Consider the following 72089-nt stretch of genomic DNA (forward strand, 5'->3'; position numbering starts at 1 on the left):
ATTTGACACCGAGCCACATAGGGGAATTTAGTGCAGGTGACCAAAAGCTTGGTTAAAGAGGTAGGTTTTAAGGAGCGTCTTAAAGGAGGAAAGAGAGGTAGAGAGGAGAGGTTTAGGGAGGGAGTTCCAGAGCTTGGGGCCCAGGCAACTGAAGGCACGGCCACCGATGGTGGAGCGATTATAATCAGGGATTCTCAGGAGGGCAGAATTATAGGAGTGCAGACATCTCGAGGGGTTGTGGGGCTGGAGGAGATTACAGGGATAGGGAGGGGCGAGGCCATGGAGGGATTTGTAAACAAGGATGGGAATTTTGAAATTGAGGCGTTGCTTAACCAGGAGACAATGTCGGTCAGCAAGCACAGGGGGTGATGGGTGATCGGGACTTGGTGCGAGTTAGGACACGGGCAGCCGAGTTTTGGATCACCTCCAGTTTACGTAGGGTAGAATGTGGGTGGCCAGCCAGGAGTGCGTTGGAATAGTCAAGTCTAGAGGTAACAAAGACAGGGATGAGGGCTTCAGCAGCAGATGAGCTGAGGCAAGGGCGGAGACGGGCGATGCTAGGGAGATGGTAATGGACAGTCTTAGTTATGCTGTGGATATGTGGTTGGAAGCTCATTTCAGGGTCAATTATGACACCAAGGTTGCGAACAGTCTGGTTCAGCCTCAGACAGATGTTAGGGAGAGGGATGGAGTCAGTGGCTCGGGAACGCAGTTTGTGGCGGGGACTGAAGACAATGGCTTCGGTCTTGCCAATATTTAATCAGAGAAAATTTCTGCTTCTCCTGAACCAGATGTCGAACAAGCAATCTGTCAGTTTAGAGACCGTGGAGGGGTCGAGAGACGTGGTGGTGAGGGAGAGCTGGGTGTCGTCAGCGCACATGTGGAAACTGACGCCGTGTCAACCCATGACCTTTTGACTCCGGGGCAAGAGCGCTACCCACTGAGCCACGGCTGACACCAAGAGGGTGGCTCGAAGCACAGAGCAAGGGAGCGGCTCCCACATCACCTCCCGTCCCGTGCTGTCATTTGCCTCTGTGCAAAGAGAAGGCCTATTGGCAAACAAGCCACCTCCCACTGCCCCCCGCCAGCCCAAACCCCTGGAGTGAAACAGCACAGCCCATTCCCGGCACTCAGTATGAATAGTCTGGGTTTGCCAAACTAAGTGGTCAGGATGATAACAAGCAACAACAACAACAACTTGTATTGATATAGCGCCTTTAACGCAGTGAAACGTCCCAAGGCGCTTCACAGCGAGACAAAAAATTTGACACATAAGGAGAAATTAGGCCAGGTGACCAAAAGCTCGATTTAAGGAGCGTCTTGAAAGAGGAAAGGGAGGCGGAGAAGTTTAGGCAGGGAGTTCCAGAGCCTGGGGCCCAGGCAACAGAAGGCACGGCCACCGATGGTGGAGCGATTATAATCAGGGATGCTCAGGAGGGCAGAATTAGAGGAGTGCAGATATCTCGGGGGGTTGTGGGGCTGGAGGAGATTACAGAGATGGGGGGGCGGGCGAGGGCCATGGAGGGATTTGAAAACAAGGATGAGAATTTGCTTGACCGGGAGCCAGTGTACGTCAGCGAGCACAGGGGGTGATGGGTGAGCGGGACTTGGTGCGAGTTAGGACATGGGCTGCCGAGTTTTGGATCACCTCTGGTTTACGTAGGGTAGAACGTGGGAGGCAGCCAGACTCCTCAGAGAGTCTCCACACCCACTGTATCCAGAGCTATCTCACTGATTCACACAGCACGGAGCGAGCAGTACAGGGTTTAGTGGGGAAGCAACCAGGGCAATTACCCAGGACACAGGCCATGAGGGGCACCACTGGGCTAACTAGTAGAACTGGAAGCCAACCAAAGTACGGATGGGAGAAGGGAGGGGAGGCGCTCATCCCTTAGCCTCCGTCCGGAGCCTTTCTGAGTCTAACACTGGTGCAGGAGGGTGAGAGGATAAATATACCACATCACCTCTAATTGAGCCAAAGGCAGGCATGAATATAACAGTTGTTCAATCAGAGCTGCTGCATGCACTGGCTGCAGGTTCCCTATCTCTACTGGTCGCAATCTGGCCCCTGAGTCAGAAGGTCATAGATTCAAGTCCCACTCCAGAAACTTGAACACAAAATCAAGGCTGATACACCCAGTGCATTACAGAGGGAGCTCCGCACTGTCGGAGGGGCAGTACTGAGGGAGCATTGCACAGTCGGAGGGGCAGTGCTGAGGAAGCGCTGCACTGTCGGAATGGATGTACTGAGGGAGCACTGCACTGTCGGAGGGGCAGTACTGAGGGAGCTTTGCACTGTCAGAGTGGCAGTACTGAGGGAGTGCTGCACTGTCAGAGGAGCAGTACTGAGGGAGCGCTGCACAATCGAGGGGCAATCCTGAGGTAGCGCTGCACTGACAGGGGCAGTACTGAGGGAGTGCTGCACTGTTGGAGGGGCAGTACTGAGGGAGCGCTGCAGTGTCGGAGGGGCAGTACTGAGGGAGCGCCACACTGTGGGAGGGGCAGTACTGAGGAAGCACTGCACTGTTGGAGCGGCAGTACTGAGGGAGCGCTGCACTGTCGGAGGGTCAGTACTAAAGGAGCGCAAAACTGTCGTAAGGGCATTACTGAGGGAGGGCTGCACTGTCTGAGGGGCAGTACTGAGGGAGGGCTGCACTGTCTGAGGGGCAGTACTGAGGGCATGCAGTACTGTCGGAGGGGCAGTACTGAGGGAGAGCTCAACTATCGGAGGGGCAGCACTGAGGGAGCGCCACACTGTGGGAGGGGCAGTACTGGGGGAGCGCTGCACTGTTGGAGGGGCAGTACTGAGGGAAGGCACCACTCTCGGAGTGGCTGTACTGAGGGAGCGCGACACTGTCGGAGGGGCAGTACTGAGGGAGGGCCGCACTGTCGGAGGGGCAGTACTGAGGGAGGGCCACACTGTCAGATGGGCAGTACTGAGGGAGTGCTGCACTGTCGGAGTGGCAGTACTGAGGGAGTACTGCACTGACAGGGACAATACTGAGGGAGCGTTGCATTATCGGAGGGACAGTACTGGGGAGTGCCGCACTGTCGGAGGGGCAGTACTGAGGGTGCGCCGCACTGTCGGAGGGGCAGTACTGAGATAATGCTGCACTGACAGGGTCAGTACTGAGGGAGCGCTGCACTGTCGGAGGGGCAGTACTGAGGGAGTGCTACACTGTCGGAGGGACAGTACTGGGGAGTGCCGCACTGTCGGTGGGGCAGTACTGAGGGAGCTCTGCACTGTCGGAGGGGCAGTACTGAGGGAGCACTGCACTGTCGGAGGGGCAGTACTGAGGGAGCATTGCACTGTCGGAGGGGCAGTACTGAGCGAGCACTGCACTGTCGGAAGGGCAGTACTGAGGGAGCACTGCACTGTCGGAGGGGCAGTACTGAGGGAGCACTGCACTGTCCGAGGGGCAGTACTGAGGGAACGTTGCACTGTTGGAGGAGCAGTGCTGAGGGAGCGCTGCACTGTCGGAGGTGCAATACTGAGGGAGAGCTGCACTATCAGAGGGGCAGCACTGAGGGAGCGCCACACTGTCGGAGGGGCAGTACTGAGGGTGCGCCGCACTGTCGGAGGGGCAGTACTGAGATAATGCTGCACTGACAGGGTCAGTACTGAGGGAGCGCTGCACTGTCGGGGGGGGCAGTACTGAGGGAAGGCCGCAGTGTCAGCGGGGCAGTACTTAAGGGAGCTCCGCACTGTAGGAGGGGCAGAACTGAGGGATTGCTGCACTGTCAGAGGGTCAGTACTGATGGAGCGCCGCACTGTCGGAGGGGCAGTACTGAGGGAGTGCTGCACTGTCGGAGGGGCAGTACTGAGGGAGTGCTGCACTGTCGGAGGGGCAGTACTGAGGAAGCACTGCACTGTTGGAGCGCTGCACTGTCGGTGGGTCAGTATTGAGGGAGCGCAAAACTGTCGTAAGGGCAGTACTGAGGGAGGGCCGCACTGTCTGAGGGGCAGTACTGAGGGAGAGCTGCACTATCAGAGGGGCAGCACTGAGGGAGCGCCACACTGTGGGAGGGGCAGTACTGGGGGAGCGCTGCACTGTTGGAGGGGCAGTACTGACGGAGCACTGCACTGTTGGTGGGGCAGTAGTGAGGGAGCACCGCACTGTTTGGAGGGCCAGTACTGACTGAGCTCCGCACTGTCGGAGCGCCAGAACTGAGGGAGTGCCGCACTGTCGGAGGGGCAGTACTGAGATAATGCTGCACTGACAGGGGCAGTACTGAGGGAGCGCCGCACTGTCGGAGGGGCAGTACTGAGGGAGCGCCGCACTGTCGGAGGGGCAGTACTGAGGGAGCGCCGCACAGTCGGAGGGACAGTACTGGGGAGTGCCGCACTGTCGGAGGGGCAGTACTGAGGGAACGTTACACTGTCGGAGGGGCAGTACTTAAGGGAGCTCTGCACTGTCGGAGGGGCAGTACTGAGGGAAGGCCACAGTGTCAGAGGGGCAGTACTGAGGGATTGCTGCATTGTCAGAGGGTCAGTACTGAGGGAGCGCCGCACTGTCGGAGGGGCAGTACTGAGGGAGTGCTGCACTGTCGGAGGGGCAGTACTGAGGGAGTGCTGCACTGTCGGAGGGGCAGTACTGAGGAAGCACTGCACTGTTGGAGTGCTGCACTGTCGGTGGGTCAGTATTGAGGGAGCGCAAAACTGTCGTAAGGGCAGTACTGAGGGAGGGCCGCACTGTCTGAGGGGCAGTACTGAGGGAGAGCTGCACTATCAGAGGGGCAGCACTGACGGAGCACTGCACTGCTGGTGGGGCAGTAGTGAGGGAGCACCGCACTGTTGGAGGGCCAGTACTGACGGAGCTTCGCAATGTCGGATGGAAAGTACTGAGGGAGTGCTGCACTGTCGGAGGGGCAGTACTGAGGGAGTGCTGCACTGTCGGAGGCGATGCACTGAAGAAGTGCTGCACTGTCAATGGGGCAGTACTGAGGGAGCGCCGCACTGTCGGAGGGGCAGTACTGAGGGAGTGCTGCACTGTCGGAGGGACAGTACTGAGGGAGTGCTGCACTGTCGGAGGGGCAGTACTGAGGAAGCATTGCACTGTTGGAGTGCTGCACTGTCGGTGGGTCAGTATTGAGGGAGCGCAAAACTGTCGTAAGGGCAGTACTGAGGGAGGGCCGCACTGTCTGAGGGGCAGTACTGAGGGAGAGCTGCACTATCAGAGGGGCAGCACTGAGGGAGCGACACACTGTGGGAGGGGCAGTACTGGGGAGCGCTGCACTGTTGGAGGGGCAGTACTGACGGAGCACTGCACTGTTGGTGGGGCAGTAGTGAGGGAGCACCGCACTGTCGGAGGGGCAGTACTGAGGGAAGGCCGCAGTGTCAGCGGGGCAGTACTTAAGGGAGCTCCGCACTGTAGGAGGGGCAGAACTGAGGGATTGCTGCACTGTCAGAGGGTCAGTACTGATGGAGCGCCGCACTGTCGGAGGGGCTGTACTGAGGGAGTGCCGCACTGAGGGAGGGGCAGTACTGAGGGAGCGCTGCATTGTGGGATGTGCAGTATTGAGGGAGCGCTGCACTGAGGGAGGGGCGGTACTGAGGGAATGCTGCACTATCGGAGGGACAGTACTGGGGAGTGCTGCACTGTCGGAGGGGCAGTACTTAAGGGAGCTCTGCACTGTCGGAGGGGCAGTACTGAGGGAAGGCCGCAGTGTCAGCGGGGCAGTACTTAAGGGAGCTCCGCACTGTAGGAGGGGCAGAACTGAGGGATTGCTGCACTGTCAGAGGGTCAGTACTGATGGAGCGCCGCACTGTCGGAGGGGCAGTACTGAGGGAGTGCCGCACTGAGGGAGGGGCAGTACTGAGGGAGCGCTGCATTGTGGGATGTGCAGTATTGAGGGAGCGCTGCATTGTGGGATGGGCAGTACTGAGGGAGTGCTGCACTGTCGGAGTGGCAGTACTGAGGGAGTGCAAAACTGTCGGAGCGGCAGTACTGAGGGAGTACGGCACTGTCGGAGGGGCAGTACTGACGGAGCACTGCACTGCTGGTGGGGCAGTAGTGAGGGAGCACCGCACTGTTGGAGGGCCAGTACTGACGGAGCTTCGCAATGTCGGATGGAAAGTACTGAGGGAGTGCTGCACTGTCGGAGGGGCAGTACTGAGGGAGTGCTGCACTGTCGGAGGCGATGCACTGAAGAAGTGCTGCACTGTCAATGGGGCAGTACTGAGGGAGCACTGCACTGTCGGAGGGGCAGTACTGAGGGATTGCTGCACTGTCAAAGGGGCAGTACTGAGGGAGCACTGCACTGTCGGAGGGGCAGTACTGAGGGATTGCTGCACTGTCGGAGGGGCAGTACTGAGGGAGCACTGCACTGTCAGAGGGGCAGTACTGAGGGAGCGCTGCACTGTCGGAGGGGCAGTACTGAGGGAGCGCTGCACTGTCGGAGGGGCAGTACTGAGGGAGTGCTGCACTGTCGGAGGGGCAGTACTGAGGGAGCTCTGCACTGTCGGAGGGGCAGTACTGAGGGAGCGCTGCACTGTCGGAGGGGCAGTACTGAGGGAGTGCAGCACTGTTGATGGTCCTCCAGCAGCAGGTGATGTCTGTCTCGGTGTGTGTCCCTGGGAACAGCCCGCAGAGCACAGAGTCCTGTGTTACGGAGCTGCTCGGGATGAACCTCGACAGCAACCACTGCATCTCCATCCAGACCTGCCTTGCGAAGGGGCAATCCCGAAGGAGATGGATGACAGTCTCGTCCGCCCCACAGCCGACTCGGGGGCACCGTGCCGTGTCTCTGAAACCCCGGCTGTGCATGAACGCTCTGACGGGTAAGGCCCTCCTCACCGCCAACCAAGCTACATCTTGGTGCTTGTGTGAAAGCTCTGGCGATGAGACGTTCTGCCAAACGAGTTCGACAGTCCGCTCAGGGAACCACCAGACAGGGTCCACCCTCTCCTTCTTTCATAGGGCGTCCAGGACCTTACGTGCTGACCACTCCTTTATGGCCTTTTGGTCAAAGGGGTTTTTTCTGAAAAACCTTTCACCATCCCTCTCGGGCACTAATGGGCGGTGCTAAGCATCCAAATTTCGGCCCCTTATATTCCCTTCTGGTTTATGACATGTTTTGGTTCGAGTTGCCAACCCTCCAGAATTGACCTGGAGTCTCCAGGAATTAACTATTAATCTCTTGAACACTGCTGGAAGCAACCCGGAAGAAAAGTCATGGAGGTGTTCTGGTTGTATTATATTTCATTTCCTTTGAACACTTTCATTTGTTAGTTATGCAAATATTAGGGACGGGGGTGGGCAATAGGGCGTTAGACCGGCGGGCTGTTGAAGGCGGGAGGTCATGTGATGAGACCTCCAGGAATACGAGCTACCAGAGTTGGCAACCGGAGTTTCGCTCTAAAATCACACGTGCTGCAACCATTCTGGCCCAGAAGGTGAACTGGCCGAGCGCAATCGGCTGACGACATGTAAACCCATCGTCCGTGGCGTGGTGCCCATTGGCGCCACACTTTGGAGCTCGGGCGGAGAGAGAATCTGCTCACGGCACAGGGAACAAGTTGTAATGGACCTCCACTGCCAGAGTGAACAAAAAGTAAACCGCCAGAAAGGTAAACGGGGTTTCTGGTGAACTTCCGCCGAAGTTATGCCAAAGCTCCAATGAAATTCCCGGTAAATAAACAAGAAGGAAACCCACTCTGACCTGGAACTGACCTGAAGACCCATTAAGTTAAATCAGAATGTGATTAACATCAAGACTGCGACCAACTCCAGCTTGAAGCATTAGAGGAATGCACATCGTTGTCTGTAATGTATTTGCTTCATGGTTTCTTTGCTTACAAATTCATAGCAACACGTTACTTTAAGAACTCGTTGGTTGATTAGCAAAAGTTTAACAATCACCCTACACATTACCAGTTCATCCACCAGGCTCACAACCACCTGCCCCATCGTGGATCCCCCGAACCCAACTGGCTGGGGATTTATTGAGTCTTGTGAACATCACATGACTGGCTAAGCCACTCACAACTCAACAGCTCTACAACTATTTTATGTAAAACTTTAAATCGTGCCCCCTTATTAGAGGGGCACTAGAACCGAAAAATTAACAAATAAAACTTTTGGACATTAAACGAATCAAATTAAAATTTGGTTGCCAGGGGTGATGATGCACTCCAGTCCCTCCGGCGCCCACCTCTCGCGGAAGGCCGCGAGCGTACCGGTGGACACCGTGTGCTCCACCTCCAGGCTCGGATGCAACCGCGGAAGAGAGGAAGGCAGTCGGGGTGAACGACCCCCTCGACCGCTCGCTGTCTGGACCGGTTAATGGCCACCTTGGTCATGCCCAGGAGCAGTCCTATGAGGAGGCCTTCCGACCTGCCTGCTCCCCTTCGCACAGGGTGCCCAAAGATCAGGAGTGTGGGACTGAAGTAACAGTTCTACAAACCTGTGAGGTGTATAAATTACAACACCCACCTGCACTTTGGCAGCTGAATAAAGCACGAGGGTAGATCTTGACTTTACACGATCATGTGAAACGGGCGATAGCAAGTCGGCAAGCCTGTTTTCCATCTCTCCCCATTTTTATTTGCTTCGAGGAGGAGAGGTGTAAAACAGGCTGTCGATCCAACAGCACCTGTTTTACACTATCACACAATGTCAAGATTTACCTGATTATGGTATAATTTTCCTGTCAGTGCATCCTCCGGCTCACCATGAGCAGCCCCACAGGAGTTCCATTAGTACTTCACTAAACATTTTTGAGAGCTTTTCTCAACACTCAAGATGTCACACTCGACACATCAAAGTATTATAAAGTGAATGAAAGAGTCATCTAACACTGAGAAAATTGCCACAGGATGGGAAATTAAGGCCTTTGGCTACAGGCTGACAAATTTAGGCCTTTGGCTACAGGCTGACAAACTTTGGCATTTGACTAAAGCCTAGCAAATTAAGGCCTTTGGCTACAGGCTGGCAAATTTAGACCTTTGACTACAGGCTGACAAATTTAGGCCTTTGGCCAAAGGCTGACAAATTTAGGCCTTTGACTAAAGCTTGGCAAATTAAGGCCTTTGGCTACAGGCTGGCAAATTTAGACCTTTGGCTACAGGCTGACAAATTTACAACTTTGGCTACAAGCTGACAAATTTAGGCCTTTGACTAAAGCCTAGCAAATTAAGGCCTTTGGCTACAGGCTGGCACATTTAGGCCTTTGGCTACAGGCTGACAAATTTAGGCCTTTGACTAAAACCTGGCAAATTAAGGCCTTTGACTGTAGGTGCACAGATCTCACACCTGTGGCAACACATTTTTGAAAGTAAATGGTCCAACCTCTAGAGGAAAAGCAAAATTCAGTCAGGCAGAGTCAGCATGGATTTATAAAAGGGAGGTGATGTTTGACAAATTTGCTGGAGTTCTTTGAGGATGTAACGAACAGGGTGGATAAAGGGGAACCAGTGGATGTGGTGTATTTGGACTTCCAGAAGGCATTTGACAAGGTGCCACATAAAAGGCACAAGATAAAAGTTCATGGGGTAATATATTAGCATGGAAAGAGGACTAGCTAACTAACAGAAAACAGAGAGTCGGGAAAAATGGTTCATTCTCTGGTTGGCAACCAGTAACTAGTGGGGTGCCGCAGAGATCACTGCTGGGACCCCAACTATTTACAATCTATATAAACGACTTGGAAGAAGGAACTGAGTGTAACGTAGCCAAGTTTGCTGGCGATACAAAGATGGAAGGAAAAGCAATGTGTGAGGAAGACACAAAAAATCTGCAAAAGGACATAGACAGGCTAAGTGAGTGGGCAAAAAGTTGGCAAATGGAGTATAATGTTGGAAAGTGTGAGGTCATGCACTTTGGCAGAAAAAAATCAAAGAAAAAGTTATTATTTAAATGGAGAAAGATTGCAAAGTGCTGCAGTACAGCGGGACCTGGGGGTATTTGTGCATGAAACACAAAAGGATAGTATGCAGGTACAGCAAGTGATCAGGAAGGCCAATGGAATCTTGGCCTTTATTGTTAAGGGGATGGAGTATAAAAGCAGGGACATCTTGCTACAGCTATACAAAGTATTGGTGAGGCCACACTTGGAATACAGTTTTGGTTTCCATATTTACGAAAGGATATATTTGCTTTGGAGGCAGTTCAGAGAAGGTTCACTAGGTTAATTCCAGGGATGCGGGGGTTGATTTATGAGGAAAGGTTGAGTAGATTGGGCCTCTACTCATTGAAATTGAGAAGAATGAGAGGTGATCTTATCAAAACGTATAAGATCATGAGGGGGCTTTACAAGGTGGATGCAGAGAGGATGTTTCCACTGATGGGGGAGACTAGAACTAGAGGGCACGATCTTAGAATAAGGGGCCGCCAATTTAAAACTGAGATGAGGAGAAATTTCTTCCCACAGAGGGTTGTAAATCTGTGGAATTCACTGCCTCAGAGAGCTGTGGAAGCTGGGACATTGAATAAATTTAAGACAGAAATAGACAGTTTCTTAAACGATAAGGGGATAAGAGGTTATGGGGAGCGGGCGGGGAAGTGGACCTGAGTCGATGATCAGATCAGCCATGATCTTATCGAATGGCGGAGCAGGCTCGAGGGACCGTATGGCCTACTCCTGTTCCTATGTCTTATGTTCTTATTAACAGCAGTGGTCCTGACCCTGGGTCAGATACTTTTTACTTCTCTGGATCTTCAGCCTCTAAGACGTTGACCACTGTGATCTTGCAATTGATCTTTATTAAAGATACACTGTGCTCACTCCTGCCACTTCACCCAAAGTTCATCGCCATGGTAATAGTTCTAAGCCATCTTGAGCTTGATCCTATGTTGAGCGCCCAGCAAAGAAGCCTTGGCAGAGATAGCAATGTTCTACTTTAGGTGGGCCTTGTAGCCCCCTCACTGGGCAATAGCTCAATCGTGCAGTACTGAGGGAGTGCTGCACTGTCAGAGGCACTGTCTTTCAGATGAGACACTTAAACTGAGGCCCCGTCTGCTCTCTCAGGTGGCCGTAAATGATTTGAAGAGTAGGGGAGTTCGCTCAGTGTCCTGGGCCAATATTTATCCCTCAGCCAACATTAACGAAACAGATTATCTGGTAATTTACCTCATTTCTGTTTGTGGGAGCTTGCTGTGTACTAATTGGCTAAGCCATGCTCCGCCATGCAATAAGGTCATGGCTGATCTACCTCAACACCTTCTCGCACTTTCTCCATATTCTTTTATTCCCTTAGTATCCAAAAATTTATAGATCTCTGTCTTGAATACTCTCACCAGCTGAGCATCCACATCCCTCCGGGGTGGAGAATTCCACAGGGTCTTTTCCTGCCCGTCGGTCTTCCCATTGGCTGCATCCTGGTCCGGTGAAAAGGACTATTTTCCAACTTTCACAACACACAAAAAAAATACCAAATTTAGCCCGATCTCCCACTGCCAGCTCTCAAGCTACAATGAGCAAGAGACTGAGATGTACAAGTGTGCTCTGAGGGTAGTCAGTATTCAAGGGCAATGTGAGGAGTGTCAGCTCGAGGCTCATTATGGTAAGTGCCGAGTACAATCAGTCCATCAAGCGCTGGTTATACATCGCTGTGTCCCATCTCCAGCACACTTCACTCACTCACGGAATCTCCGCGCGAGAAAAGCCAATGTTCTGCAAGGTGCTTAATTGTAATCTCTTAAATCCATTGCACAGACAGTTGTTTTAGTGACATTGTGCCAAGCCCTGTGTTTCTGGTCATTAAAGACAGCTTGATGGCATTCAGATTTGATTCAATACACAGCCGCGTAGAAATGGCTCAATTCTCGTGGAACTTCTAGCAAAGAGTTGGACAGCTCAGAGATCACTCTGTGCCAGTTATTAAAGAGAGATGCCAGGGGCATTGGAACAACCAGTAGCTTAATAATGGTAGGGATAGTGCAGTCCTGCCCACATCCTCATCATCATCGGCAATCCCTCGTATCGAGGATGACTTGCTTCCATGCCAAAAAAGGATGAGTTCACAGGTGTTTCAATGAAGGACCTAATATTCCAGATCCCGAACTACATCCTGAAGGGTGGAAGATGCCTGTGCGTGGATTTTTTTAACGTGGGGTGGCCGTTGCACACCAGCCACCACACGGGCTTGACAGAGCTAGGCCTTGGTCCAATGGCAAGGGTTAACCAGGACGACTGGAGACCAGCTCTGCTGCACAGACCTAGTGCCGCACATATCGCAGTGTGGGCTGGGCCCGTGCTGCCCCTGGGTCCTCGTCTCTTGTGGGCCCTGAACTCTCACCGCTCCTTCGCCCCGACCTCGCCGCTCCTGCTGTACCTGCCCACACTCCAATCACTGACCTGGACCTCGATGACGTCACTCTTCACTGCCGTCACCCTCCTGCAGCAGCTGGCACTGTACCTTGCCGTGGTACGCTGCCATGCTGCTCCAGGGTCCACTGCTCAGCGCTCCTTTTATGGCCCCGACATAAAAGGAAGGATATACTTGCACTGGAGGCTGTTCAGAGAAGGTTCACGAGGTTGATTCCGGAGATGATGGGGTTGACTTATGAAGAAAGGTTAAGCAGGTTAGGCCTGTATTCATTGGAGTTTAGAAGACTGAGAGAGGATCTTATTGAAACGTTTAAGATTCTGAGGGGGCTTGACAGGGTAGATGCAGAGAGGATGCACGTGGGGGAATCTCGAACTAGGGGGCATAGTATCAGAATAAGGGATCGCCCATTTAAAACGGAAATGAGGCGGCATTTCTTCTCTCAGAGGGTCGTGAATCTGTGGAATTCTCTGCCCCAGAGAGCTGTGGAGGCTGGGTCATTGAATATATTTAAGGTGGAGATAGACAGATTTTTGAATGATAAGGGAGTAAAGGGTTATGGGGAGCGGGCAGGGAAGTGGAGTTGTGGCCAAGATCAGATCAGCCATGATCTTATTGAATGGCGGAGCAGGCTCGAGGGTCCAAATGGCCGACTCCGGCTCCTGTTTCTTATGTTCATACGCTGTGCTTAGACCTGTGCAATCTCTTGCAGCAAGACCTGCAGCTCAGTCTCCCAGCTGACCACATGGAATAAAAGTAAATCGCGTCGCCGAGCTCATTCCGGGCTACAGCGGGGGACAACAGTCAATCTCCAGTCCATGTCTGGATCAAGCAGGTCACTGACAAGGATGACCAATTAACACAGTCCCCCATTGGTGCCAGCTGCCAGCAGGATTTGCTGCTATACCAGGCTTGCCCCAACCCCAGGGTGTGATTGGCTGCCATCAGCTCACCTCCCAAGGGAAGGTCACGTCTGACTAACTTGATTGAATTTGTTGAGGAGGTAACCAGGAGGGTCGTTGAGGGCAGTGCGTATGATGTAGTCTATATGGATTTTAGCAAGGCTTTTGATAAGGTCCTGGATGGCAGACTGGTGACAAAAGTAAAAGCCCATGGGATCCAGGGCAAAGTGGCAAGTTGGATCCAAAATTGGCTCAGAGGCAGGAAGCAAAGGGTAATGGTTGATGGGTGTTTTTGTGACTGGAAGGATGTTTCCAGTGGGGTTCCACAGGGCTCAGTGCTGGGTCCCTTGCTTTTTGTGCTATATATCAATGATTTCGACTTGAATGTAGGGGGTATGAGTAAGAAGTTTGCAGATGATACAAAAATTGGCTGTGTGGTTGATAATGAAGAAGAAAGCTGTAGACTGCAGGAAGATATCAATGAACTGGTCAGGTGGGCAGAACAGGGGCAAATGGAATTCAATCCGGAGAAGTGTGAGGTAATGCATTTGGGGAGGGCTAACAAGGCAAGGGAATACACATTAAACAGTAGGACATTGAGAAGTGTAGACGAACAAAGGGACCTTGGAGTGCAGGTCCACGGATCCCTGAAAGTAGCAGGCCAGGTGGATAGGTGGTTAAGAAGGCATTCGGGATACATGCCTTTATTAGCCGAGGCACAGAATACAAGAGCAGGGAGGTTATGCTTGAACTGTATAAAGCACTGGTTAGGCCACAGCTAGAGTACTGCGTGCAGATCTGGTCATCATATTACAGGAAAGATGTGATTGCACTAGAGAGGGTAGAGAGGAGATTTACGAGGATGTTGCCTGAACTGGAGAATTTTAGCTACGAGGAAAGATTGGTGAGGCTGGGGTTGTTTTCTTTGGAACAGAGGAGGCTGAGGGGAGACCTTATTGAAGTGTATAAAATTATGAGAGGCCTAGATAGAGTGACTAGGAAGGATCTATTTCCCTTAGCAGAGGGGTCAACAACCAGGGGACATAGATTTAAAGTAATTGATAGCAGGTTTAGAGGGGAAATGTTTTCACCCAGAGGGTGGTAGAGGCAGAAACCCTCACCACATTTAAAAAGTACTTGGATGTGCACTTGAAGTGCCGTAACCTACAGGGCTGCAGACCAAAAACTGGAAAGTGGGATTAGGCCGGATAGCTCTTTGTCGGCCGGCACGGACACGATGGGCCGAATGGCCCCCTTCTGTGCTGTAAACTTCTGTGATTCTATTTAATAAGCCATCAGCCTTCATGAATAGAATAGATTTCCATTCCCTTAACACAAAAGCAAAATACTGCGGATTCTGGAATCTGAACTAAAAGCAGAGAAGGCCGGCAATGTCAGGCAGCGACTGTGGAGAGAGAAGCAAAGACTCTGTTGCACAGCAAAGTTGTGCAGAGGGCATCAGATGAGCACACAATCTGGGACGTTCCCTGTGGGCAGCAGCAGGATTATTTGACTGCTTGATGACGGCTCCAGCGATCCCCAGGGCTCAGGCTGTATCTCGGTGCAGCGAGCGACCACAGGGTATGTGGAGGTGTCACCAGGTGTAAGCAAGGTAGCCCCCCCCCGCCCCCACCACCCCTGGTCTCCGAGCAGCCAGCTCCTGACCTGCTGAGCGGGGTCATAGAATGGGCGAATGGTGGCCTGTCGCCTCATGGAGGCATCACGGCAGCTACCAGGGAACCAGGCAGAGGCTTGCGTGGTGGTGATCACTCTCCAGCTGAAGGGAAAATGCTGGAAATCTCAGCGGGTCAGGCAGCATCTGTGGAGAGAGAAACAAAGTTAACGGTTCGGCTCAATGACCCTTCGTCAGAACTGGCAAATGTTCAAAAAGAGCACTGAAAGGGGGAGGGGAGGAAAGAACAAAAGGGAAGGTCTGTGATAGGGTGGAAGGCAGGAGAGATTAGAGAGACAAAAGGGATGATGGGCCGAATTGAAATGGTAATGATAAGCGGAAGGAGCGTGTGGCAAACCAGTCCCACCCACCCTTTCCCTCAACGACTATCTGTCCCACCTGTGACAGGGACTGTGCTTCTCGTATTGGACTGTTCAGCCACCTAAGGACTCATTACAAGGGGCAAGTTTCGGCCTGAATTGCTCCTATTTTTTTGGAGCAACTAGTTTAGAATGGAGTATCTTAGAAATTGCAATTCTCGGCCTTTAGTTTGCTCCAGTTCTAGTGAGTTAGAACAGATTTTTTTTTTCAAAAGGGGGCGTGTCCGGCCACTTAAGCCCGTTTTGAAAATTCAGGCAGCGAAACCTTACTCCAAACTAACTTAGAATGGAGTAAGTGTAGATTTTTGTACGCTCATAAAAACCTTGCCGTCACTTAGAAAATCAGGCATAGGGAACGAGAGGGGCAGGGGGGGGGAAGGGGGGTTTGCAAACATTAAACGCTTCATTTTTACAAATAAAGAGCCGTCATCAATAATAAATGATAAAAAAATCAATAAATAAACCAATAAATCAATCCAAAAAAATGTAAAAATTGAAAATAATTTTTTTTTAAAAATCGCTCAATAAATAAAAAATGATTTATACTCACCGACTGCAGCACCGGGGAGGAGAAGAGGGGGAGGGGGAGAGAAGAAGATGGGGGAGGGGGGGGGGAGGAGAAAATGCTTCGGGCGGGGCTGCCCCCAGCGAGAGGCCGGGCGGGCGGGCCCCGCCGTCGAGGTAAAATGCGTCAGGCCACTCGGCCTGGAAAGGGCAACGTCCCTTCAGCCTGGGACCGGGCCGTCGCCCCGGAGACAGGGCGCGCTGGGAGGGCGCGGGGCTGTAGCTCCAGCAGCTCCTGCTGCGCAGCGCCGAGGCGGAAATGGGCCTACGGATATCGGAGAACAGCGAGGTAAGCAGTCGGCGCAATTTTTGTTCCATAAATGAGGCGGGCCTCTCCGACGTGCGCTGTTCCAGCAGGCGTCCGGAACTTGAGCCCTAAGAGAGGAAGCAAGTCTTCCTCGGTTCCGAGGGACTGCCGATGATGATGAACCCAACAAACATCTGTCGCTCTCAGTGTTGAAAATTTGAATCGCCTCTCAGCCTCCACAATTGACCAGGTTCCCATCAAAGTGCACTTCCTGTGGTGGCTCCAGCAGCCTGTGTGGAACATTCTCTGAGCATATTTAATAAGTTTGGTGGTTTGGGAGTAATTAATAAACATGCAGGCAGACAGGAGATTAGGCAATGCGCATCTCCTGAAAGTGCTTTTGTCCCAGGGTGATAAAATTGGATTCCTTTCATAAATTTAGTGATGCCAAATGCATCAGGCTTGACATCAGAACATTGATAAACAGCTGAAAGTGAGAGATTGATCATGATGAATCTCCAGGTGAGCCGCCTGTCTCTACTCATTCTTTACCGAATCCCATCCAATCTCACCTGACGGTAGGTGTTGGCACGCACGGGCTCAGATGCTCCTGGATACAGATGTGCCATCTCTCATTGGGATTGGATTGGCCAAGCCCGAGCCAGCCCTGTATCAAAAACAACAGTAGTTCAGCCTGTTAATAACAGCACCTCCTGCTCACTGCAGTTAGAGATAGCACCCGCACTGCCAGACTGTGACATACAGTGACCCTCACTGTCAGTCTGTGGCATACAGTGGCCCTCACTGCCAGTCTGTGACATACCGTGCCACTCACTGCCAGTCTGTGACATACAGTGCCACTCACAGCCACTCTGTGACATACAGTGCCCCTCACTGCCAGTCTGTGACATACAGTGCTCTTCACTGCCAGTCTGTGACACACAGTACCCCTCACTGCTAGTCTGTGACATACAGTGCCTCTCACTGCCAGCCTGTGACATACAGTGCTGCCCATGCCACTCTGTGACATACAGTGCCCCTCACTGCCAATCTGTGACATACAGTGCACTTTACTGCCAGTCTGTGACACACAGTGCCCCTCACTGCTAGTCTGTGACATACAATGCCACTCACTGCCAGTCTGTGACATACAATGCCACTCACTGCCAGCCTGTGACATACAGTGCCCCTCATGCCAGTCTGTGACAAACAGTGCCCCTCACTGCCAGTCTGTGACATACAATGCCACTCACTGCCAGCCTGTGACATACAGTGCCCCTCATGCCAGTCTGTGACATACAGTGCCACTCACTGCCACTCTGTGACATACAGTGTCACCCACTGCCACTCTGTGACATACAGTGCCTCTCACTACCAGTCTGTGACATACAGTGCTCCTCACTGAGGGTCTGTGACATACAGTGCCCCTCACTGCCAGTCTGTGACATACAGTGCCCCTCACTGACAGTCTGTCGGACACAGTGCCACTCACTGTCAGTCTGTGACATACAGTGCCCCTCACTGCCAGTCTGTGACATGCAGTGCCCCTCACTGCCAGTCTGTGGGACACAGTGCCACTCACTGCTAGTCTGTGACATACAGTGCCCCTCAGTGCCAGTCTGTGAAATACAGTGCCCCTCACTGTCAGTCTGTGACATACAGTGCCCCTCAGTACCAGTCTGTGAAATACAGTGCCCCTCATTGCCAGTCTGTGACATACAGTGCCCCTCACTGCCAGTCTGTGAAATACAGTGCCCCTCACTGTCAGTCTGTGACATACAGTGTCCCTCAGTGCCAGTCTGTGAAATACAGTGCCCCTAATTGCCAGTCTGTGACATACAGTGCCCCTCACTGCCAGTCTGTGAAATACAGTGCCCCTCACTGTCAGTCTGTGACATACAGTGCCCCTCAGTGCCAGTCTGTGACACACATTGCCCCTCACTGCCAATCTGTGAAATACAGTGCCCCTCACTGTCAGTCTGTGACATACAGTGTCCCTCAGTGCCAGTCTGTGAAGTACAGTGCCCCTCATTGCCAGTCTGTGACATACAGTGCCCCTCACTGTCAGTCTGTGACATACAGTGCCCCTCAGTGCCAGTCTGTGAAATACAGTGCCCCTCATTGCCAGTCTGTGACATACAGTGCCCCTCACTGCCAGCCTGTGACATACAGTGCCCCCCCCATGCCAGTCTTTGACACACAGTGCCCCTCACTGCCAGTCTGTGACATACAGTGCCACTCACTGCCAGTCTGTGACATACAGTGCCACTCACAGCCACTCTGTGACATACAGTGCCCCTCACTGCCAGTCGGTAACATACAGTGCTCTCCACTGCCAGTCTGTGACACACAGTGCCCCTCACTGCCAGTCTGTGACATACAATGCCACTCACTGCCAGTCAGTGACATACAATGCCACTCACTGCCAGTCTGTGACATACAGTGCTCCTCACTGAGGGTCTGTGACATACAGTGCCCCTCACTGCCAGTCTGTGACATACAGTGCCCCTCACTGACAGTCTTTCGGACACAGTGCCACTCACTGCCAGTTTGTGACATACAGTGCCCCTCACTGCCAGTCTGTGACATGTAGTGCCCCTCACTGCCAGTCTGTGGGACACAGTGCCACTCACTGCTAGTCTGTGACATACAGTGCCCCTCATGCCAGTCTTTCACACACAGTGCCACTCACTGCCACTCTGTGACATAGAGTGCCTCTCACTGCCAGTCTTTGACATACAGTGCCCCTCACTGCCAGTATGTGACATACAGTGCCCCTCACTGCCAGTCCGTGACATGCAGTGCCCCTCACTGACAGTGTGTGGCATACAGTGCCACTCACTGCCAGTCTGTGGGATACAGTGCCACTCACTGCCAGTCTGTGGCATGCAGTGCCCCTCACTGCCAGTCTGTGACATATAGTGCCTCTCACTGCCAGTCTGTGACATACAGTGCTCCTCAATGAGGGTCTGTGACATACAGTGCCCCTCACTGCCAGTATGTGACATACAGTGCCCTTCACTGACAGTCTGTCGGACACAGTGCCACTCACTGCCAGTCTGTGACATACAGTGCCCCTCACTGCCAGTCTGTGACATACAGTGCCACTCACTGCCAGCCTGTGACATACAGTGCCCCCCATGCCAGTCTGTGACATACAGTGCCACTCACAGCCACTCTGTGACATACAGTGCCCCTCACTGCCAGTCTGTAACATACAGTGCTCTTCACTGCCAGTCTGTGACACACAGTGCCCCTCACTGCCAGTCTGTGACATACAATGCCACTCACTGCCAGTCAGTGACATACAATGCCACTCACTGCCAGTCTGTGACATACAGTGCTCCTCACTGAGGGTCTGTGACATACAGTGCCCCTCACTGCCAGTCTGTGACATACAGTGCCCCTCACTGACAGTCTTTCAGACACAGTGCCACTCACTGCCAGTTTGTGACATACAGTGCCCCTCACTGCCAGTCTGTGACATGTAGTGCCCCTCACTGCCAGTCTGTGACAGACAGTGCCTCTCACTGCTAGTTTGTGACATACAGTGCCCCTCAGTGCCAGTCTGTGAAAAACAGTGCTCCTCACTGTCAGTCTGTGACATACAGTGCCCCTCAGTACCAGTCTGTGAAATACAGTGCCCCTCATTGCCAGTCTGTGACATACAGTGCCCCTCACTGCCAGTCTGTGAAATACAGTGCCCCTCACTGTCAGTCTGTGACATACAGTGTCCTTCAGTGCCAGTCTGTGAAATACAGTGCCCCTCATTGCCAGTCTGTGACATACAGTGCCCCTCACTGCCAGTCTGTGAAATACACTGCCCCTCACTGTCAGTCTGTGACATACAGTGCCCCTCACTGCCAGTCTGTGACATACAGTGCTCTTCACTGCCAGTCTGTGACACACAGTGCCCCTCACTGCCAGTCTGTGACATACAGTGCCACTCACTGCCAGCCTGTGACATACAGTGACCCCCATGCCAGTCTGTGACATACAGTGCCATTCACAGGCACTCTGTGACATACAGTGCCCCTCACTGCCGGTCTGTGACATACAGTGCTCTTCACTGCCAGTCTGTGACACACAGTGCCCCTCACTGCCAGTCTGTGACATACAATGCCACTCACTGCCAGTCAGTGACATACAATGCCACTCACTGCCAGCCTGTGACATACAGTGCCCCCCATGCCAGTCTGTGACACACAGTGCCCCTCACTGCCAGTCTGTGACATATGATGCCACTCACTGCCAGCCTGTGACATACAGTGCCCCTCATGCCAGTCTGTGACATACAGTGCCACTCACAGCCACTCTGTGACATACAGTGCCACCCACTGCCACTCTGTGACATACAGTTCCTCTCACTGCCAGTCTGTGACATACAGTGCTCCTCACTGAGGGTCTGTGACATACAGTGCCCCTCAGTGCCAGTCTGCGACATACAGTGCCACTCACTGCCAGTCTGTGAAATACAGTGCCCCTCACTGTCAGTCTGTGACATACAGTGTCCCTCACTGTCAGTCTGTGACATACAGTGTCCCTCAGTGCCAGTCTGTGAAATACAGTGCCCCTCATTGCCAGTCTGTGACATACAGTGCCCCTCACTGTCAGTCTGTGAAATACAGTGCCCCTCAGTGCCAGCCTGTGAAATACAGTGCCCCTCATTGCCAGTCTGTGACATACAGTGCCCCTCACTGTCCGTCTGTAACATACAGTGTCCCTCACTGTCAGTCTGTGACATACAGTGCCCCTCAGTGCCAGTCTGTGAAATACAGTGCCCCTCATTGCCAGTCTGTGACATACAGTGGCCCTCAGTGCCAGTCTGTGAAATACAGTGCCCCTCATTGCCAGTCTGTGACATACAGTGCCCCTCACTGCCAGTCTGTGACATACAGTGCCCCTCAGTGCCAGCCTGTGAAATACAGTGCCCCTCATTGCCAGTCTGTGACATACAGTGCCCCTCACTGCCAGTCTGTGACATACAGTGCCCTTCACTGCCAGTCTGTGACATACAGTGCTCCTCACTGTCAGTCTGTGACAAGCAGTGCTCCTCAGTGCCAGTCTGTGACATACAGTGCCACTCACTGCCAGTATGTGACATACAGTGCCACTCACAGCCACTCTGTGACACACAGTGCCCCTCACTGCCAGTCTGTGACATATGATGCCACTCACTGCCAGCCTGTGACATACAGTGCCCCTCATGCCAGTCTGTGACATACAGTGCCACTCACAGCCACTCTGTGACATACAGTGCCACCCACTGCCACTCTGTGACATACAGTTCCTCTCACTGCCAGTCTGTGACATACAGTGCTCCTCACTGAGGGTCTGTGACATACAGTGCCCCTCAGTGCCAGTCTGCGACATACAGTGCCACTCACTGCCAGTCTGTGAAATACAGTGCCCCTCACTGTCAGTCTGTGACATACAGTGTCCCTCACTGTCAGTCTGTGACATACAGTGTCCCTCAGTGCCAGTCTGTGAAATACAGTGCCCCTCATTGCCAGTCTGTGACATACAGTGCCCCTCACTGTCAGTCTGTGACATACAGTGCCCCTCAGTGCCAGCCTGTGAAATACAGTGCCCCTCATTGCCAGTCTGTGACATACAGTGCCCCTCACTGTCCGTCTGTGACAAACAGTGTCCCTCACTGTCAGTCTGTGACATACAGTGCCCCTCAGTGCTAGTCTGTGAAATACAGTGCCCCTCATTGCCAGTCTGTGACATACAGTGGCCCTCAGTGCCAGTCTGTGAAATACAGTGCCCCTCATTGCCAGTCTGTGACATACAGTGCCCCTCACTGCCAGTCTGTGACATACAGTGCCCCTCAGTGCCAGCCTGTGAAATACAGTGCCCCTCATTGCCAGTCTGTGACATACAGTGCCCCTCACTGCCAGTCTGTGACATACAGTGCCCTTCACTGCCAGTCTGTGACATACAGTGCTCCTCACTGTCAGTCTGTGACAAGCAGTGCTCCTCACTGCCAGTCTGTGACATACAGTGCCACTCACTGCCAGTATGTGACATACAGTGCCACTCACAGCCACTCTGTGACATACACTGCCCCTCACTGCCAGTCTGTGGGATACAGTGAGCCTCATGCCAGTCTGTGACATACAGTGCCCCTCATGCCAGTCTTTCACACACAGTGCCACTCACTGCCACTCTGTGACATACAGTGCCTCTCACTGCCAGTCTTTGACATACAGTGCCCCTCACTGCCAGTATGTGACATACAGTGCCCCTCACTGCCAGTCCGTGACATGCAGTGCCCCTCACTGCCAGTGTGTGACATACAGTGCCACTTACTGCCAGTCTGTGGGATACAGTGCCACTCACTGCCAGTCTGTGACATGCAGTGCCCCTCACTGCCACTCTGTGACATACAGTGCTCCTCACTGAGGGTCTGTGACATACAGTGCCCCTCACTGCCAGTATGTGACATACAGTGCCCCTCACTGACAGTCTGTCGGACACAGTGCCACTCACTGCCAGTCTGTGACATGCAGTGCCCCTCACTGCCAGTCTGTGACATGCAGTGCCCCTCACTGCCAGTCTGTGACACACAGTACCCCTCACTGCTAGTCTGTGACATACAGTGCCTCTCACTGCCAGCCTGTGACATACAGTGCCGCCCATGCCAGTCTGTGACATACAGTGCCACTCACTGCCAATCTGTGACATACAGTGCACTTTACTGCCAGTCTGTGACACACAGTGCCCCTCACTGCTAGTCTGTGACATACAGTGCCTCTCACTGCCAGCCTGTGACATACAGTGCTGCCCATGCCACTCTGTGACATACAGTGCCCCTCACTGCCAATCTGTGACATACAGTGCACTTTACTGCCAGTCTGTGACACACAGTGCCCCTCACTGCTAGTCTGTGACATACAATGCCACTCACTGCCAGTCTGTGACATACAATGCCACTCACTGCCAGCCTGTGACATACAGTGCCCCTCATGCCAGTCTGTGACAAACAGTGCCCCTCACTGCCAGTCTGTGACATACAATGCCACTCACTGCCAGCCTGTGACATACAGTGCCCCTCATGCCAGTCTGTGACATACAGTGCCACTCACTGCCACTCTGTGACATACAGTGTCACCCACTGCCACTCTGTGACATACAGTGCCTCTCACTACCAGTCTGTGACATACAGTGCTCCTCACTGAGGGTCTGTGACATACAGTGCCCCTCACTGCCAGTCTGTGACATACAGTGCCCCTCACTGACAGTCTGTCGGACACAGTGCCACTCACTGTCAGTCTGTGACATACAGTGCCCCTCACTGCCAGTCTGTGACATGCAGTGCCCCTCACTGCCAGTCTGTGGGACACAGTGCCACTCACTGCTAGTCTGTGACATACAGTGCCCCTCAGTGCCAGTCTGTGAAATACAGTGCCCCTCACTGTCAGTCTGTGACATACAGTGCCCCTCAGTACCAGTCTGTGAAATACAGTGCCCCTCATTGCCAGTCTGTGACATACAGTGCCCCTCACTGCCAGTCTGTGAAATACAGTGCCCCTCACTGTCAGTCTGTGACATACAGTGTCCCTCAGTGCCAGTCTGTGAAATACAGTGCCCCTAATTGCCAGTCTGTGACATACAGTGCCCCTCACTGCCAGTCTGTGAAATACAGTGCCCCTCACTGTCAGTCTGTGACATACAGTGCCCCTCAGTGCCAGTCTGTGACACACATTGCCCCTCACTGCCAATCTGTGAAATACAGTGCCCCTCACTGTCAGTCTGTGACATACAGTGTCCCTCAGTGCCAGTCTGTGAAGTACAGTGCCCCTCATTGCCAGTCTGTGACATACAGTGCCCCTCACTGTCAGTCTGTGACATACAGTGCCCCTCAGTGCCAGTCTGTGAAATACAGTGCCCCTCATTGCCAGTCTGTGACATACAGTGCCCCTCACTGCCAGCCTGTGACATACAGTGCCCCCCCCATGCCAGTCTTTGACACACAGTGCCCCTCACTGCCAGTCTGTGACATACAGTGCCCCTCATGCCAGTCTTTCACACACAGTGCCACTCACTGCCACTCTGTGACATACAGTGCCTCTCACTGCCAGTCTTTGACATACAGTGCCCCTCACTGCCAGTATGTGACATACAGTGCCCCTCACTGCCAGTCCGTGACATGCAGTGCCCCTCACTGCCAGTGTGTGACATACAGTGCCACTTACTGCCAGTCTGTGGGATACAGTGCCACTCACTGCCAGTCTGTGACATGCAGTGCCCCTCACTGCCACTCTGTGACATACAGTGCTCCTCACTGAGGGTCTGTGACATACAGTGCCCCTCACTGCCAGTATGTGACATACAGTGCCCCTCACTGACAGTCTGTCGGACACAGTGCCACTCACTGCCAGTCTGTGACATGCAGTGCCCCTCACTGCCAGTCTGTGACATGCAGTGCCCCTCACTGCCAGTCTGTGACACACAGTACCCCTCACTGCTAGTCTGTGACATACAGTGCCTCTCACTGCCAGCCTGTGACATACAGTGCCGCCCATGCCAGTCTGTGACATACAGTGCCACTCACTGCCAATCTGTGACATACAGTGCACTTTACTGCCAGTCTGTGACACACAGTGCCCCTCACTGCTAGTCTGTGACATACAATGCCACTCACTGCCAGTCTGTGACATACAATGCCACTCACTGCCAGCCTGTGACATACAGTGCCCCTCATGCCAGTCTGTGACAAACAGTGCCCCTCACTGCCAGTCTGTGACATACAATGCCACTCACTGCCAGCCTGTGACATACAGTGCCCCTCATGCCAGTCTGTGACATACAGTGCCACTCACTGCCACTCTGTGACATACAGTGTCACCCACTGCCACTCTGTGACATACAGTGCCTCTCACTACCAGTCTGTGACATACAGTGCTCCTCACTGAGGGTCTGTGACATACAGTGCCCCTCACTGCCAGTCTGTGACATACAGTGCCCCTCACTGACAGTCTGTCGGACACAGTGCCACTCACTGTCAGTCTGTGACATACAGTGCCCCTCACTGCCAGTCTGTGACATGCAGTGCCCCTCACTGCCAGTCTGTGGGACACAGTGCCACTCACTGCTAGTCTGTGACATACAGTGCCCCTCAGTGCCAGTCTGTGAAATACAGTGCCCCTCACTGTCAGTCTGTGACATACAGTGCCCCTCAGTACCAGTCTGTGAAATACAGTGCCCCTCATTGCCAGTCTGTGACATACAGTGCCCCTCACTGCCAGTCTGTGAAATACAGTGCCCCTCACTGTCAGTCTGTGACATACAGTGTCCCTCAGTGCCAGTCTGTGAAATACAGTGCCCCTAATTGCCAGTCTGTGACATACAGTGCCCCTCACTGCCAGTCTGTGAAATACAGTGCCCCTCACTGTCAGTCTGTGACATACAGTGCCCCTCAGTGCCAGTCTGTGACACACATTGCCCCTCACTGCCAATCTGTGAAATACAGTGCCCCTCACTGTCAGTCTGTGACATACAGTGTCCCTCAGTGCCAGTCTGTGAAGTACAGTGCCCCTCATTGCCAGTCTGTGACATACAGTGCCCCTCACTGTCAGTCTGTGACATACAGTGCCCCTCAGTGCCAGTCTGTGAAATACAGTGCCCCTCATTGCCAGTCTGTGACATACAGTGCCCCTCACTGCCAGCCTGTGACATACAGTGCCCCCCCCCATGCCAGTCTTTGACACACAGTGCCCCTCACTGCCAGTCTGTGACATACAGTGCCACTCACTGCCAGTCTGTGACATACAGTGCCACTCACAGCCACTCTGTGACATACAGTGCCCCTCACTGCCAGTCGGTAACATACAGTGCTCTTCACTGCCAGTCTGTGACACACAGTGCCCCTCACTGCCAGTCTGTGACATACAATGCCACTCACTGCCAGTCAGTGACATACAATGCCACTCACTGCCAGTCTGTGACATACAGTGCTCCTCACTGAGGGTCTGTGACATACAGTGCCCCTCACTGCCAGTCTGTGACATAGAGTGCCTCTCACTGCCAGTCTTTGACATACAGTGCCCCTCACTGCCAGTATGTGACATACAGTGCCCCTCACTGCCAGTCCGTGACATGCAGTGCCCCTCACTGACAGTGTGTGGCATACAGTGCCACTCACTGCCAGTCTGTGGGATACAGTGCCACTCACTGCCAGTCTGTGGGATACAGTGCCACTCACTGCCAGTCTGTGGCATGCAGTGCCCCTCACTGCCAGTCTGTGACATACAGTGCCTCTCACTGCCAGTCTGTGACATACAGTGCTCCTCACTGAGGGTATGTGACATACAGTGCCCCTCACTGCCAGTCTGTGAAATACAGTGCTCCTCACTGAGGGTCTGTGACATACAGTGCCCCTCAGTGCCAGTCTGCGACATACAGTGCCCCTCACTGCCAGTCTGTGAAATACAGTGCCCCTCAGTGTCAGTCTGTGACATACAGTGCCACTCAGTGCTAGTCTGTGAAATACAGTGCCCCTCATTGCCAGTCTGTGACATACAGTGCCCCTCACTGTCAGTCTGTGACATACAGTGCCCCTCAGTGCCAGTCTGTGAAATACAGTGCATCTCATTGCCAGTCTGTGACATACAGTGCCCCTCACTGCCAGTCTGTGACATACAGTTCCACTCACTGCCACTCTGTGACATACAGTGCCTCTCACTGCCAGTCTTTGACATACAGTGCCCCTCACTGCCAGTCTGTGACATACAGTGCCCCTCACTGCCAGCCTGTGACATACAGTGCCCCCCATGCCAGTCTGTGACACACAGTGCCCCTCACTGCCAGTCTGTGACATACAGTGCCACTCACTGCCAGCCTGTGACATACAGTGCCCCCCATGCCAATCTGTGACATACAGTGCCACGCACAGCCACTCTGTGACATACAGTGCCCCTCACTGCCAGTCTGTAACACACAGTGCTCTTCACTGCCAGTCTGTGACACACAGTGCCCCTCACTGCCAGTCTGTGACATACAATGCCACTCACTGCCAGTCAGTGACATACAATGCCACTCACTGCCAGTCTGTGACATACAGTGCTCCTCACTGAGGGTCTGTGACATACAGTGCCCCTCACTGCCAATCTGTGACATACAGTGCCCCTCACTGACAGTCTTTCGGACACAGTGCCACTCACTGCCAGTTTGTGACATACAGTGCCCCTCACTGCCAGTCTGTGACATGTAGTGCCCCTCACTGCCAGTCTGTGGGACACAGTGCCACTCACTGCTAGTCTGTGACATACAGTGCCCCTCATGCCAAGTCTTTCACACACAGTGCCACTCACTGCCACTCTGTGACATAGAGTGCCTCTCACTGCCAGTCTTTGACATACAGTGCCCCTCACTGCCAGTATGTGACATACAGTGCCCCTCACTGCCAGTCCGTGACATGCAGTGCCCCTCACTGCCAGTGTGTGGCATACAATGCCACTCACTGCCAGTCTGTGGGATACAGTGCCACTCACTGCCAGTCTGTGGCATGCAGTGCCCCTCACTGCCAGTCTGTGACATACAGTGCCTCTCACTGCCAGTCTGTGACATACAGTGCTCCTCACTGAGGGTCTGTGACATACAGTGCCCCTCACTGCCAGTATGTGACATACAGTGCCCTTCACTGACAGTCTGTCGGACACAGTGCCACTCACTGCCAGTCTGTGACATACAGTGCCCCTCACTGCCAGTCTGTGACATACAGTGACACTCACTGCCAGCCTGTGACATGCAGTGCCCCCATGCCAGTCTGTGACATACAGTGCCACTCACAGCCACTCTGTGACATACAGTGCCCATCACTGCCAGTCTGTAACATACAGTGCTCTTCACTGCCAGTCTGTGACACACAGTGCCCCTCACTGCCAGTCTGTGACATACAATGCCACTCACTGCCAGTCAGTGACATACAATGCCACTCACTGCCAGTCTGTGACATACAGTGCTCCTCACTGAGGGTCTGTGACATACAGTGCCCCTCACTGCCAGTCTGTGACATACAGTGCCCCTCACTGACAGTCTTTCGGACACAGTGCCACTCACTGCCAGTTTGTGACATACAGTGCCCCTCACTGCCAGTCTGTGACATGTAGTGCCCCTCACTGCCAGTCTGTGGGACACAGTGCCACTCACTGCTAGTTTGTGACATACAGTGCCCCTCAGTGCCAGTCTGTGAAATACAGTGCCCCTCACTGTCAGTCTGTGACATACAGTGCCCCTCAGTACCAGTCTGTGAAATACAGTGCCCCTCATTGCCAGTCTGTGACATACAGTGCCCCTCACTGCCAGTCTGTGAAATACAGTGCCCCTCACTGTCAGTCTGTGACATACAGTGTCCTTCAGTGCCAGTCTGTGAAATACAGTGCCCCTCATTGCCAGTCTGTGACACACAGTGCCCCTCACTGCCAGTCTGTGACATACAGTGCCACTCACTGCCAGCCTGTGACATACAGTGACCCCCATGCCAGTCTGTGACATACAGTGTCACTCACAGGCACTCAGTGACATACAGTGCCCCTCACTGCCGGTCTGTGACATACAGTGCTCTTCACTGCCAGTCTGTGACACACAGTGCCCCTCACTGCCAGTCTGTGACATACAATGCCACTCACTGCCAGTCAGTGACATACAATGCCACTCACTGCCAGCCTGTGACATACAGTGCCCCCCATGCCAGTCTGTGACACACAGTGCCCCTCACTGCCAGTCTGTGACATATGATGCCACTCACTGCCAGCCTGTGACATACAGTGCCCCTCATGCCAGTCTGTGACATACAGTGCCACTCACAGCCACTCTGTGACATACAGTGCCACCCACTGCCACTCTGTGACATACAGTTCCTCTCACTGCCAGTCTGTGACATACAGTGCTCCTCACTGAGGGTCTGTGACATACAGTGCCCCTCAGTGCCAGTCTGCGACATACAGTGCCCCTCACTGCCAGTCTGTGAAATACAGTGCCCCTCACTGTCAGTCTGTGACATACAGTGTCCCTCACTGTCAGTCTGTGACATACAGTGTCCCTCAGTGCCAGTCTGTGAAATACAGTGCGCCTCATTGCCAGTCTGTGACATACAGTGCCCCTCACTGTCAGTCTGTGACATACAGTGATCCTCAGAGCCAGCCTGTGAAATACAGTGCCCCTCATTGCCAGTCTGTGACATACAGTGCCCCTCACTGTCCGTCTGTGACATACAGTGTCCCTCACTGTCAGTCTGTGACATACAGTGCCCCTCAGTGCCAGTCTGTGAAATACAGTGCCCCTCATTGCCAGTCTGTGACATACAGTGTCCCTCACTGTCAGTCTGTGACATACAGTGCCCCTCAGTGCCAGCCTGTGAAATACAGTGCCCCTCATTGCCAGTCTGTGACATACAGTGCCCCTCACTGCCAGCCTGTGACATACACTGCCCTTCACTGCCAGTCTGTGACATACAGTGCTCCTCACTGTCAGTCTGTGACAAGCAGTGCTCCTCACTGCCAGTCTGTGACATACAGTGCCACTCACTGCCAGTATGTGACATACAGTGCCACTCACAGCCACTCTGTGACATACACTGCCCCTCACTGCCAGTCTGTGGGATACAGTGAGCCTCATGCCAGTCTGTGACATAGAGTACCCCTCATGCCAGTCTTTCACACACAGTGCCACTCACTGCCACTCTGTGACATACAGTGCCTCTCACTGCCAGTCTTTGACATACAGTGCCCCTCACTGCCAGTATGTGACATACAGTGCCCCTCATTGCCAGTCTGTGACATGCAGTGCCCCTCACTGCCAGTGTGTGACATACAGTGCCACTTACTGCCAGTCTGTGGGATACAGTGCCACTCACTGCCAGTCTGTGACATGCAGTGCCCCTCACTGCCAATCTGTGACATACAGTGCCTCTCACTGCCAGTCTGTGACATACAGTGCTCCTCACTGAGGGTCTGTGACATACAGTGCCCCTCACTGCCAGTATGTGACATACAGTGCCCCTCACTGACAGTCTGTCAGACACAGTGCCACTCACTGCCAGTCTGTGACATGCAGTGCCCCTCACTGCCAGTCTGTGACATGCAGTGCCCCTCACTGCCAGTCTGTGGGACACAGTGCCACTCACTGCTAGTCTGTGACATACAGTGCCCCTCAGTGCCAGTCTGTGAAATACAGTGCCCCTCACTGTCAGTCTGTGACATACAGTGCCCCTCAGAACCAGTCTGTGAAATACAGTGCCCCTCATTGCCAGTCTGTGAAATACAGTGCCCCTCACTGCCAGTCTGTGAAATACAGTGCCCCTCACTGTCAGTCTGTGACATACAGCGTCCCTCAGTGCCAGTCTGTGAAATACAGTGCCCCTCATTGCCAGTCTGTGACATACAGTGCCCCTCACTGCCAGTCTGTGAAAAACAGTGCCCCTCACTGTCAGTCTGTGACAGAAAGTGCCCCTCAGTGCCAGTCTGTGACACACAGTGCCACTCACTGCCAATCTGTGAAATACAGTGCCCCTCACTGTCAGTCTGTGACATACAGTGTCCCTCAGTGCCAGTCTGTGAAATACAGTGCCCCTCAATGCCAGTCTGTGAGATACAGTGCCCCCATGCCAGTCTGTGACATACAGTGCCACTCACAGCCACTCTGTGACATAAAGTGCTCTTCACTGCCAGTCTGTGACACACAGTGCGCCTCACTGCCAGTCTGTGACATACAATGCCACTCACTGCCAGTCAGTGACATATAATGCCACTCACTGCCAGCCTGTGACATATAGTGCCCCCCATGTCAGTCTGTGAAACACAGTGCCCCTCACTGCCAGACTGTGACATACAATGCCACTCACTGCCAGCCTGAGACACGCAGTGCCCCTCATGCCAGTCTGTGACATACAGTGCCACTCACTGCCACTCTGTGACATACAGTTCCACCCACTGCCACTCTGTGACATACAGTGCCTCTCACTGCCAGTCTGTGACATACAGTGCTCCTCACTGAGGGTCTGTGACATACAGTGCCCCTCAGTGCCAGTCTGCGACATACAGTGCCCCTCACTGCCAGTCTGTGAAATACAGTGCCCCTCAGTGTCAGTCTGTGACATACAGTGCCCCTCAGTGCCAGTCTGTGAAATACAGTGCCCCTCATTGCCAGTCTGTGACATACAGTGCCCCTCACTGTCAGTCTGTGACATACGGTGCCCCTCAGTGCCAGTCTGTGAAATACAGTGCCCCTCATTGCCAGTCTGTGACATACAGTGCCCCTCACTGCCAGTCTGTGACACACAGTGCCCCTCACTGCCAGTCTGTGACATACAATGCCACTCACTGCCAGTCAGTGACATACAATGCCACTCACTGCCAGCCTGTGACATACAGTGCCCCCCATGCCAGTCTGTGACACACATTGCCCCTCACTGCCAGTCTGTGACATATGATGCCACTCACTGCCAGCCTGTGACATACAGTGCCCCTCATGCCAGTCTGTGACATACAGTGCCACTCACAGCCACTCTGTGACATACAGTGCAACCCACTGCCACTCTGTGACATACAGTTCCTCTCACTGCCAGTCTGTGACATACATTGCTCCTCACTGAGGGTCTGTGACATACAGTGCCCCTCAGTGCCAGTCTGCGACATACAGTGCCCCTCACTGCCAGTCTGTGAAATACAGTGCCACTCACTGTCAGTCTGTGACATACAGTGTCCCTCACTGTCAGTCTGTGACATACAGTGTCCCTCAGTGCCAGTCTGTGAAATACAGTGCGCCTCATTGCCAGTCTGTGACATACAGTGCCCCTCACTGTCAGTCTGTGACATACAGTGCCCCTCAGAGCCAGCCTGTGAAATACAGTGCCCCTCATTGCCAGTCTGTGACATACAGTGCCCCTCACTGTCCGTCTGTGACATACAGTGTCCCTCACTGTCAGTCTGTGACATACAGTGCCCCTCAGTGCCAGTCTGTGAAATACAGTGCTCCTCATTGCCAGTCTGTGACATACAGTGTCCCTCACTGTCAGTCTGTGACATACAGTGCCCCTCAGTGCCAGCCTGTGAAATACAGTGCCCCTCATTGCCAGTCTGTGACATACAGTGCCCCTCACTGCCAGCCTGTGACATACACTGCCCTTCACTGCCAGTCTGTGACATACAGTGCTCCTCACTGTCAGTCTGTGACAAGCAGTGCTCCTCACTGCCAGTCTGTGACATACAGTGCCACTCACTGCCAGTATGTGACATACAGTGCCACTCACAGCCACTCTGTGACATACACTGCCCCTCACTGCCAGTCTGTGGGATACAGTGAGCCTCATGCCAGTCTGTGACATACAGTGCCCCTCATGCCAGTCTTTCACACACAGTGCCACTCACTGCCACTCTGTGACATACAGTGCCTCTCACTGCCAGTCTTTGACATACAGTGCCCCTCACTGCCAGTATGTGACATACAGTGCCCCTCATTGCCAGTCTGTGACATGCAGTGCCCCTCACTGCCAGTGTGTGACATACAGTGCCACTTACTGCCAGTCTGTGGGATACAGTGCCACTCACTGCCAGTCTGTGACATGCAGTGCCCCTCACTGCCAATCTGTGACATACAGTGCCTCTCACTGCCAGTCTGTGACATACAGTGCTCCTCACTGAGGGTCTGTGACATACAGTGCCCCTCACTGCCAGTATGTGACATACAGTGCCCCTCACTGACAGTCTGTCGGACACAGTGCCACTCACTGCCAGTCTGTGACATGCAGTGCCCCTCACTGCCAGTCTGTGACATGCAGTGCCCCTCACTGCCAGTCTGTGGGACACAGTGCCACTCACTGCTAGTCTGTGACATACAGTGCCCCTCAGAACCAGTCTGTGAAATACAGTGCCCCTCATTGCCAGTCTGTGAAATACAGTGCCCCTCACTGCCAGTCTGTGAAATACAGTGCCCCTCACTGTCAGTCTGTGACATACAGCGTCCCTCAGTGCCAGTCTGTGAAATACAGTGCCCCTCATTGCCAGTCTGTGACATACAGTGCCCCTCACTGCCAGTCTGTGAAAAACAGTGCCCCTCACTGTCAGTCTGTGACAGAAAGTGCCCCTCAGTGCCAGTCTGTGACACACAGTGCCACTCACTGCCAATCTGTGAAATACAGTGCCCCTCACTGTCAGTCTGTGACATACAGTGTCCCTCAGTGCCAGTCTGTGAAATACAGTGCCCCTCAATGCCAGTCTGTGAGATACAGTGCCCCCATGCCAGTCTGTGACATACAGTGCCACTCACAGCCACTCTGTGACATACAGTGCTCTTCACTGCCAGTCTGTGACACACAGTGCGCCTCACTGCCAGTCTGTGACATACAATGCCACTCACTGCCAGTCAGTGACATATAATGCCACTCACTGCCAGCCTGTGACATATAGTGCCCCCCATGTCAGTCTGTGAAACACAGTGCCCCTCACTGCCAGACTGTGACATACAATGCCACTCACTGCCAGCCTGAGACACGCAGTGCCCCTCATGCCAGTCTGTGACATACAGTGCCACTCACTGCCACTCTGTGACATACAGTTCCACCCACTGCCACTCTGTGACATACAGTGCCTCTCACTGCCAGTCTGTGACATACAGTGCTCCTCACTGAGGGTCTGTGACATACAGTGCCCCTCAGTGCCAGTCTGCGACATACAGTGCCCCTCACTGCCAGTCTGTGAAATACAGTGCCCCTCAGTGTCAGTCTGTGACATACAGTGCCCCTCAGTGCCAGTCTGTGAAATACAGTGCCCCTCATTGCCAGTCTGTGACATACAGTGCCCCTCACTGTCAGTCTGTGACATACAGTGCCCCTCAGTGCCAGTCTGTGAAATACAGTGCCCCTCATTGCCAGTCTGTGACATACAGTGCCCCTCACTGCCAGTCTGTGACATACAGTGCCACTCACTGCCACTCTGTGACATACAGTGCCTCTCACTGCCAGTCTTTGACATACAGTGCCCCTCACTGCCAGTCTGTGACATACAGTGCCCCTCACTGCCAGCCTGTGACATACAGTGCCCCCCATGCCAGTCTGTGACACACAGTGCCCCTCACTGCCAGTCTGTGACATACAGTGCCACTCACTGCCATCCTGTGACATATAGTGCCCCCCATGCCAGTCTGTGACATACAGTGCCACTCACAGTCACTCTGTGACATACAGTGCCCCTCACTGCCAGTCTGTAACACACAGTGCCCCTCACTGCCAGTCTGTGACATACAATGCCACTCACTGCCAGTCAGTGACATACAATGCCACTCACTGCCAGTCTGTGACATACAGTGCTCCTCACTGAGGGTCTGTGACATACAGTGCCCCTCACTGCCAGTCTGTGACATACAGTGCCCCTCACTGACAGTCTTTCGGACACAGTGCCACTCACTGCCAGTTTGTGACATACAGTGCTCCTCACTGCCAGTCTGTGACATGTAGTGCCCCTCACTGCCAGTCTGTGGGACACAGTGCCACTCACTGCTAGTCTGTGACATACAGTGCCCCTCATGCCAGTCGTTCACACACAGTGCCACTCACTGCCACTCTGTGACATAGAGTGCCTCTCACTGCCAGTCTTTGACATACAGTGCCCCTCACTGCCAGTATGTGACATACAGTGCCCCTCACTGCCAGTCCGTGACATGCAGTGCCCCACACTGCCAGTGTGTGGCATACAGTGCCACTCACTGCCAGTCTGTGGGATACAGTGCCACTCACTGCCAGTCTGTGGCATGCAGTGCCCCTCACTGCCAGTCTGTGACATACAGTGCCTCTCACTGCCAGTCTGTAACACACAGTGCCCCTCACTGCCAGTCTGTGACATACAATGCCACTCACTGCCAGTCAGTGACATACAATGCCACTCACTGCCAGTCTGTGACATACAGTGCTCCTCACTGAGGGTCTGTGACATACAGTGCCCCTCACTGCCAGTCTGTGACATACAGTGCCCCTCACTGACAGTCTTTCGGACACAGTGCCACTCACTGCCAGTTTGTGACATACAGTGCTCCTCACTGCCAGTCTGTGACATGTAGTGCCCCTCACTGCCAGTCTGTGGGACACAGTGCCACTCACTGCTAGTCTGTGACATACAGTGCCCCTCATGCCAGTCGTTCACACACAGTGCCACTCACTGCCACTCTGTGACATAGAGTGCCTCTCACTGCCAGTCTTTGACATACAGTGCCCCTCACTGCCAGTATGTGACATACAGTGCCCCTCACTGCCAGTCCGTGACATGCAGTGCCCCACACTGCCAGTGTGTGGCATACAGTGCCACTCACTGCCAGTCTGTGGGATACAGTGCCACTCACTGCCAGTCTGTGGCATGCAGTGCCCCTCACTGCCAGTCTGTGACATACAGTGCCTCTCACTGCCAGTCGGTGACATACAGTGCTCCTCACTGAGGGTCTGTGACATACAGTGCCCCTCACTGCCAGTATGTGACATACAGTGCCCTTCACTGACAGTCTGTCGGACACAGTGCCACTCACTGCCAGTCTGTGACATACAGTGCCCCTCACTGCCAGTCTGTGACATACAGTGCCACTCACTGCCAGCCTGTGACATACAGTGCCCCCCATGCCAGTCTGTGACATACAGTGCCACTCACAGCCACTCTGTGACACACAGTGCCCCTCACTGCCAGTCTGTGACATACAATGCCACTCACTGCCAGTCAGTGACATACAATGCCACTCACTGCCAGTCTGTGACATACAGTGCTCCTCACGGAGGGTCTGTGACATACAGTGCCCCTCACTGCCAGTCTGTGACATACAGTGCCCCTCACTGACAGTCTTTCGGACACAGTGCCACTCACTGCCAGTTTGTGACATACAGTGCCCCTCACTGCCAGTCTGTGACATGTAGTGCCCCTCACTGTCAGTCTGTGACATACAGTGTCCTTCAGTGCCAGTCTGTGAAATACAGTGCCCCTCATTGCCCGTCTGTGGCATACAGTGCCTCTCACTGCCAGTCTGTGAAATACAGTGCCCCTCACTGTCAGTCTGTGACATGCAGTGCCCCTCACTGCCAGTCTGTGACATACAGTGCTCTTCACTGCCAGTCTGTGACACACAGTGCCCCTCACTGCCAGTCTGTGACATACAGTGCCACTCACTGCCAGCCTGTGACATACAGTGACACCCATGCCAGTCTGTGGCATACAGTGCCACTCACAGGCACTCTGTGACATACTGTGCCCCTCACTGCCGGTCTGTGACATACAGTGCTCTTCACTGCCAGTCTGTGACACACAGTGCCCCTCACTGCCAGTCTGTGACATACAATGCCACTCACTGCCAGTCAGTGACATACAATGCCACTCACTGCCAGCCTGTGACATACAGTGCCCCCATGCCAGTCTGTGACACACAGTGCCCCTCACTGCCAGTCTGTGACATATGATGCCACTCACTGCCGGCCTGTGACATACAGTGCCCCTCATGCCAGTCTGTGACATACAGTGCCACTCACAGCCACTCTGTGACATACAGTGCCACCCACTGCCACTCTGTGACATACAGTTCCTCTCACTGCCAGTCTGTGACATACAGTGCTCCTCACTGAGGGTCTGTGACATACAGTGCCCCTCAGTGCCAGTCTGCGAAATACAGTGCCCCTCACTGCCAGTCTGTGAAATACAGTGCCCCTCACTGTCAGTCTGTGACATACAGTGTCCCTCACTGTCAGTCTGTGACATACAGTGTCCCTCAGTGCCAGTCTGTGAAATACAGTGCCCCTCATTGCCAGTCTGTGACATACAGTGCCCCTCACTGTCAGTCTGTGACATACAGTGCCCCTCAGTGCCAGCCTGTGAAATACAGTGCCCCTCATTGCCAGTCTGTGACATACAGTGCCCCTCATTGCCAGTCTGTGACATACAGTGCCCCTCAGTGCCAGCCTGTGAAATACAGTGCCCCTCATTGCCAGTCTGTGACATACAGTGCCCCTCACTGCCAGTCTGTGACATACAGTGCCCTTCACTGCCAGTCAGTGACATACAGTGCTCCTCGCTGTCAGTCTGTGACAAGCAGTGCTCCTCACTGCCAGTCTGTGTCATACAGTGCCACTCACTGCCAGTATGTGACATACAGTGCCACTCACAGCCACTCTGTGACATACACTGCCCCTCACTGCCAGTCTGTGGGATACAGTGAGCCTCATGCCAGTCTGTGACATACAGTGCCCCTCATGCCAGTCTTTCACACACAGTGCCACTGACTGCCACTCTGTGACATACAGTGCCTCTCACTGCCAGTCTTTGACATACAGTGCCCCTCACTGCCAGTATGTGATATACAGTGCCCCTCATTGCCAGTCTGTGACATGCAGTGCCCCTCACTGCCAGTGTGTGACATACAGTGCCACTTACTGCCTGTCTGTGGGATACAGTGCCACTCACTGCCAGTCTGTGACATGCAGTGCCCCTCACTGCCACTCTGTGACATACAGTGCCTCTCACTGCCAGTCTGTGACATACAGTGCTCCTCACTGAGGGTCTGTGACATACAGTGCCCCTCACTGCCAGTATGTGACATACAGTGCCCCTCACTGACAGTCTGTCGGACACAGTGCCACTCACTGCCAGTCTGTGACATGCAGTGCCCCTCACTGCCAGTCTGTGACATGCAGTGCCCCTCACTGCCAGTCTGTGGGACACAGTGCCACTCACTGCTAGTCTGTGACATACAGTGCCCCTCAGTGCCAGTCTGTGAAATACAGTGCCCCTCACTGTCAGTCTGTGACATACAGTGCCCCTCAGAACCAGTCTGTGAAATACAGTACCCCTCATTGCCAGTCTGTGAAATACAGTGCCCCTCATTGCCAGTCTGTGAAATACAGTGCCCCTCACTGTCAGTCTGTGACATACAGTGTCCCTCAGTGCCAGTCTGTGAAATACAGTGCCCCTCATTGCCAGTCTGTGACATACAGTGCCCCTCACTGCCAGTCTGTGAAAAACAGTGCCCCTCACTGTCAGTCTGTGACAGACAGTGCCCCTCAGTGCCAGTCTGTGACACACAGTGCCACTCACTGCCAATCTGTGAAATACAGTGCCCCTCACTGTCAGTCTGTGACATACAGTGTCCCTCAGTGCCAGTCTGTGAAATACAGTGCCCCTCAATGCCAGTCTGTGAGATACAGTGCCCCCATGCCAGTCTGTGACATACAGTGCCACTCACAGCCACTCTGTGACATACAGTGCTCTTCACTGCCAGTCTGTGACACACAGTGCCCCTCACTGCCAGTCTGTGACATACAATGCCACTCACTGCCAGTCAGTGACATATAATGCCACTCACTGCCAGCCTGTGACATACAGTGCCTCTCACTGTCAGTCTGTGACATACAGTGCTCCTCACTGAGGGTCTGTGACATACAGTGCCCCTCAGTGCCAGTCTGGGACATACAGTGTCCCTCACTGCCAGTCTGTGAAATACAGTGCCCCTCAATGCCAGTCTGTGAGATACAGTGCCCCCATGCCAGTCTGTGAAACACAGTGCCCCTCACTGCCAGACTGTGACATACAGTGCCACTCACTGCCACTCTGTGACATACAGTTCCACCCACTGCCACTCTGTGACATACAGTGCCTCTCACTGCCAGTCTGTGACATACAGTGCTCCTCACTGAGGGTCTGTGACATACAGTGCCCCTCAGTGCCAGTCTGCGACATACAGTGCCCCTCACTGCCAGTCTGTGAAATACAGTGCCCCTCAGTGTCAGTCTGTGACATACAGTGCCCCTCAGTGCCAGTCTGTGAAATACAGTGCCCCTCATTGCCAGTCTGTGACATACAGTGCCCCTCACTGTCAGTCTGTGACATACAGTGCCCCTCAGTGCCAGTCTGTGAAATACAGTGCCCCTCATTGCCAGTCTGTGACATACAGTGCCCCTCACTGCCAGTCTGTGACATACAGTGCCACTCACTGCCACTCTGTGACATACAGTGCCTCTCACTGCCAGTCTTTGACATACAGTGCCCCTCACTGCCAGTATGTGACATACAGTGCCCTCACTGCCAGTCTGTGACATGCAGTGCCCCTCACTGCCAGTATGTGACATACAGTGCCACTCACTGCCAGTCTGTGGGATACAGTGCCACTCACTGCCAGTCTTTGGGATACAGTGACCCTCACTGCCAGTCCGTGATATGCAGTGCCCCTCACTGCCAGTCTGTGACATACAGTGCCCCTCATTGCCAGTCTGTGACATACAGCGCCCATCATTGCCAGTCTGTGACATACGCTGCCCCTCACTGCCAGTCAGTGACATACAGTGCCCCTCACTGCCAGTCTGTGACATAGAGTGCCCCTCACTGCCAGTCTGTGACATACAGTGCCACTCACTGCCACTCTGTGAAATACAGTGCCTCTCACTGCCAGTCTTTGACATACAGTGCCCCTCACTGCCAGCCTGTGACATACAGTGCCTCTCACTGCCAGTCTTTGACATACAGTGGCCCTCACTGCCAGTCTGTGACATACAGTGCCCCTCACTGCCAGTCTGTAACATACAGTGCCCCTCACTGCCAGTCTGTAACATGCAGTGCCCCTCACTGCCAGTCTGCGACATAAAGTGCCCCTCACTGCCAGTCTGTTAAATACAGTGCCCCTCATTGCCAGCCTGTGACATACAGTGCCCCTCACTGCCAGTCTGTGGGATATGGTGCCCCTCACTGCCAGTCTGTGACATACAGTGCCCCTCATTGCCAGTCTGTGACATACAGTGCCCCTCACTGCCAGTCTGTGACATACAGTGCCCCTCAGTGCCAGTCTGTGACATACAGTGCCCCTCATTGCCAGTCTGTGAAATGCAGTGCCCCTCACTGCCAGTCTGTGGGATACAGTGCCCTTCACTGCCAGCCTGTGACATACAGTGCTCCTCACTGCCAGTCTGTGACATGCAGTGCTCCTCACTGCCAGTCTGTGACATACAGTGCCACTCACTGCCAGTCTGTGACATACAGTGCCACTCACAGCCACTCTGTGACATACACTGCCCCTCACTGCCAGCCTGTGGGATACAGTGAGCCTCATGCCAGTCTGTGACATACAGTGCCCCTCATGCCAGTCTTTGACACACAGTGCCACTCACTGCCACTCTGTAACATACAGTGCCTCTCACTGCCAGTCTTTGACATACAGTGCCCGTCACTGCCAGTATGTGACATACAGTGCCACTCACTGCCAGTCCGTGACATGCAGTGCCCCTCACTGCCAGTATGTGACATACAGTGCCACTCACTGCCAGTCTGTGGGATACAGTGCCACTCACTGCCAATCTGTGGGATACAGTGCCCCGCACTGCCACTCCATGACATGCAGTGCCCCTCACTGCCAGTCTGTGGGACACAGTGCCACTCACTGCTAGTCTCTGAAATACAGTGCCCCTCATTGCCAGTCTGTGACATACAGTGCCACTCACTGCCACTCTGTGACATACAGTGCCTCTCACTGCCAGTCTTTGACATACAGTGCCCCTCATTGCCAGTATGTGACATACAGTGCCCCTCACTGCCTGTCCGTGACATGCAGTGCCCCTCACTGCCAGTATGTGACATACAGTGCCCCTCACTGACAGTCTGTGGGTTACAGTGCCACTCACTGCCAGTCTGTGACATGCAGTGCCTCTCACTGCCAGTCCGTGACATACAGTGCCCCTCATTGCCAGTCTGTGACATACAGTGCCCCTCACTGCCAGCCTGTGACATGCAGTGCCACTCACTGCCAGTCTGTGACATGCAGTGCCCCTCATTGCCAGTCTGTGACATACAGTGCTGCTCACTGCCAGTCTGTGAAATACAGTGCCCCTCACTGCCAGTCTGTGGGATACAGTGCCCCTCACTGTCAGTCTGTGACATACAGTGCCCCTCATTGCCAGTCTGTGACATACAGTGCCCCTCACTGCCAGTCTGTGACATGCAGTGCCACTCACTGCCAGTCTGTGAAATGCAGTGCCACTCACAGCCACTGTATGACATACGCTGCACCTCATTGCCAGTCTGTGACATTCAGTGCCCCTCACTGCCAGTCTGTGACATACAGTGCCCCTCATGCCAGTCTGTGACATACAGTGCCATTCACTGCCACTCTGTGACATACAGTGCCTCTCACTGCGAGTGTTTGACATACAGTGCCCCTCACTGCCAGCCTGTGACATACAGTGCCTCTCACTGCCAGTCTTTGACATACAGTGGCCCTCACTGCCAGTCTGTGACATACAGTGCCCCTCACTGCCAGTCTGTAACATACAGTGCCCCTCACTGCCAGTCTGTAACATGCAGTGCCCCTCACTGCCAGTCTGCGACATAAAGTGCCCCTCACTGCCAGTCTGTTAAATACAGTGCCCCTCATTGCCAGCCTGTGACATACAGTGCCCCTCACTGCCAGTCTGTGGGATATGGTGCCCCTCACTGCCAGTCTGTGACATACAGTGCCCCTCATTGCCAGTCTGTGACATACAGTGCCCCTCACTGCCAGTCTGTGACATACAGTGCCCCTCAGTGCCAGTCTGTGACATACAGTGCCCCTCATTGCCAGTCTGTGAAATGCAGTGCCCCTCACTGCCAGTCTGTGGGATACAGTGCACTTCACTGCCAGCCTGTGACATACAGTGCTCCTCACTGCCAGTCTGTGACATGCAGTGCTCCTCACTGCCAGTCTGTGACATACAGTGCCACTCACTGCCAGTCTGTGACATACAGTGCCACTCACAGCCACTCTGTGACATACACTGCCCCTCACTGCCAGCCTGTGGGATACAGTGAGCCTCATGCCAGTCTGTGACATACAGTGCCCCTCATGCCAGTCTTTGACACACAGTGCCACTCACTGCCACTCTGTAACATACAGTGCCTCTCACTGCCAGTCTTTGACATACAGTGCCCGTCACTGCCAGTATGTGACATACAGTGCCACTCACTGCCAGTCCGTGACATGCAGTGCCCCTCACTGCCAGTATGTGACATACAGTGCCACTCACTGCCAGTCTGTGGGATACAGTGCCACTCACTGCCAATCTGTGGGATACAGTGCCCCGCACTGCCACTCCATGACATGCAGTGCCCCTCACTGCCAGTCTGTGGGACACAGTGCCACTCACTGCTAGTCTGTGAAATACAGTGCCCCTCATTGCCAGTCTGTGACATACAGTGCCACTCACTGCCACTCTGTGACATACAGTGCCTCTCACTGCCAGTCTTTGACATACAGTGCCCCTCATTGCCAGTATGTGACATACAGTGCCCCTCACTGCCTGTCCGTGACATGCAGTGCCCCTCACTGCCAGTATGTGACATACAGTGCCCCTCACTGACAGTCTGTGGGTTACAGTGCCACTCACAGCCAGTCTGTGACATGCAGTGCCTCTCACTGCCAGTCCGTGACATACAGTGCCCCTCATTGCCAGTCTGTGACATACAGTGCCCCTCACTGCCAGCCTGTGACATGCAGTGCCACTCACTGCCAGTCTGTGACATGCAGTGCCCCTCATTGCCAGTCTGTGACATACAGTGCTGCTCACTGCCAGTCTGTGAAATACAGTGCCCCTCACTGCCAGTCTGTGGGATACAGTGCCCCTCACTGTCAGTCTGTGACATACAGTGCCCCTCATTGCCAGTCTGTGACATACAGTGCCCCTCACTGCCAGTCTGTGACATGCAGTGCCACTCACTGCCAGTCTGTGAAATGCAGTGCCACTCACAGCCACTGTATGACATACGCTGCACCTCATTGCCAGTCTGTGACATTCAGTGCCCCTCACTGCCAGTCTGTGACATACAGTGCCCCTCATGCCAGTCTGTGACATACAGTGCCATTCACTGCCACTCTGTGACATACAGTGCCTCTCACTGCGAGTGTTTGACATACAGTGCCCCTCACTGCCAGTCTGTGACAGACAGTGCCTCTCACTGCCAGTCTTTGACATACAGTGACCCTCACTGCCAGTCTGTGACATACAGTGCCCCTCACTGCCAGACTGTAACATACAGTGCCCCTCACTGCCAGTCTGTAACATACAGTGCCCCTCACTGCCAGTCTGTGACATACAGTGCCCCTCACTGCCAGTCTGTGAAATACAGTGCCCCTCAGTGCCATTCTGTGAAGTACAGTGCCCCTCATTGCCCGTCTGTGACATACAGTGCCCCTCATTGCCAGTCTGTGACATACAGTGCCCCTCACTGCCAGTCTGTGAAATACGGTGCCCCTCACTGCCAGTCTGCGGGATACAGTGTCCCCCACTGCCAGTCTGTGACATACAGTGCCCCTCACTGCCAGTCTGTGACATACAGTGCCCCTCACTGCCAGTCTGTGACATACAGTGCCACTCACTGCCATTCTGTGACATACAGTGCCTCTCACTGCCAGTCTTTGACATACAGTGCCCCTCACTGCCAGTCTGTGACATACAGTGCCTCTCACTGCCAGTCTTTGACATACAGTGACCCTCACTGCCAGTCTGTGACATACAGTGCCCCTCAATGCCAGTCTGTAACATACAGTGCCCCTCACTGCCAGTCTGTAACATGCAGTGCCCCTCACTGCCAGTCTGTGACATGCAGTGCCCCTCACTGCCAGTCTGTCGGACACAGTGCCCCTCACTGCCAGTCTGTTAAATACAGTGCCCCTCATTGCCAGCCTGTGACATACAGTGCCCCTCACTGCCAGTCTTTGACATACAGTGACCCTCACTGCCAGTCTGTGACATACAGTGCCCCTCACTGCCAGTCTGTAACATACAGTGCCCCTCACTGCCAGTCTGTAACATGCAGTGCCCCTCACTGCCAGTCTGTGACATGCAGTGCCCCTCACTGCCAGTCTGTGGGATACAGTGCCCCCCACTGCCAGTCTGTGACATACAGTGCCCCTCATTGCCAGTCTGTGACATACAGCGCCCCTCATTGCCAGTCTGTGACATACGCTGCCCCTCACTGCCAGTCAGTGACATACAGTGCCCCTCACTGCCAGTCTGTGACATACAGTGCTCCTCACTGCCAGTCTGTGACATACAGTGCCACTCACTGCCAATCTGTGACATACAGTGCCCCTCACTGACAGTCTGCGAAATACGGTGCCCCTCACTGCCAGTCTGCGGGATACAGTGCCCCCCACTGCCAGTCTGTGACATACAGTGCCCCTCACTGCCAGTCTGTGACATACAGTGCCCCTCACTGCCAGTCTGTGACATAGAGTGCCACTCACTGCCACTCTGTGACATACAGTGCCTCTCACTGCCAGTCTTTGACATACAGTGCCCCTCACTGCCAGTCTGTGACATACAGTGCCGCTCACTGCCAGTCTTTGACATACAGTGACCCTCACTGCCAGTCTGTGACATACAGTGCCCCTCACTGCCAGTCTGTAACATACAGTGCCCCTCACTGCCAGTCTGTAACATGCAGTGCCCCTCACTGCCAGTCTGTGACATGCAGTGCCCCTCACTGCCAGTCTGTCGGACACAGTGCCCCTCACTGCCAGTCTGTTAAATACAGTGCCACTCATTGCCAGCCTGTGACATACAGTGCCCCTCACTGCCAGTCTTTGACATACAGTGACCCTCACTGCCAGTCTGTGACATACAGTGCCCCTCACTGCCAGTCTGTAACATACAGTGCCCCTCACTGCCAGTCTGTAACATGCAGTTCCCCTCACTGCCAGTCTGTGACATGCAGTGCCCCTCACTGCCAGTCTGTGGGATACTGTGCACCTCACTGCCAGTCTGTGACATACAGTGCCCCTCATTGCCAGTCTGTGACATACAGCGCCCCTCATTGCCAGTCTGTGACATACGCTGCCCCTCACTGCCAGTCAGTGACATACAGTGCCCCTCACTGCCAGTCTGTGACATACAGTGCTCCTCACTGCCAGTCTGTGACATACAGTGCCACTCACTGCCAATCTGTGACATACAGTGCCCCTCATTGCCAGTCTGTGACATACAGTGCCCCTCAGTGCCAGCCTGTGAAATACAGTGCCCCTCATTGCCAGTCTGTGACATACAGTGCCCCTCACTGCCAGTCTGTGACATACAGTGCCCTTCACTGCCAGTCAGTGACATACAGTGCTCCTCACTGTCAGTCTGTGAAATACAGTGCCCCTCACTGTCAGTCTGTGACATACAGTGCCCCTCACTGCCAGTCTTTGACATACAGTACCACCCACTGCCACTCTGTGACATACAGTTCCTCTCACTGCCAGTCTGTGACATACAGTGCTCCTCACTGAGGGTCTGTGACATACAGTGCCCCTCAGTGCCAGTCTGCGAAATACAGTGCCCCTCACTGCCAGTCTGTGAAATACAGTGCCCCTCACTGTCAGTCTGTGACATACAGTGTCCCTCACTGTCAGTCTGTGACATACAGTGTCCCTCAGTGCCAGTCTGTGAAATACAGTGCCCCTCATTGCCAGTCTGTGACATACAGTGCCCCTCACTGTCAGTCTGTGACATACAGTGCCCCTCAGTGCCAGCCTGTGAAATACAGTGCCCCTCATTGCCAGTCTGTGACATACAGTGCCCCTCATTGCCAGTCTGTGACATACAGTGCCCCTCAGTGCCAGCCTGTGAAATACAGTGCCCCTCATTGCCAGTCTGTGACATACAGTGCCCCTCACTGCCAGTCTGTGACATACAGTGCCCTTCACTGCCAGTCAGTGACATACAGTGCTCCTCACTGTCAGTCTGTGACAAGCAGTGCTCCTCACTGCCAGTCTGTGACATACAGTGCCACTCACTGCCAGTATGTGACATACAGTGCCACTCACAGCCACTCTGTGACATACACTGCCCCTCACTGCCAGTCTGTGGGATACAGTGAGCCTCATGCCAGTCTGTGACATACAGTGCCCCTCATGCCAGTCTTTCACACACAGTGCCACTGACTGCCACTCTGTGACATACAGTGCCTCTCACTGCCAGTCTTTGACATACAGTGCCCCTCACTGCCAGTATGTGATATACAGTGCCCCTCATTGCCAGTCTGTGACATGCAGTGCCCCTCACTGCCAGTGTGTGACATACAGTGCCACTTACTGCCAGTCTGTGGGATACAGTGCCACTCACTGCAAGTCTGTGACATGCAGTGCCCCTCACTGCCACTCTGTGACATACAGTGCCTCTCACTGCCAGTCTGTGACATACAGTGCTCCTCACTGAGGGTCTGTGACATACAGTGCCCCTCACTGCCAGTATGTGACATACAGTGCCCCTCACTGACAGTCTGTCGGACACAGTGCCACTCACTGCCAGTCTGTGACATGCAGTGCCCCTCACTGCCAGTCTGTGACATGCAGTGCCCCTCACTGCCAGTCTGTGGGACACAGTGCCACTCACTGCTAGGCTGTGACATACAGTGCCCCTCAGTGCCAGTCTGTGAAATACAGTGCCCCTCACTGTCAGTCTGTGACATACAGTGCCCCTCAGAACCAGTCTGTGAAATACAGTACCCCTCATTGCCAGTCTGTGAAATACAGTGCCCCTCATTGCCAGTCTGTGAAATACAGTGCCCCTCACTGTCAGTCTGTGACATACAGTGTCCCTCAGTGCCAGTCTGTGAAATACAGTGCCCCTCATTGCCAGCCTGTGACATACAGTGCCCCTCACTGCCAGTCTGTGGGATATGGTGCCCCTCACTGCCAGTCGGTGGGATACAGTGCCCCTCATTGCCAGTCTGTGACATACAGTGCCCCTCACTGCCAGTCTGTGACATACAGTGCCCCTCAGTGCCAGTCTGTGACATACAGTGCCCCTCATTGCCAGTTTGTGAAATGCAGTGCCCCTCACTGCCAGTCTGTGGGATACAGTGCCCTTCACTACCAGCCTGTGACATACAGTGCTCCTCACTGCCAGTCTGTGACATGCAGTGCTCCTCACTGCCAGTCTGTGACATACAGTGCCACTCACTGCCAGTCTGTGACATACAGTGCCACTCACAGCCACTCTGTGACATACACTGCCCCTCACTGCCAGCCTGTGGGATACAGTGAGCCTCATGCCAGTCTGTGACATACAGTGCCCCTCATGCCAGTCTTTGACACACAGTGCCACTCACTGCCACTCTGTAACATACAGTGCCTCTCACTGCCAGTCTTTGACATACAGTGCCCGTCACTGCCAGTATGTGACATACAGTGCCACTCACTGCCAGTCCGTGACATGCAGTGCCCCTCACTGCCAGTATGTGACATACAGTGCCACTCACTGCCAGTCTGTGGGATACAGTGCCACTCACTGCCAATCTGTGGGATACAGTGCCCCGCACTGCCACTCCATGACATGCAGTGCCCCTCACTGCCAGTCTGTGGGACACAGTGCCACTCACTGCTAGTCTGTGAAATACAGTGCCCCTCATTGCCAGTCTGTGACATACAGTGCCACTCACTGCCACTCTGTGACATACAGTGCCTCTCACTGCCAGTCTTTGACATACAGTGCCCCTCACTGCCAGTATGTGACATACAGTGCCCCTCACTGCCAGTCCGTGACATGCAGTGCTCCTCACTGCCAGTATGTGACATACAGTGCCCCTCACTGACAGTCTGTGGGTTACAGTGCCACTCACTGCCAGTCTGTGACATGCAGTGCCTCTCACTGCCAGTCCGTGACATACAGTGCCCCTCATTGCCAGTCTGTGACATACAGTGCCCCTCACTGCCAGCCTGTGACATGCAGTGCCACTCACTGCCAGTCTGTGACATGCAGTGCCCCTCATTGCCAGTCTGTGACATACAGTGCTGCTCACTGCCAGTCTGTGAAATACAGTGCCCCTCACTGCCACTCTGTGGGATACAGTGCCCCTCACTGTCAGTCTGTGACATACAGTGCCCCTCATTGCCAGTCTGTGACATACAGTGCCCCTCACTGCCAGTCTGTGACATGCAGTGCCACTCACTGCCAGTCTGTGAAATGCAGTGCCACTCACAGCCACTGTATGACATACGCTGCACCTCATTGCCAGTCTGTGACATTCAGTGCCCCTCACTGCCAGTCTGTGACATACAGTGCCCCTCATGCCAGTCTGTGACATACAGTGCCATTCACTGCCACTCTGTGACATACAGTGCCTCTCACTGCGAGTGTTTGACATACAGTGCCCCTCACTGCCAGTCTGTGACAGACAGTGCCTCTCACTGCCAGTCTTTGACATACAGTGACCCTCACTGCCAGTCTGTGACATACAGTGCCCCTCACTGCCAGACTGTAACATACAGTGCCCCTCACTGCCAGTCTGTAACATACAGTGCCCCTCACTGCCAGTCTGTGACATGCAGTGCCCCTCACTGCCAGTCTGTCGGGCACAGTGCCCCTCACTGCCAGTCTGTGAAATACAGTGCCCCTCAGTGCCATTCTGTGAAATACAGTGCCCCTCATTGCCCGTCTGTGACATACAGTGCCCCTCATTGCCAGTCTGTGACATACAGTGCCCCTCACTGCCAGTCTGTGAAATACAGTGCCCCTCAGTCCCATTCTGTGAAATACAGTGCCCCTCATTGCCCGTCTGTGACATACAGTGCCCCTCATTGCCAGTCTGTGACATACAGTGCCCCTCACTGCCAGTCTGTGAAATACGGTGCCCCTCACTGCCAGTCTGCGGGATACAGTGTCCCCCACTGCCAGTCTGTGACATACAGTGCCCCTCACTGCCAGTCTGTGACATACAGTGCCCCTCACTGCCAGTCTGTGACATACAGTGCCACTCACTGCCATTCTGTGACATACAGTGCCTCTCACTGCCAGTCTTTGACATACAGTGCCCCTCACTGCCAGTCTGTGACATACAGTGCCTCTCACTGCCAGTCTTTGACATACAGTGACCCTCACTGCCAGTCTGTGACATACAGTGCCCCTCAATGCCAGTCTGTAACATACAGTGCCCCTCACTGCCAGTCTGTAACATGCAGTGCCCCTCACTGCCAGTCTGTGACATGCAGTGCCCCTCACTGCCAGTCTGTCGGACACAGTGCCCCTCACTGCCAGTCTGTTAAATACAGTGCCCCTCATTGCCAGCCTGTGACATACAGTGCCCCTCACTGCCAGTCTTTGACATACAGTGACCCTCACTGCCAGTCTGTGACATACAGTGCCCCTCACTGCCAGTCTGTAACATACAGTGCCCCTCACTGCCAGTCTGTAACATGCAGTGCCCCTCACTGCCAGTCTGTGACATGCAGTGCCCCTCACTGCCAGTCTGTGGGATACAGTGCCCCTCACTGCCAGTCTGTGACATACAGTGCCCCTCATTGCCAGTCTGTGACATACAGCGCCCCTCATTGCCAGTCTGTGACATACGCTGCCCCTCACTGCCAGTCAGTGACATACAGTGCCCCTCACTGCCAGTCTGTGACATACAGTGCTCCTCACTGCCAGTCTGTGACATACAGTGCCACTCACTGCCAATCTGTGACATACAGTGCCCCTCACTGACAGTCTGCGAAATACGGTGCCCCTCACTGCCAGTCTGCGGGATACAGTGCCCCCCACTGCCAGTCTGTGACATACAGTGCCCCTCACTGCCAGTCTGTGACATACAGTGCCCCTCACTGCCAGTCTGTGACATAGAGTGCCACTCACTGCCACTCTGTGACATACAGTGCCTCTCACTGCCAGTCTTTGACATACAGTGCCCCTCACTGCCAGTCTGTGACATACAGTGCCGCTCACTGCCAGTCTTTGACATACAGTGACCCTCACTGCCAGTCTGTGACATACAGTGCCCCTCACTGCCAGTCTGTAACATACAGTGCCCCTCACTGCCAGTCTGTAACATGCAGTGCCCCTCACTGCCAGTCTGTGACATGCAGTGCCCCTCACTGCCAGTCTGTCGGACACAGTGCCCCTCACTGCCAGTCTGTTAAATACAGTGCCACTCATTGCCAGCCTGTGACATACAGTGCCCCTCACTGCCAGTCTTTGACATACAGTGACCCTCACTGCCAGTCTGTGACATACAGTGCCCCTCACTGCCAGTCTGTAACATACAGTGCCCCTCACTGCCAGTCTGTAACATGCAGTTCCCCTCACTGCCAGTCTGTGACATGCAGTGCCCCTCACTGCCAGTCTGTGGGATACTGTGCACCTCACTGCCAGTCTGTGACATACAGTGCCCCTCATTGCCAGTCTGTGACATACAGCGCCCCTCATTGCCAGTCTGTGACATACGCTGCCCCTCACTGCCAGTGTGTGACATACAGTGCTCCTCACTGCCAGTCTGTGACATACAGTGCCACTCACTGCCAATCTGTGACATACAGTGCCCCTCATTGCCAGTCTGTGACATACAGTGCCCCTCAGTGCCAGCCTGTGAAATACAGTGCCTCTCATTGCCAGTCTGTGACATACAGTGCCCCTCACTGCCAGTCTGTGACATACAGTGCCCTTCAATGCCAGTCAGTGACATACAGTGCTCCTCACTGTCAGTCTGTGACATGCAGTGCCCCTCACTGCCAGTCTGTGACATGCAGTGCCCCTCACTGCCAGTCTGTCGGACACAGTGCCCCTCACTGCCAGTCTGTTAAATACAGTGCCCCTCATTGCCAGCCTGTGACATACAGTGCCCCTCACTGCCAGTCTGTGGGATATGGTGCCCCTCACTGCCAGTCTGTGACATACAGTGCCCCTCATTGCCAGTCTGTGACATACAGTGCCCCTCACTGCCAGTCTGTGACATACAGTGCCCCTCAGTGCCAGTCTGTGACATACAGTGCCCCTCATTGCCAGTCTGTGAAATGCAGTGCCCCTCACTGCCAGTCTGTGGGATACAGTGACCTTCACTGCCAGCCTGTGACATACAATGCTCCTCACTGCCAGTCTGTGACATGCAGTGACCCTCACTGCCAGTCTGTGACATACAGTGCCCCTCACTGCCAGTCTGTAACATACAGTGCCCCTCACTGCCAGTCTGTAACATGCAGTGCCCCTCACTGCCAGTCTGTGACATGCAGTGCCCCTCACTGCCAGTCTGTCGGACACAGTGCCCCTCACTGCCAGTCTGTTAAATACAGTGCCACTCATTGCCAGCCTGTGACATACAGTGCCCCTCACTGCCAGTCTTTGTCATACAGTGACCCTCACTGCCAGTCTGTGACATACAGTGCCCCTCACTGCCAGTCTGTAACATACAGTGCCCCTCACTGCCAGTCTGTAACATGCAGTTCCCCTCACTGCCAGTCTGTGACATGCAGTGCCCCTCACTGCCAGTCTGTGGGATACTGTGCACCTCACTGCCAGTCTGTGACATACAGTGCCCCTCATTGCCAGTCTGTGACATACAGCGCCCCTCATTGCCAGTCTGTGACATACGCTGCCCCTCACTGCCAGTCAGTGACATACAGTGCCCCTCACTGCCAGTCTGTGACATACAGTGCTCCTCACTGCCAGTCTGTGACATACAGTGCCACTCACTGCCAATCTGTGACATACAGTGCCTCTCACTGCCAGTCTTTGACATACAGTGACCCTCACTGCCAGTCTGTGACATACAGTGCCCCTCACTGCCAGTCTGTAACATACAGTGCCCCTCACTGCCAGTCTGTAACATGCAGTGCCCCTCACTGCCAGTCTGTGACATGCAGTGCCCCTCACTGCCAGTCTGTCGGACACAGTGCCCCTCACTGCCAGTCTGTTAAATACAGTGCCCCTCATTGCCAGCCTGTGACATACAGTGCCCCTCACTGCCAGTCTGTGGGATATGGTGCCCCTCACTGCCAGTCTGTGACATACAGTGCCCCTCATTGCCAGTCTGTGACATACAGTGCCCCTCATTGCCAGTCTGTGACATACAGTGCCCCTCAGTGCCAGTCTGTGACATACAGTGCCCCTCATTGCCAGTCTGTGAAATGCAGTGCCCCTCACTGCCAGTCTGTGGGATACAGTGACCTTCACTGCCAGCCTGTGACATACAATGCTCCTCACTGCCAGTCTGTGACATGCAGTGCTCCTCACTGCCAGTCTGTGACATACAGTGCCACTCACTGCCAGTCTGTGACATACAGTGCCACTCACAGCCACTCTGTGACATACACTGCCCCTCACTGCCAGCCTGTGGGATACAGTGAGCCTCATGCCAGTCTGTGACATACAGTGCCCCTCATGCCAGTCTTTGACACACAGTGCCACTCACTGCCACTCTGTAACATACAGTGCCTCTCACTGCCAGTCGTTGACATACAGTGCCCCTCACTGCCAGTATGTGACATACAGTGCCACTCACTGCCAGTCCGTGACATGCAGTGCCCCTCACTGCCAGTATGTGACATACAGTGCCACTCACTGCCAGTCTGTGGGATACAGTGCCACTCACTGCCAATCTGTGGGATACAGTGCCCCGCACTGCCACTCCATGACATGCAGTGCCCCTCACTGCCAGTCTGTGGGACACAGTGCCACTCACTGCTAGTCTGTGAAATACAGTGCCCCTCATTGCCAGTCTGTGACATACAGTGCCACTCACTGCCACTCTGTGACATACAGTGCTGCTCACTGCCAGTCTGTGAAATACAGTGCACCTCACTGCCAGTCTGTGGGATACAGTGCCCCTCACTGTCAGTCTGTGACATACAGTGCCCCTCATTGCCAGTCTGTGACATACAGTGCCCCTCACTGCCAGTCTGTGACATGCAGTGCCACTCACTGCCAGTCTGTGAAATGCAGTGCCACTCACAGCCACTCTATGACATACGCTGCACCTCACTGCCAGTGTTTGACATACAGTGCCCCTCACTGCCAGTCTGTGACAGACAGTGCCTCTCACTGCCAGTCTTTGACATATAGTGACCCTCACTGCCAGTCTGTGACATACAGTGCCCCTCACTGCCAGACTGTAACATACAGTGCCCCTCACTGCCAGTCTGTAACATTCAGTGCCCCTCACTGCCAGTCGGTGACATGCAGTGCCCCTCACTGCCAGTCTGTCGGACACAGTGCCCCTCACTGCCAGTCTGTGAAATACAGTGCCCCTCATTGCCAGTCTGTGAAATACAGTGCCCCTCACTGTCAGTCTGTTGACATACAGTGTCCCTAACTGTCAGTCTGTGGCATACAGTGCCCCTCAGTGCCATTCTGTGAAATACAGTGCCCCTCATTGCCCGTCTGTGACATACAGTGCCCCTCATTGCCAGTCTGTGACATACAGTGCCCCTCACTGCCAGTCTGTGACATACAGTGCCCCTCACTGCCAGTCTGTAACATACAGTGCCCCTCACTGCCAGTCTGTAACATGCAGTGCCCCTCACTGCCAGTCTGTGACATGCAGTGCCCCTCACTGCCAGTCTGTCGGACACAGTGCCCCTCACTGCCAGTCTGTTAAATACAGTGCCCCTCATTGCCAGCCTGTGACATACAGTGCCCCTCACTGCCAGTCTGTGGGATATGGTGCCCCTCACTGCCAGTCTGTGACATACAGTGCCCCTCATTGCCAGTCTGTGACATACAGTGCCCCTCATTGCCAGTCTGTGACATACAGTGCCCCTCAGTGCCAGTCTGTGACATACAGTGCCCCTCATTGCCAGTCTGTGAAATGCAGTGCCCCTCACTGCCAGTCTGTGGGATACAGTGACCTTCACTGCCAGCCTGTGACATACAATGCTCCTCACTGCCAGTCTGTGACATGCAGTGCTCCTCACTGCCAGTCTGTGACATACAGTGCCACTCACTGCCAGTCTGTGACATACAGTGCCACTCACAGCCACTCTGTGACATACACTGCCCCTCACTGCCAGCCTGTGGGATACAGTGAGCCTCATGCCAGTCTGTGACATACAGTGCCCCTCATGCCAGTCTTTGACACACAGTGCCACTCACTGCCACTCTGTAACATACAGTGCCTCTCACTGCCAGTCGTTGACATACCGTGCCCCTCACTGCCAGTATGTGACATACAGTGCCACTCACTGCCAGTCCGTGACATGCAGTGCCCCTCACTGCCAGTATGTGACATACAGTGCCACTCACTGCCAGTCTGTGGGATACATTGCCACTCACTGCCAATCTGTGGGATACAGTGCCCCGCACTGCCACTCCATGACATGCAGTGCCCCTCACTGCCAGTCTGTGGGACACAGTGCCACTCACTGCTAGTCTGTGAAATACAGTGCCCCTCATTGCCAGTCTGTGACATACAGTGCCACTCACTGCCACTCTGTGACATACAGTGCTGCTCACTGCCAGTCTGTGAAATACAGTGCACCTCACTGCCAGTCTGTGGGATACAGTGCCCCTCACTGTCAGTCTGTGACATACAGTGCCCCTCATTGCCAGTCTGTGACATACAGTGCCCCTCACTGCCAGTCTGTGACATGCAGTGCCACTCACTGCCAGTCTGTGAAATGCAGTGCCACTCACAGCCACTCTATGACATACGCTGCACCTCACTGCCAGTGTTTGACATACAGTGCCCCTCACTGCCAGTCTGTGACAGACAGTGCCTCTCACTGCCAGTCTTTGACATATAGTGACCCTCACTGCCAGTCTGTGACATACAGTGCCCCTCACTGCCAGACTGTAACATACAGTGCCCCTCACTGCCAGTCTGTAACATTCAGTGCCCCTCACTGCCAGTCGGTGACATGCAGTGCCCCTCACTGCCAGTCTGTCGGACACAGTGCCCCTCACTGCCAGTCTGTGAAATACAGTGCCCCTCATTGCCAGTCTGTGAAATACAGTGCCCCTCACTGTCAGTCTGTTGACATACAGTGTCCCTAACTGTCAGTCTGTGGCATACAGTGCCCCTCAGTGCCATTCTGTGAAATACAGTGCCCCTCATTGCCCGTCTGTGACATACAGTGCCCCTCATTGCCAGTCTGTGACATACAGTGCCCCTCACTGCCAGTCTGTGAAATACGGTGCCCCTCACTGCCAGTCTGCGGGATACAGTGCCCCCCACTGCCAGTCTGTGACATACAGTGCCCCTCATTGCCAGTCTGTGACATACAGCGCCCCTCATTGCCAGTCTGTGACATACGCTGCCCCTCACTGCCAGTCAGTGACATACAGTGCCCCTCACTGCCAGTCTGTGACATACAGTGCCCCTCACTGCCAGTCTGTGACATACAGTGCCATTCACTGCCACTCTGTGAGATACAGTGCCTCTCACTGCCAGTCTTTGAAATACAGTGCCCCTCACTGCCAGTCTGTGACATACAGTGCCTCTAACTGCCAGTCTTTGACATACAGTGACCCTCACTGCCAGTCTGTGACATACAGTGCCCCTCACTGCCAGTCTGTAACATACAGTGCCCCTCGCTGCCAGTCTGTAACATGCAGTGCCCCTCACTGCCAGTCTGTGACATGCAGTGCCCCTCACTGCCAGTCTGTCGGACACAGTGCCCCTCACTGCCAGTCTGTTAAATACAGTGCCCCTCATTGCCAGCCTGTGACATACAGTGCCCCTCACTGCCAGTCTGTGGGATATGGTGTCCCTCACTGCCAGTCTGTGACATACAGTGCCGCTCATTGCCAGTCTGTGACATACAGTGCCCCTCACTGCCAGTCTGTGACATACAGTGCCCCTCAGTGCCAGTCTGTGACATACAGTGCCCCTCATTGCCAGTCTGTGAAATGCAGTGCCCCTCACTGCCAGTCTGTGGGATACAGTGCCCCTCATTGCCAGTCTGTGACATACAGTGCCCCTCACTGCCAGTCTGTGAAATACAGTGCCCCTCACTGCCAGTCTGTGAAATACAGTGCCCCTCACTGCCAGTCTGCGACATACAGTGCCCCTCACTGCCAGTCTGTGACATGCAGTGCCCCTCACTGCCAGTCTGTGACATACAGTGCCCTTCACTGCCAGCCTGTGACATACAGTGCTCCTCACTGCCAGTCTGTGACATGCAGTGCTCCTCACTGCCAGTCTGTGACATACAGTGCCACTCACTGCCAGTCTGTGACATACAGTGCCACTCACAGCCACTCTGTGACATACACTGCCCCTCACTGCCAGCCTGTGGGATACAGTGAGCCCCATGCCAGTCTGTGACATACAGTGCCCCTCATGCCAGTCTTTGACACACAGTGCCACTCACTGCCACTCTGTAACACACAGTGCCTCTCACTGCCAGTCTTTGACATACAGTGCCCCTCACTGCCAGTATGTGACATACAGTGCCACTCACTGCCAGTCCGTGACATGCAGTGCCCCTCACTGCCAGTATGTGACATACAGTGCCACTCACTGCCAGTCTGTGGGATACAGTGCCACTCACTGCCAATCTGTGGGATACTGTGCCCCGCACTGCCACTCCATGACATGCAGTGCCCCTCATTGCCAGTCTGTGGGACACAGTGCCACTCACTGCTAGTCTGTGAAATACAGTGCCCCTCATTGCCAGTCTGTGACATACAGTGCCACTCACTGCCACTCTGTGACATACAGTGCCTCTCACTGCCAGTCTTTGACATACAGTGCCCCTCACTGCCAGCCTGTGACATGCAGTGCCACTCACTGCCAGTCTGTGACATGCAGTGCCCCTCATTGCCAGTCTGTGACATACAGTGCTGCTCACTGCCAGTCTGTGAAATACAGTGCCCCTCGCTGCCAGTCTGTGGGATACAGTGCCCCTCACTGTCAGTCTGTGACATACAGTGCCCCTCATTGCCAGTCTGTGAAATACAGTGCCCCTCACTGCCAGCCTGTGACATGCAGTGCCACTCACTGCCAGTCTGTGACATGCAGTGCCACTCACAGCCACTCTATGACATAGGCTGCACCTCATTGCCAGTCTGTGACATTCAGTGCCCCTCACTGCCAGTCTGTGACATACAGTGCCCCTCATGCCAGTCTGTGACATACAGTGCCATTCACTGCCACTCTGTGACATACAGTGCCTCTCACTGCCAGTGTTTGACATGCAGTGCCCCTCACTGCCAGTCTGTGACAGACAGTGCCTATCACTGCCAGTCTTTGACATACAGTGACCCTCACTGCCAGTCTGTGGCATACAGTGCCCCTCACTGCCAGACTGTAACATACAGTGCCCCTCACTGCCAGTCTGTAACATACAGTGCCCCTCACTGCCAGTCTGTGACATGCAGTGCCCCTCACTGCCAGTCTGTCGGACACAGTGCCCCTCACTGCCAGTCTGTGAAATACAGTGCCCCTCATTGCCAGTCTGTGAAATACAGTGCCCCTCACTGTCAGTCTGTGACATACAGTGTCCCTAACTGTCAGTCTGTGACATACAGTGCCCCTCAGTGCCAGTCTGTGAAATACAGTGCCCCTCATTGCCAGTCTGTGACATACAGTGCCCCTCACAGTCAGGCTGTGACATACAGTGCCCCTCAGTGCCAGTCTGTGAAATACAGTGCCCCTCATTGCCAGTCTGTGACATACAGTGCCCCTCACTGCCAGTCTGTGACATACAGTGCCCTTCACTGCCAGTCTGTGACATACAGTGCCACTCACTGCCAGTCTGTGACATACAGTGCCACTCACAGCCACTCTGTGACATACACTGCCCCTCACTGCCAGTCTGTGGGATACAGTGAGCCTCATGCCAGTCTGTGACATACAGTGCCCCTCATGCCAGTCTTTCACACACAGTGCCACTCACTGCCACTCTGTGACATACAGTGCCTCTCACTGCCAGGCTTTGACATACAGTGCCCCTCGCTGCCAGTCTGTGACATACAGTGCCTCTCACTGCCAGTCTTTGACATACAGTGACCCTCACTGAGGGTCTGTGACATAGAGTGCCCCTCACTGACAGTCTGTAACATACAGTGACCCTCACTGCCAGTCTGTAACATGCAATGCCCCTCACTGCCAATCTGTGGGACACAGTGCCACTCATTGCTAGTCTGTGACATACAGTGCCCCTCAGTGCCAGTCTGTAACATACAGTGCCCCTCACTGGCAGTCTGTAACATACAGTGCCCCTCACTGCCAGTCTGTAACATGCAGTGCCCCTCACTGCCAGTATGTGACATACAGTGCCCCTCACTGCAAGTCTGTCGGACACTGTGCCCCTCACTGTCAGTCTGTGACATACAGTGCCCCTCATTGCCAGTCTGTGACATACAGTGCCCCTCACTGCCAGTCTGTGACATGCAGTGCCACTCACTGCCAGTCTGTGACATGCAGTGCCACTCACAGCCACTCTATGACATAGGCAGCACCTCATTGCCAGTCTGTGACATTCAGTGCCCCTCACTGCCAGTCTGTGACATACAGTGCCCCTCATGCCAGTCTGTGACATACAGTGCCATTCACTGCCACTCTGTGACATACAGTGCCTCTCACTGCCAGTGTTTGACATGCAGTGCCCCTCACTGCCAGTCTGTGACAGACAGTGCCTCTCACTGCCAGTCTTTGACATACAGTGACCCTCACTGCCAGTCTGTGGCATACAGTGCCCCTCACTGCCAGACTGTAACATACAGTGCCCCTCACTGCCAGTCTGTAACATACAGTGCCCCTCACTGCCAGTCTGTGACATGCAGTGCCCCTCACTGCCAGTCTGTCGGACACAGTGCCCCTCACTGCCAGTCTGTGAAATACAGTGCCCCTCATTGCCAGTCTGTGAAATACAGTGCCCCTCACTGTCAGTCTGTGACATACAGTGTCCCTAACTGTCAGTCTGTGACATACAGTGCCCCTCAGTGCCAGTTTGTGAAATACAGTGCCCCTCATTGCCAGTCTGTGACATACAGTGCCCCTCACAGTCAGGCTGTGACATACAGTGCCCCTCAGTGCCAGTCTGTGAAATACAGTGCCCCTCATTGCCAGTCTGTGACATACAGTGCCCCTCACTGCCAGTCTGTGACATACAGTGCCCTTCACTGCCAGTCTGTGACATACAGTGCCACTCACTGCCAGTCTGTGACATACAGTGCCACTCACAGCCACTCTGTGACATACACTGCCCCTCACTGCCAGTCTGTGGGATACAGTGAGCCTCATGCCAGTCTGTGACATACAGTGCCCCTCATGCCAGTCTTTCACACACAGTGCCACTCACTGCCACTCTGTGACATACAGTGCCTCTCACTGCCAGGCTTTGACATACAGTGCCCCTCGCTGCCAGTCTGTGAAATACAGTGCCTCTCACTGCCAGTCTTTGACATACAGTGACCCTCACTGAGGGTCTGTGACATAGAGTGCCCCTCACTGACAGTCTGTAACATACAGTGACCCTCACTGCCAGTCTGTAACATGCAATGCCCCTCACTGCCAGTCTGTGGGACACAGTGCCACTCATTGATAGTCTGTGACATACAGTGCCCCTCAGTGCCAGTCTGTAACATACAGTGCCCCTCACTGGCAGTCTGTAACATACAGTGCCCCTCACTGCCAGTCTGTAACATGCAGTGCCCCTCACTGCCAGTATGTGACATACAGTGCCCCTCACTGCAAGTCTGTCGGACACAGTGCCCCTCACTGGCAGTCTGTAACATACAGTGCCCCTCACTGCCAGTCTGTAACATGCAGTGCCCCTCACTGCCAGTATGTGACATATAGTGCCCCTCACTGCCAGTCTGTGACATGCAATGCCACTCACTGCCAGTCTGTGACATGCAGTGCCACTTGCAGCCACTCTGTGACATACGCTGCCCCTCACTGCCAGTCTGTGACATACAGTGCTCCTCACTGCCAGTCTGTGACATACAGTGCCCCTCGTGCCAGTCTGTGACATACAGTGCCTCTCACTGCCAGTCTTTGACATACAGTGACCCTCACTGCCAGTCTGTGACATACAGTGCCCCTCACTGCCAGTCTGTAACATACAGTGCCCCTCACTGCCAGTCTGTAACATACAGTGCCCCTCACTGCCAGTCTGTGACATACAGTGCCCCTCGTGCCAGTCTGTGACATACAGTGCCTCTCACTGCCAGTCTTTGACATACAGTGACCGTCACTGCCAGTCTGTGACATACAGTGCCCCTCACTGCCAGTCTGTAACATACAGTGCCCCTCACTGCCAGTCTGTAACATACAGTGCCCCTCACTGCCAGTCTGTAACATGCAGTGCCCCTCACTGTCAGTCTGTGACATACAGTGCCACTCACTGCCAGTCTGTGACATACAGTGCCCCTCGTGCCAGTCTGTGACATACAGTGCCTCTCATTGCCAGCCTGTGACATACAGTGCCACTCACAGCCACTCTGTGACATACACTGCCCCTCACTGCCAGTCTGTGGGATACAGTGAGCCTCATGCCAGTCTGTGACATACAGTGCCCCTCATGCCAGTCTTTCACACACAGTGCCACTCACTGCCACTCTGTGACATACAGTGCCTCTCACTGCCAGGCTTTGACATACAGTGCCCCTCGCTGCCAGTCTGTGACATACAGTGCCTCTCACTGCCAGTCTTTGACATACAGTGACCCTCACTGAGGGTCTGTGACATAGAGTGCCCCTCACTGACAGTCTGTAACATACAGTGACCCTCACTGCCAGTCTGTAACATGCAATGCCCCTCACTGCCAGTCTGTGGGACACAGTGCCACTCATTGCTAGTCTGTGACATACAGTGCCCCTCAGTGCCAGTCTGTAACATACAGTGCCCCTCACTGGCAGTCTGTAACATACAGTGCCCCTCACTGCCAGTCTGTAACATGCAGTGCCCCTCACTGCCAGTATGTGACATACAGTGCCCCTCACTGCCAGTCTGTCGGACACAGTGCCCCTCACTGCCAGTCTGTGACATACAATGCCCCTCATTGCCAGTCTGTGACATATAGTGCCCCTCACTGCCAGTCTGTGACATGCAATGCCACTCACTGCCAGTCTGTGACATGCAGTGCCACTTACAGCCACTCTGTGACATACGCTGCCACTCACTGCCACTCTGTGACATACAGTGCCCCTCACTGCCAGTCTGTGACATACAGTGCCCCTCGTGCCAGTCTGTGACATACAGTGCCTCTCACTGCCAGTCTTTGACATACAGTGACCGTCACTGCCAGTCTGTGACATACAGTGCCCCTCACTGCCAGTCTGTAACATACAGTGCCCCTCACTGCCAGTCTGTAACATACAGTGCCCCTCACTGCCAGTCTGTAACATGCAGTGCCCCTCACTGTCAGTCTGTGACATACAGTGCCACTCACTGCCAGTCTGTGACATACAGTGCCCCTCGTGCCAGTCTGTGACATACAGTGCCTCTCATTGCCAGTCTGTGACATACAGTGCCCCTCACTGCCAGTCTGTGAAATACAGTGCCCCTCATTGCCAGTCTGTGAAATACAGTGCGCCTCATTGCCAGTCTGTGAAATACAGTGTCCCTCACTGCCAGTCTGTGACATACAGTGCCCCTCACTGCCAGTCTGTGACATGCAGTGCTCCTCACTGCCAGTCTGTGACATACAGTGCCCCACATGCCACTCTGTGACATACAGTGCCACCCACTGCCACGCTGTGACATACAGTGCCTCTCACTGCCAGTCTTTGACATACGGTGACCCTCACTGAGGGTCTGTGACATACAGTGCCCCTCACTGACAGTCTGTAACATACAGTGCCCCTCACTGCCAGTATGTGAAATACAGTGCCCCTCACTGCCAGTATGTGACATACAGTGCCCCTCACTCCCAGTCCGTGACATGAAGTGCCCCTCACTGCCAGTATGTGACATACAGTGCCACTCACTGCCGGTCTGTGGGACACAGTGCCCCTCACTGCCAGTCTGTGACATACAATGCCCCTCATTGCCAGTCTGTGACATGCAATGCCACTCACTGCCAGTCTGTGACATGCAGTGCCACTTACAGCCACTCTGTGACATACGCTGCCCCTCACTGCCACTCTGTGACATACAGTGCCCCTCACTGCCAGTCTGTGACATACAGTGCCCCTCGTGCTAGTCTGTGACATACAGTGCCTCTCACTGCCAGTCTTTGACATACAGTGACCCTCACTGCCAGTCTGTGACATACAGTGCCCCTCACTGCCAGTCTGTAACATACAGTGCCCCTCACTGCCTGTCTGTAACATACAGTGCCCCTCACTGCCAGTCTGTAACATGCCGTGCCCCTCACTGTCAGTCTGTGACATACAGTGCCACTCACTGCCAGTCTGTGACATACAGTGCCCCTCGTGCCAGTCTGTGACATACAGTGCCTCTCATTGCCAGTCTGTGACATACAGTGCCCCTCACTGCCAGTCTGTGAAATACAGTGCCCCGCATTGCCAGTCTGTGAAATACAGTGCCCCTCATTGCCAGTCTGTGAAATACAGTGCCCCTCACTGCCAGTTTGTGACAATCAGTGCCCCTCACTGCCAGTCTGTGACATGCAGTGCTCCTCACTGCCAGTCTGTGACATACAGTGCCCCTCATGCCACTCTGTGACATACAGTGCCACCCACTGCCACGCTGTGACATACAGTGCCTCTCACTGCCAGTCTTTGACATACAGTGCCCCTCACTGAGGGGCTGTGACATACAGTGCCCCTCAGTGCCAGTCTTTGAAATACAGTGCACCTCATTGCCAGTCTGTGACATACAGTGCCCCTCACTGCCAGTCTGTGACATACAGTGCCCCTCGTGCCAGTCTGTGACATACAGTGCCGCTCATTGCCAGTCTGTGACATACAGTGCCACTCACAGCCACTCTGTGACATACACTGCCCCTCACTGCCAGTCTGTGGGATACAGTGAGCCTCATGCCAGTCTGTGACATACAGTGCCCCTCATGCCAGTCTTTCACACACAGTGCCACTCACTGCCACTCTGTGACATACAGTGCCTCTCACTGCCAGGCTTTGACATACAGTGCCCCTCGCTGCCAGTCTGTGACATACAGTGCCTCTCACTGCCAGTCTTTGACATACAGTGACCCTCACTGAGGGTCTGTGACATAGAGTGCCCCTCACTGACAGTCTGTAACATACAGTGACCCTCACTGCCAGTCTGTAACATGCAATGCCCCTCACTGCCAGTCTGTGGGACACAGTGCCACTCATTGCTAGTCTGTGACATACAGTGCCCCTCAGTGCCAGTCTGTAACATACAGTGCCCCTCACTGGCAGTCTGTAACATACAGTGCCCCTCACTGCCAGTCTGTAACATGCAGTGCCCCTCACTGCCAGTATGTGACATACAGTGCCCCTCACTGCAAGTCTGTCGGACACAGTGCCCCTCACTGCCAGTCTGTGACATACAATGACCCTCATTGCCAGTCTGTGACATATAGTGCCCCTCACTGCCAGTCTGTGACATGCAATGCCACTCACTGCCAGTCTGTGACATGCAGTGCCACTTACAGCCACTCTGTGACATACGCTGCCCCTCACTGCCACTCTGTGACATACAGTGCCCCTCACTGCCAGTCTGTGACATACAGTGCCCCTCGTGCCAGTCTGTGACATACAGTGCCTCTCACTGCCAGTCTTTGACATACAGTGACCGTCACTGCCAGTCTGTGACATACAGTGCCCCTCACTGCCAGTCTGTAACATACAGTGCCCCTCACTGCCAGTCTGTAACATACAGTGCCCCTCACTGCCAGTCTGTAACATGCAGTGCCCCTCACTGTCAGTCTGTGACATACAGTGCCACTCCCTGCCAGTCTGTGACATACAGTGCCCCTCGTGCCAGTCTGTGACATACAGTGCCTCTCATTGCCAGTCTGTGACATACAGTGCCCCTCACTGCCGGTCTGTGAAATACAGTGCCCCTCATTGCCAGTCTGTGAAATACAGTGCCCCTCATTGCCAGTCTGTGAAATACAGTGTCCCTCACTGCCAGTCTGTGACATACAGTGCCCCTCACTGCCAGTCTGTGACATGCAGTGCTCCTCACTGCCAGTCTGTGACATACAGTGCCCCTCATGCCACTCTGTGACATACAGTGCCACCCACTGCCACGCTGTGACATACAGTGCCTCTCAATGCCAGTCTTTAACATACGGTGCCCCTCACTGAGGGTCTGTGACATACAGTGCCCCTCACTGACAGTCTGTAACATACAGTGACCCTCACTGCCAGTCTGTAACATACAGTGACCCTCACTGCCAGTCTGTAACATACAGTGCCCCTCACTGCCAGTCTGTAACATACAGTGCCCCTCACTGCCAGTATGTGAAATACAGTGCCCCTCACTGCCAGTATGTGACATACAGTGCCCCTCACTCCCAGTCCGTGACATGCAGTGCCCCTCACTGCCAGTATGTGACATACAGTGCCACTCACTGCCGGTCTGTGGGACACAGTGCCCCTCACTGCCAGTCTGTGACATACAATGCCCCTCATTGCCAGTCTGTGACATGCAATGCCACTCACTGCCAGTCTGTGACATGCAGTGCCACTTACAGCCACTCTGTGACATACGCTGCCCCTCACTGCCACTCTGTGACATACAGTGCCCCTCACTGCCAGTCTGTGACATACAGTGCCCCTCGTGCCAGTCTGTGACATACAGTGCCTCTCACTGCCAGTCTTTGACATACAGTGACCCTCACTGCCAGTCTGTGACATACAGTGACCCTCACTGCCAGTCTGTAACATACAGTGCCCCTCACTGCCTGTCTGTAACATACAGTGCCCCTCACTGCCTGTCTGTAACATACTGTGCCACTCACTGCCAGTCTGTGACATACAGTGCCCCTCGTGCCAGTCTGTGACATACAGTGCCTCTCATTGCCAGTCTGTGACATACAGTGCCCCTCACTGCCAGTCTGTGAAATACAGTGCCCCTCATTGCCAGTCTGTGAAATACAGTGCCCCTCATTGCCAGTCTGTGAAATACAGTGCCCCTCACTGCCAGTCTGTGACAAACAGTGCCCCTCACTGCCAGTCTGTGACATGCAGTGCCCCTCACTGCCAGTCTGTGACATACAGTGCCCCTCATGCCACTCTGTGACATACAGTGCCACCCACTGCCACGCTGTGACATACAGTGCCTCTCACTGCCAGTCTTTGACATAAGTGCCCCTCACTGAGGGTCTGTGACATACAGTGCCCCTCACTGACAGTCTGTAACATACAGTGACCCTCACTGCCAGTCTGTAACATACAGTGACCCTCACTGCCAGTCTGTAACATACAGTGCCCCTCACTGCCAGTCTGTAACATACAGTGCCCCTCACTGCCAGTATGCGAAATACAGTGCCCCTCACTGCCAGTCTGTGGGACACAGTGCCACTCACTGCTAGTCTGTGACATACAGTGCCACTCACTGCCACTCTGTGACATACAGTGCCTCTCACTGCCAGTCTGTGACATACAGTGCCCCTCACTGCCAGTCTGTGACATACAGTGCCCCTCACTCCCAGTCCGTGACATGCAGTGCCACTTACAGCCACTCTGTGACATACGCTGCCCCTCACTGCCAGTCTGTGGGATACAGTGCCTCTCAATGCCAGTCTGTGACATACAGTGCCCCTCATTGCCAGTCTGTGACATACAGTGCCACTCTCTGCCAGTCTATGACATGCAGTGCCACTCACTGCCAGTCTGTGACATGCAGTGCCACTTACAGTCACTCTGTGACATACGCTGCCCCTCACTGCCAGTCTGTGACATACAGTGCCCCTCACTGCCAGTCTGTAAGACATACAGTGCCCCTCATGCCAGTCTGTGACAAACAGTGCCACTCACTGCCACTCTGTGACATACAGTGCCTCTCACTGCCAGTCTTTGACATACAGTGCCCCTCATTGCCAGTCTGTGACATACAGTGCCCCTCATTGCCAGTCTGTGACATACAGTGCCCCTCACTGCCAGTCTGTGACATGCAGTGCCACTCACTGCCAGTCTGTGACATACAGTGCCACTCACAGCCATGCTGTGACATTCGCTGCCCCTCACTGCCAGTCTGTGACATACAGTGCCACTCACTTGCAGTCTGTGACATACAGTGCCCCTCGTGCCATCTGTGACATACAGTGCCTCTCACTGCCATCTTTGACTTACAGTGACCCTCGCTGCCAGTCTGTGACATACAGTGCCCCTCACTGCCAGTCTGTAACATACAGTGCCCCTCACTGCCGTCTGTAACATACAGTGCCCCTCACTGCCAGTATGTGAAATACAGTGCCCCTCACTGCCAGTATGTGACATACAGTGCCCCTCACTCCCAGTCCGTGACATGCAGTGCCCCTCACTGCCAGTATGTGACATACAGTGCCACTCACTGCCAGTCTGTGGGACACAGTGCCACTCACTGCTAGTCTGTGACATACAGTGCCACTCACTGCCACTCTGTGACATACAGTGCCTCTCACTGCCAGTCTGTGACATACAGTGCCCCTCACTGCCAGTCTGTGACATACAGTGCCCCTCACTCCCAGTCCGTGACATGCAGTGCCACTTACAGCCACTCTGTGACATACGCTGCCCCTCACTGCCAGTCTGTGGGATACAGTGCCCCTCAATGCCAGTCTGTGACATACAGTGCCCCTCATTGCCAGTCTGTGACATACAGTGCCACTCTCTGCCAGTCTATGACATGCAGTGCCACTCACTGCCAGTCTGTGACATGCAGTGCCACTTACAGTAACTCTGTGACATACGCTGCCCCTCACTGCCAGTCTGTGACATACAGTGCCCCTCACTGCCAGTCTGTAAGACATACAGTGCCCCTCATGCCAGTCTGTGACAAACAGTGCCACTCACTGCCACTCTGTGACATACAGTGCCTCTCACTGCCAGTCTTTGACATACAGTGCCCCTCATTGCCAGTCTGTGACATACAGTGCCCCTCATTGCCAGTCTGTGACATACAGTGCCCCTCACTGCCAGTCTGTGACATGCAGTGCCACTCACTGCCAGTCTGTGACATACAGTGCCACTCACAGCCATGCTGTGACATTCGCTGCCCCTCACTGCCAGTCTGTGACATACAGTGCCCCTCACTTGCAGTCTGTGACATACAGTGCCCCTCGTGCCATCTGTGACATACAGTGCCTCTCACTGCCATCTTTGACTTACAGTGACCCTCGCTGCCAGTCTGTGACATACAGTGCCCCTCACTGCCAGTCTGTAACATACAGTGCCCCTCACTGCCGTCTGTAACATACAGTGCCCCTCAATGCCAGTCTGTAACATACAGTGCCCCTCACTGCCAGTCTGTAACATGCAGTTCCCCTCACTGCCAGTCTGTCGGACACAGTGCCCCTCATTGCCAGTCTGTGAAATACAGTGCCCCTCATTGCCAGTCTGTGACATACAGTGCCCCTCACTGCCAGTCTGTGGGATATGGCGCCCCTCACTGCCAGTCTGTGACATACAGTGCCCCTCATTGCCAGTCTGTGAAATTTAGTGCCCCTCACTGCCAGTCTGTGACATACAGTGCCCCTCATTGCCAGTCTGTGACATACAGTGCCCCTCACTGCCAGTCTGCGAAATACATTGCCCCTCATTGCCAGTCTGTGACATACAGTGCCCCTCATTGCCAGTCTGTGACATACAGTGCCCCTCACTGCCAGTCTGTGAAATACAGTGCCCCTCACTGCCAGTCTGTGACATACAGTGTCCCTCACTGCCAGTCTGTGACATGCAGTGCTCCTCACTGCCAGTATGTGACATACAGTGCCCCTCATGCCACTCTGTGACATACAGTGCCACCCACTGCCACGCTGTGACATTCAGTGCCTCTCACTGCCAGTCTTTGACATACAGTGACCCGCACTGAGGGTCTGTGACATAGAGTGCCCCTCACTGCCAGTCTGTGGGACACAGTGCCACTCACTGCTAGTCTGTGACATACAGTGCCCCTCACTGACAGTCTGTAACATACAGTGCCCCTCACAACCAGTCTGTAACATACAGTGCCCCTCACTGCCAGTCTGTAACATGCAGTGCCCCTCACTGCCAGTCTGTCGGACACAGTGCCCCTCACTGCCAGTCTGTGACATACAATGCCCCTCATTGCCAGTCTGTGACATATAGTGCCCCTCACTGCCAGTCTGTGACATGCAATGCCACTCACTGCCAGTCTGTGACATGCAGTGCCACTTACAGCCACTCTGTGACATACGCTGCCCCTCACTGCCACTCTGTGACATGCAATGCCACTCACTGCCAGTCTGTGACATGCAGTGCCACTTACAGCCACTCTGTGACATACGCTGCCCCTCACTGCCACTCTGTGACATACAGTGCCCCTCACTGCCAGTCTGTGACATACAGTGCCCCTCATTGCCAGTCTGTAACAAACAGTGCCCCTCACTGCCAGTCTGTAACATACAGTGCCCCTCACTGCCAGTCTGTAACATGCAGTGCCCCTCACTGTCAGTCTGTGACATACAGTGCCACTCACTGCCAGTCTGTGACATACAGTGCCCCTCGTGCCAGTCTGTGACATACAGTGCCTCTCATTGCCAGTCTGTGACATACAGTGCCCCTCACTGCCAGTCTGTGAAATACAGTGCCCCTCATTGCCAGTCTGTGAAATACAGTGCCCCTCATTGCCAGTCTGTGAAATACAGTGCCCCTCACTGCCAGTCTGTGACATACAGTGCCCCTCACTGCCAGTCTGTGACATGCAGTGCTCCTCACTGCCAGTCTGTGACATACAGTGCCCCTCATGCCACTCTGTGACATACAGTGCCACCCACTGCCACGCTGTGACATACAGTGCCTCTCACTGCCAGTCTTTGACATACAGTGCCCCTCACTGAGGGTCTGTGACATACAGTGCCCCTCACTGACAGTCTGTAACATACAGTGACCCTCACTGCCAGTCTGTAACATACAGTGACCCTCACTGCCAGTCTGTAACATACGGTGCCCCTCACTGCCAGTCTGTAACATACAGTGCCCCTCACTGCCAGTATGTGAAATACAGTGCCCCTCACTCCAGTATGTGACATACAGTGCCCCTCACTCCCAGTCCGTGACATGCAGTGCCCCTCACTGCCAGTATGTGACATACAGTGCCACTCACTGCCAGTCTGTGGGACACAGTGCCCCTCACTGCCAGTCTGTGACATGCAATGCCCCTCATTGCCAGTCTGTGACATATAGAGCCCCTCACTGCCAGTCTGTGACATGCAATGCCACTCACTGCCAGTCTGTGACATGCAGTGCCACTTACAGCCACTCTGTGACATACGCTGCCCCTCACTGCCACTCTGTGACATACAGTGCCCCTCACTGCCAGTCTGTGACATACAGTGCCCCTCGTGCCAGTCTGTGACATACAGTGCCTCTCACTGCCAGTCTTTGACATACAGTGACCCTCACTGCCAGTCTGTGACATACAGTGCCCCTCACTGCCAGTCTGTAACATACAGTGCCCCTCACTGCCAGTCTGTAACATACAGTGCCCCTCACTGCCAGTCTGTAACATGCCGTGCCCCTCACTGTCAGTCTGTGACATACACTGCCACTCACTGCCAGTCTGTGACATACAGTGCCCCTCGTGCCAGTCTGTGACATACAGTGCCTCGCATTGCCAGTCTGTGACATACAGTGCCCCTCACTGCCAGTCTGTGAAATGCAGTGCCCCTCATTGCCAGTCTGTGAAATACAGTGGCCCTCATTGCCAGTCTGTGAAATACAGTGCCCCTCACTGCCAGTCTGTGACATACAGTGCCCCTCACTGCCAGTCTGTGACATGCAGTGCTCCTCACTGCCAGTCTGTGACATACAGTGCCCCTCATGCCACTCTGTGACATGCAGTGCCACCCACTGCCACGCTGTGACATACAGTGCCTCTCACTGCCAGTCTTTGACATACAGTGCCCCTCACTGAGGGTCTGTGACATACAGTGCCCCTCACTGACAGTCTGTAACATACAGTGACCCTCACTGCCAGTCTGTAACATACAGTGACCCTCACTGCCAGTCTGTAACATACAGTGCCCCTCACTGCCGGTCTGTAACATACAGTGCCCCTCACTGCCAGTATGTGAAATACAGTGCCACTCACTGCCAGTATGTGACATACAGTGCCCCTCACTCCCAGTCCGTGACATGCAGTGCCCCTCACTGCCAGTCCGTGACATGCAGTGCCCCTCACTGCCAGTCTGTGGGACACAGTGCCACTCACTGCTAGTCTGTGACATACAGTGCCCCTCACTGCCAGTCTGTGAAATACATTGCCCCTCATTGCCAGTCTGTGACATACAGTGTCCCTCACTGCCAATCTGTGACATACAGTGCCCCTCACTGCCAGTCTGTGAAATACAGTGCCCCTCACTGCCAGTCTGTGGGATACAGGGCCCCTCACTGCCAGTCTGTGACATACAGTGCCCCTCATTGCCAGTCTGTGACATACAGTGCCACTCACTGCCAGTCTGTGACATGCAGTGCCACGCACTGCCAGTCTGTGACATGCAGTGCCACTTACAGCCACTCTGTGACATACGCTGCCCCTCACTGCCAGTCTGTGACATACAGTGCCCCTCATTGCCAGTCTGTGACATACAGTGCCCCTCACTGCCAGTCTGTGACATACAGTGCCACTCACAGCCATTCTGTGACATTCGCTGCCCCTCACTGCCAGTCTGTGACATACATTGCCCCTCACTGCCAGTCTGTGACATACAGTGCCCCTTGTACCAGTCTGTGACATACAGTGCCTCTCACTGCCATCTTTGACATACAGTGACCCTCACTGCCAGTCTGTGACATACAGTGCCCCTCACTGCCAGTCTGTAACATACAGTGCCCCTCACTGCCAGTCTGTAACATACAGTACTCCTCAATGCCAGTCTGTAACATACAGTGCCCCTCACTGCCAGTCTGTAACATGCAGTGCCCCTCACTGCCAGTCTGTGACATGCAGTGCCCCTCACTGCCAGTATGTCGGACACAGTGCCCCTCATTGCCAGTCTCTGAAATACAGTGCCCCTCATTGCCAATCTGTGACATACAATGCCCCTCATTGCCAGTCTGTGAAATACAGTGCCCCTCATTGCCAGTCTGTGACATACAGTGCCCCTCATTGCCAGTCTGTGACATACAGTGCCCCTCACTGCCAGTCTGTGACATACAGTGCCCCTCAGTGCCAGTCTGTGACATACAGTGCCCCTCATTGCCAGTCTGTGACATACAGTGCCCCTCACTGCCAGTCTGCGAAATACAGTGCCCCTCACTGCCAGTCTGTGGGATACAGTGCCCATCATTGCCAGTCTGTGACATACAGTGCCCCTCACTGCCAGTCTGTGAAATACAGTGCCCCTCACTGCCAGTCTGTGATTTGCAGTGCTCCTCACTGCCAGTCTGTGACATACAGTGCCCCCCATGCCACTCTGTGACATACAGTGCCACCCACTGCCACGCTGTGACATACAGTGCCTCTCACTGCCAGTCTTTGACATACAGTGACCCTCACTGAGGGTCTGTGACATAGAGTGCCCCTCGCTGACAGTCTGTAACATACAGTGACCTTCACTGCCAGACTGTAACATGCAGTGCCCCTCACTGCCAGTCTGTGGGACACAGTGCCATTCACTGCTAGTCTGTGACATACAGTGCCCCTCACTGCCAGTCTGTCGGACACAGTGCCCCTCACAGCCAGTCTGTGACATACAATGCCCCTCATTGCCAGTCTGTGACATACAGTGCCCCTCACTGCCAGTCTGTGACATGCAATGCCACTCACTGCCAGTCTGTGACATGCAGTGCCACTTACAGCCACTCTGTGACATACGCTGCCCCTCACTGCCACTCTGTGACATACAGTGCACCTCACTGCCAGTCTGTGACATACAGTGCCCCTCGTGCCAGTCTGTGACATACAGTGCCTCTCACTGCCAGTCTTTGACATACAGTGACCCTCACTGCCAGTCTGTGACATACAGTGCCCCTCACTGCCTGTCTGTAACATACAGTGCCCCTCACTGCCAGTCTGTAACATACAGTGCCCCTCACTGCCAGTCTGTAACATGCAGCGCCCCTCACTGCCAGTCTGTGACATGCAGTGCCCCTCATTTCCAGTCTGTGAAATACAGTGCCCCTCATTGCCAGTCTGTGACATACAGTGCCCCTCATTGCCAGTCTGTGACATACAGTGCCCCTCACTGCCAGTCTGTGACATACAGTGCCCCTCAGTGCCAGTCTGTGACATACAGTGCCCCTCATTGCCAGTCTGTGACATACAGTGCCCCTCACTGTCAGTCTGTGAAATACAGTGCCCCTCATTGCCAGTCTGTG

This window comes from Pristiophorus japonicus, chromosome 24 (assembly GCF_044704955.1).
Source record: "Pristiophorus japonicus isolate sPriJap1 chromosome 24, sPriJap1.hap1, whole genome shotgun sequence".
Classification (NCBI taxonomy): Eukaryota; Metazoa; Chordata; class Chondrichthyes; family Pristiophoridae; genus Pristiophorus; species Pristiophorus japonicus.